General features: G+C 51.8%; 1 protein-coding gene across 1 annotated transcript; it reads left to right on the forward strand.

Annotated features, from left to right (window-relative positions):
• The first annotated feature begins 16,317 nt into the window (after positions 1-16,317).
• MLYCD (malonyl-CoA decarboxylase) lies at positions 16,318-32,544 on the forward strand. Its single transcript, XM_069497884.1, has 5 exons — positions 16,318-17,395; positions 25,100-25,212; positions 26,187-26,343; positions 29,325-29,474; positions 31,290-32,544. The coding sequence occupies exons 1-5, from the start codon at positions 16,853-16,855 to the stop codon at positions 31,821-31,823; spliced, it is 1,497 nt and encodes a 498-aa protein (XP_069353985.1). The 5' UTR covers positions 16,318-16,852; the 3' UTR covers positions 31,824-32,544.
• Positions 32,545-58,049: the final 25,505 nt, after the last annotated feature.

Here is a 58,049-nt window from a genome sequence, read left to right on the forward strand (position 1 = left end):
GCCAGTAACATACTGTTTTGATTACTGTAGCTTTCTCATATATTTTGAAATCAGGAAGTATAATTCCTCCAGATTTGCTCTTCTTTTTAAGATTGCTTAGGCTATTGATGGTCTTTTGTAGTTCTGTATGAATCTCAGGATTCTATTTCTGTAATGAATTACATTGGGACTTTGATAGGGATTGCACTAAATCTGTAGATCATTTTGAGTAGTATGGACATTTTAACAATATTAAGTCTTCCATGCCATGAACACAGGGTGTTTTCACATTTATCTATGTCTTTTTTAATTTCCTTCATCAATGTTTTATAATTTTCAATGTACAGATTTTTCACCTCTTTGGTTAAGCTTATTCCTAAGTATTTTATTCTTTTTGTTGCTATTGTAAATGGGATTGCTTTCTTAATTTCCTTTTTGGATAATTATTTGTGTATAAAAAATCACTGATTTTTGTATGTTGATTTTGTGTGCTGCGAATTTACTGAATTTATTAGTCTTAATAGTTTTTGGTTAAATCATCAGGGTTTTCTACATATATGAACATGTCATCTTTGAACAGAGATAATTTTACTTTTTCCTTTCCAATTTGGATGACTTTTATTTCTTTTCCTTGTGTAATAGCTCTGGCTAGGACTTCCAGTAGGATATTGAATACGGTGGCAAGAGTAGGTATGTTCACCTTGTGCTGGATCTTAGAGGAACAGCTTTCAGTTCCTCCCCATTGATGGTGATGTTAGCTGTGGCCTTTGCATATATGGCCTACATTGCGTTAAGGTGAGTTCCTCCTGTACCTATTTTGTTGAGAGTTTTTATCATGAATTTGTCAAATACTCAATTTTGTCGAAAGTTTTTTCTACATCTGTTGTGATAATCACGTTTTATACCTTTCATTCCATTAATGTGATATATCTCCATTAATGTGATTAATTTGTGTATGTTGAACCATCCTTACATCCCAGAGATAAATTCTACTCAGTCATGGTGTGTAATCCTTTTAATGTGCTGTTGAATCTGATTTGTTAGTATTTTATAGAGGATTTTTTCATCTATGTTCATCAGGGATATTGGCCTGTAATTATCTTTTCTTGTGGTGTCTTTGCCTGGCTTTGGTATCAGGATGATGCTGGCTTTATAAAATGAGTTTGAAAGTGTTCCTCCTCTTCCTCCTCCTCCTCCTCCTCCTCTTCTTTTTTTTGTTTTGTTTTGTTTTGTTTTGTGTTGGGTTTGTTTTTTTTTTTTTTTTTTTTGGACGAGTTTAAAGAAGATTGGTGTTAATTCTCCTTTGACGGTTTGGTAGAGTTGTTCACCCATGAAGCCATCTTGTCCTGGGCTTTTTGTTGTTATTGTTTAGGAGGTTTTTAGTTATTGAGTCAGTCTCCTTATTTGTATTGATCTGTTCAGATTTTCTATTTCTTCTCAGTTCAGTTTTGGAAAATTTTATGTTCCTAGAAATTTATCCATTTTTTCTAGGTTATTCCATTTGTTTGCATGTCATCGTTAATAATAGCTCCTTATGAATCTTTTTATTTGAGGCATGTGTTGAAATGTCTCCTCTTTCATTTCTGATTTTATTAATTTGAATCTTCTCTCTTTTTTTCTTAGTCTAGCTAAGAGTTTGCCAATTTTAATCTTTAAGAAGACAGCTCAGTTTTGGTGATTTTTTTTCTATTGTTTTTCTATTCTCTACTTGATTTATTGCTGCTCTAATATTTATTATTGCCTTCCTTCTGCTAACTTTGGGCTTAATTTGTTCTTTTTCTGTTTCCTTGAGGCATAAAGTTAGGTTGTTTATTTGAGGTCTTTTGTAAATGCAGGCATTTATCTCTATAATCATCTCTCAGTACTGCTTTTGCTGCATCTCACGAGTTTTGGTATGTTATGTTTTTATTTCCATTTATCTCAAAATATTTAAATCCCTTTTGGATCTCTCTTTGACTCAATGATTGTTCAAGAGTGTGTTGTCTAGTTTCCACATACTTAGGAAATTTCCATTTTCTGTTATTGATTTCTAGCTTCATTCCAATGTGGTCGGAAAGGGTATTTGGAACAATTTCAGTCTTCTTCGATCTATTAAGACTTGTTTTGTGATCTAACATGTGATATATCCTGGAGAATGTTCCGTGTGCACTTGAGAAGAGTCAGCATTCTTCTGCTGTTGGGTGGAAGATGCTGTACATATCTCTGTTGGTCCATTTGGTCCATAGTGTTGATCAAGTCAGCTGTTTCTTTATAGATTTTCTGTCTGGATGTTCTGTCTACCCCCACAGAAAGGGACGGATACAAGGATGTCCGGGGTGTGTGTGTGTGTGTGTGTGTGTGTGCGCGCGCGCGCGTGCGTGGTGGCAAGGAGTCAGAAGCAAGCTGGAGGCTATGCAGCTATGAGAAAAAACTATTAATAAAATATGAGGTTGTGCACCATGCAAGGAGTTAAAAGGACCAGTTTAGCTTCACACACAGCAGTACAAATCTATTATAAAAACAGATGCTCAGTGACAAAAAAGTAATGAGGTGTAACACTGCTTACATATATAAAAAATACATCACACCAAACAACAATATGTATTTTTCAAGGCCATAGACAAAAAAACACTCCACATTAAATACATTAGAAGAGTTACCTGGTGGTCTAGAGAAATGAGAATGATCTATGGGGATAAAAGGGAATAATTTTTTTAAATGAGAAGCCTTGGATGGACCAATGAAGATGGTGTGTGATGAGCTGAAGGAGTCTGTGTAACCAAACCATCTCTACCCAAAGTCAGAAAAGGAGGAGGAGGAAGAAGAGGGGAGGAAGGAAAATAAGTTGGTGAAGGGAAAAGTGCACCACGTATCAATGCTACCGCCTGTCGCTGCGACTGTCACCGTACGGAGTTCAGTGCTCATAGGAAGATGGGAAGATGGGAAGAAACAGGCACATTGAGTACCTCCTGGCAAAGACCATGGAAGAGTTGTTGAACTTGAAGTCTTACACTTTTAAAAAAAAGACAAAATGACAAGTGTTTCAAATTTTCTGACACTTTCTATAATGACAAGTAGCTCTGAGGAATATATAACCCAGCAGATACTGTAATTTCAAAAGAATAAACATATCAATCTGTCCCATGAAGATTCCACTTTTAATACAAATGAGAAAGTAATTGCTTTTCTTTTTTTTTTTTTTTTTTTTTTTTTTTTTTTTTTTTTTTGAGACAGAGTCTCACTCTGTTGCCCCGGCTAGAGTGAGTGCCGTGGCGTTAGCCTAGCTCACAGCAACCTCAAACTCCTGAGCTCAAGCGATCCTCCTGTCTCAGCCTCCCGAGTAGCTGGGACTACAGGCATGTGCCACCATGCCCGGCTAATTTTTTCTATATATATTTTTAGCTGTCCATATAATTTCTTTCTATTTTTAGTAGAGATGGGGTCTCGCTCTTGCTCAGGCTGGTCTCGAACTCCTGAGCTCAAACGATCCGCCCACCTCGGCCTCCCAGAGTGCTAGGATTACAGGCGTGAGCCACCGCGCCCGGCCAGTAATTGCTTTTCTAAGGAAACTCCTGCTATGGAGAGAGCATTTTTGGAAAGTTTTTCATTGTTATATTACTTTTTTACACCCCCTCCCAAACCCCCCACATTTAAATGTATCATCTATAAAAATGCTCATAGCTGCATGTTTAAAATCTTGGAAATAAACCATTCTAACTATTTACAAAATCTTCCAAGTAAAAAGTTTTAGTGGGTTTTGAGCCCACTTGTTAAAAATATCAAGAGGAAGGGCCTTCCAATTAGTTTGCAAGAACAATATCAACACCAGGAGACATGGAATTTGACTAGCCAGATGTCAACAAAAATCTTTGCAAAACTGGCAGTTGGGCTTGAAAAATGAACACCATTAGCTTCATGCACACAGAGCCACAACCCTTTGTGTAACATGTTTTTCAGTTATGATAGCCTTTCAAACCATGTAATAAAATCTACTGAACCTTAGAATCAGGTCCTTAAATTGCAGTATCAAAAAGTGTTAAAGAATTTAAAATATAATAAAGCAGATTTTTCTTCATGCATAAGCAGATCCTTAATGAATTCTTCACTCTGATGAAAAATATTAATGCTCTAATGCCACTAATTTTCGTGATAACCAAAAGGGTTTTGTACTGTTAATATATTAAGACATACAAAAATGCATTTTGAAACATTAGTTGTATCCTGTTTATTGTATCCTTTTTATTTGCTGTTTACATTTGCTGTACATCATGTGTCGGTACAATGGAAATTTTTTCACTGATGGGCATGGTACAATCAAAAATGCTTGGAGACTGTATTGGTTTCCTATTGCTCCTTAACAGACGATTGTAACCTTTTTGGCTTAAAACAACACAAAGTTATAGTTTTTACGGAGATCAGAAGTCCAAAATGGCTCTCGCTGGGCTAAAATCAAGGTGTCGGCAAGGCTGGCTCCTTCTGGAGGCTCCAGGAAGAATCTGCTAGACCTTCTCAGAGGGGGCACTTGGGTGCCTGGGCCTCGTTTCTCCAATACCTACCTCTCTTCCTTAGAATTCAGTGGGGTTCTCCTGGGACATCCACAGCATCCGACTCACTGAACAGGCAGGGCTGGCAGTGGGGTGAGGGGTCTTTAAGTGTAGATTTCAGCCCCACTCAAGACTCCTTCTTAATCTTAGGAGATTTAGGAGATGGGTTTGGGGTACAAAAGTCTCCATTAAAAAAAGAAAAACAGCATCCCGGAAGATTCTTACACATAAAGTTTAAGAACCACCAGTTTGGATGCAAAATGTATTGCACATTTAATTTTTACTTGTCCTTACTAAATATTTGTAGCAAAATCCACAAGTTCCAGCAGAGGGGGATGTTACTGCATGAAAGGAAAAAAACCTTTGGCAGGAAAGTGGGATTTGACAAGCCCCGTGTTCCAGAGCAGGAAAATGAAGCTGCTTCCTTGGAGAAGGTGTCCACCCAGGAAAGGGCTTCTCCACCACCCACTTCCTTGTCTTTTCCAGCTTCGTGCTTGACTCCAACTTCTACTTGCATCTTCCCATCTCCTCCTCTGACTCCTGCCTCCCCCTATAAGGACCCTGCGCTGACGCTGTGCCCACCCAGATAATCCAGCATCCTCTCCCGTCTCAAGGTCCTTAATCATGTCTACAAAGTCCCCTTCCCCACCAGGTAGCACATTGGCAGACCCTGAGGATTAGGACACAGATGTCTTTAGGAGCCATTGTACTGCCTGCCACAAAGATCTGGGGCAGAAACTAGAAAATTGACCCAAGGAAGAAAGTCACTGTGATCTCCAGGGTCAGGTTGGGGGCTCAGGTCCCCAGCAGGGCAGTCTTCATGAGTCAGCTCCTGGGCTGTGCCTTGAGGGGCAGCTGGACCTCACCTTCAGCTAATGCCTTGGGGTATTGTCACATTTCCTTCCTTTTGGCTGAAAGTAATAAACCTCTTGTTGAGGTGATTGCTGCTTTTGCTTTCTACCCAGTCAGCGAGACCCAGGTGCTGATCTTGAGTCAGGCTCTTACTGGGCAGATTTCCTAGCTCCTCTGATCCTGAGTTGTCCTCTCTTTAAAACGGAGGCACTAATCCAGGCTTTGCAGGATGGTTGAGGATTAGAGGCTATAACATATGAGCTGCTTGCACAAGGAGACCACTAAAGAAATGTCAGTTTCTTTCCCTCTTGTAGTTAAAATTTCCATCTATTCAGTCCTTCATCCAGGGACCAAGACTCGTCTATAAAGATGCAGGAACATGAAAGCAAATTAAGTCCAAGAGTAAATGCTATTTGCAACAATTTCTCACTTCATATGGGGATTAAGAAACATACAGCCTCACTCAGCTTCCTCAAAAGAGTGCCAAGCATGACAATAAAAGTGAACAGACGTAGAACACAGAGCACACTAGGCACGCAATAGGTGTCGAATTAATTTCCCCCAGACCCCCTTAAAGACAAAAATCTTACTAATAGCGTTGTGCTTTGACGCTTTTCCAAATTCTTGGAACAGGAACACACAAACAAGGCATTTGTTCTACAAAGTGCCTCGCTTCTCACCTGAGCTCTCCAGGAGGGGGGTGGTGGAGAAGCCCTTTCCTGGGTGGACACCTTCTCCAAGGAAGCAGCTTCATGTTCCTGCTCTGGAACACGGGGCTTGTCAAATCCCACTTTCCTGCCAAAGGTTTTTTTTCCTTTCATGCAGTAACATCCCCCTCTGCTGGAACTTGTGGATTTTGCTACAAATATTTAGTAAGGACAAGTAAAAATTAAATATGGAATACATTTTACATCCAAACTGGTGGTTCTTAAACTTTATGTGTAAGAATCTTCCAGGATGCTGTTTATTTTTTAATGGAGACTTTTGTACCTCAAACCCATCTCCTAAATCTCCTAAGATTAAGAAGGAGTCTTGAGTGGGGCTGAAATCTACACTTAAAGACCCCTCACCCCGCTGCCAGCCCTGCCTAGAAAGAAACAGGGAGAGATCTAGAAGGAAACGAGGAGAAATTCGTTTAAGCTCAAGATATTGTATCTTGAAGGCAGACAGAAAAGGAAGGGAAGGAAGAGACACTAAAAATAATAATGGCACTAATAATTGTGTTAGTTTCCCACGGCTGCTGGAGTCACACGTCCAGACTCAGTCGTCTCCGGTGTTCCTTCCGGAGGCTCCAGGACAGAATCCGTTTTCCTTCCTTTTCCAACCTCTAGCCGCCGCTGTGTTTCTTGGCTCGTGGCCCCTTCCCCATCTTCAAAGCCACTCTGCTTCCCTCACTGCACCTCCTTCTCTGACCCCCACCGCCCTCCTGTAAGGACCCTCGTAATTATATTGTCCCCCTCCCTGCGCCAGATAATCCAGAATCATCTCCCCAGGTCTGTATGTGCAAATGAAGTATTAAAATTTGTTCAATCCTGGTTGGTTAAAAAATAACTGAGTCCCAGTTGGGTATTTTCTAAGCCGATAAAGCAGAGGCCTCTGCTGGTGCGGCGGGTGGAAGGAGTTTTCCGGCAGCGAGTGGTTCCCGCTCCGGCCACAGGAGCCGTCTTAGCTCCGAGCACACACGGGTGTTTGCTGGGAGCAAAGGGCAGGTGACCGCCCTTCTCCCACCCACCGCGGCTGCTGGGTTCCTGTCGTCTTAATTTGGGGATCTCTATCAGTCACAGGGAGTCCATCTCATCTGGGGAAACTGAGGTCTTATTTGCAGTTTCATTTTACAACCGCATAATGCGTTTGGAGATTCATCCAAATTGTGTGAGACCGAGGTTGTCCCTTCGCCCTGCTGCGGAGTATTCTGTCCTGCGAGTGCGCCACGCCGCCGTATTCCTGCATTTTGCTGTTGACGGATGTGGTGGGCAGACCGAAGGTGGCCCCCAAGACGCCACCTGCTGGTGGTCATGCCCCTGTGAGATCCCCAGAACACAGCGACTGTGATGGAATTCGCCTCCGTGGGTACGTGACACGGGACTGTGACCGCCATCTTGCAAGGGGACTCTCCCCTGGTGGGCTTTGATGAAATGAGTGGCATTGTGGGCAGGCCCATGTGGCAAGGAACCGAGGGTAGCCTCCAGGTGACATCCGGAAGGAAACCGAGGCCCTTGGTCTTACAGCCACGAGGAACTGAATTCTGCCAACAACTGTGTGCGCTTGGAAGCAGACCCTACCCGGCTGAGCCCGGAAATGAGGCCACCCTGGCAGATACCTTGCTGTGGTCTGAAAGTTTACGTTCCCCCCAAAATCTATAGGGTGAAATCCTAACTCCCAAGATGATGGTATTAGCAGGTGGGGCCTTTGGGAGGTGATCAGGTGATGAGGGCAGAGCCCTCACCAATGGGATCAGTGCCCCTCATAAAAGAGGCTTGGGACAGACCTCTCAGTCCCTCCACCACGTGAGGTCACTGCGAGAAGGTGCCACCTGTGAACCGGGAATTGGTCCCTCACTAGACACCGAATCTCCTGGTGCCTTGATCTTGGACGTCCCAGCCTCTGAACTGTGAGTAGCAGATTTCTGTTGTTTACTTGGCGTTTGGTGTCTTGTGTAGCAGCCTGAATCGAATAAGACACACCTGGATTGCAGCTTTGTGCGGTTCTGAGGCAAAGTCCACGCCCAAACTCCTGACTCTCAGAAATGGTGAAGTCAAAAATGTGTGTTGTTTTCAGCTGCTCCTTTTGTGGCACGTTGTTATGCAGCAATATAAAACTAATGCAGTGGACGTTTGGATGGAATCCAGGTTTGGGTTTTTAAAACCCTGGGCTACTATGAACATCCGAGTCCATGTCTTCTGGTGAACGTGTGTACGCACACTTCCTAGGTACATGCCTAGGCGGGGACTGCTGGGTCCTAAGGGGGGGGCTTATGTTCCGCTCTAGTGGATTCTGCCAACAGTTTTACAAAGCAGGTTACATTTACATGGACGAAGATGAGATCCAAAGCCAGCTCTGCTCAGCTCAGAATCAATATCGTAGACTGTATCAGGATTTGGAGTGGGCCAAGGGGACACAAGGGCGACTTCTCTTTCCTTAGTATCAGCTGCATGTGTCTTTATAGCTCTGTAGACACTGGCCAGGAGCTAATACCTCATGGCAGTCATTTCTGCTTATTTTACATTTGGGGTCTCATAATTATTTTAATCCCAGGCCTCAGAAACACCCTGTGTTTCTCTGATCCACAAATATTTGGAGGGTGTCTTAGAGTGGATTCTCATCACAATTTAATTAGAAAATGTTGAGATTACTACACATTTACTTCCTGGCAGCTCAGCACTGGTCCATGTCAGTAATCTTAGCATGCTAAGCAGAACGCATGCAATCCATAGTACACTGAACACCTACTACGTGCCGAGCTCTCACAGAGTTAGCAAGGTTGCTTAAGTGTTGTGGAAAACAACAGGCCCCAGGCTCAGATACCTCAGTCCACATGGTTCTTATACCAGCTATCCATTGCTGCGTAACAAATCAGCCCAAACTTAGCGACTTAACAATAATTTCAATGGGCCAGGAATTTGGAAAAAGTCAGCTGGGCAGTTCTGGCTCAGGGTCTCTCCTGTGGTTTCAGTCCATTGGTGGCTGGAACTGGAATAGCAGGGAACCAGAGTGTATGAGGGCTGGTCAGGCATATCTCTCTCACTCTCTCTCTGTCTGTCTGTCTCTCTCTCTCTCCGCCCCGCCCCCCCTTATGTGGTCTCAGGGCTTCTCCATGTGGTATCTTTGTGTGGTCCTCTTGGCAAGATTCTAGAAGAACACATGGGACAAGAAGTATTATTCTAGCCATCTTTGGAACATAAAATTTGCTGTAACACATGAACACAGCTGGAGCGTGGAAAAGCAGCATAGTTCAGAGATGAATATCTTAGGCCTTGGAATCAGCCCAGAATGGGTTCAGTCAACTCTTGGTGCTTCCACTGACTAGCTGTGTGACCTTGGGCAAGTTCCATAACCTATCTGAGCCTCAGTTTTCTCATCTGTAGAATGGAGAGGATAATAAAGCCCATCTTTCATGGGGTCATTCTGAGAATTAAATGAGATCAGACATGTAAAAGCTTAGTACCTTGCCTAACATGTTGTAAGTGCTCAGAAGGGATGAAATATCACTATTACTGAAAATCATAACAGTACAAGACCACTTAGTCTAAGGAGTAAGCAACCCCTTGTGTCAACGCGGGAGCCTCCAGGAACTTGGGGAAGTGCATCCTACATACTATATGGATTTAGCCCCAGCAAACAATTTCACATTAACTTGGGTCTTGGTGAGGACACTGAGTTATCAAGAAGAGATTGGATTGGATTGAATCTAGTTATTAAGTCAGAAATTGTGAACTTTTGCAAGCACCAGAACACTGTAAACACATCAGCACTGAGCTCTCTAAAATCGGGCATTGTGCTTTCTTTGCCCTTGTAACACCAAGGCCGGCAGCTCCCAAATGCTCATGGTGTTGAATCGCATCTGGTAAAGGATAAAACTCAGCGTGCTGGAAGATGTACAAATTCATAACATCTTAGGATGCTGGATAAATAGAGGTTCTTTTTTCCATCCAAAATGGAAATGCAAAAAAAAAATATAACTTGTTATTAAAAGTCACGCATGCTCATTGTAATTAAAAAAAAAACCTGGCAACTCAAAAATATATTTAAAAGACAGTTTTTTAAAAAATCACCAAAAAATAACTACTATTAACATTTTGGTGACCTTTTTTCCAGAATGCTTTTTTTAAAAAAATAAAAATAGCATCATGGTATAATGATCACCAGATGAGTGAGGGCTGACACGTGCATTCACGGGGAATCAACGTGGGAGCAGGAGGAGAAAGACCTGGGGTGTTGGCTCTTCTCTCGCCCTTTGCACGACCACCCTGCAGGTACCTGGATCCCTGACCCGGGGCCTACCCCATCCAGCTCCGCTCTTCCCTCTCCGTCCTGTCAGCCGCTGCCTCTCACAGGGTCTCTTCTTGGTCCTCCCCACCCTCCTCGGCTGCAGGGTGCGTTCAACTCCCTGCCTCCTCCCATCTCTGAGAAGCAGAAGGACAAACACCTGTGGGTTCTTGTGCCCCCAGCGCTGTGCCAAGAACTTTACATACAATACCCCAGTTAGTTTCCACACTGCCCTAGGAGGAGAGTACTGTCACCACCACACCCACTTTACAGATGGGGAAGTTGAGGCCAGAGAGGGTAAGTGACTTGCCTACTGTTACAGCATGCAAGTGACGGATCTAGGATTGGACACAGGAAGACCTGGCATCTCTGCCCTGACCCCTTCACCACTGTCCTAAACTCCAGAACCGGACAAGAGGTGGAAATACATTTATTGAGTGCTTTCTCAAACTTCCTCGTGTCACTGAAACACCAGCCCTTTAAGGAAGGGTGTTTTGTTTTGTTTTATGACAAGGAACATAAAGCTCAGAGAGGTTAAATAATTTGCCTGGAGTTTCACAGCTAATTAGCCACCGAGCCAGCATTCAACCCCTACTGCCCCATGTAGAAGCTAATTTGCCCCGTGCTAATACAGGTTTTCCCAGTGGAGAGCCCCTCGGTCACACCCCACCACGTCTAGAAGGGCTGCAGGTCTTACTAGAAAGAAACCAACCTTTGGAGTAACCAAACACAAGTGTGTCAGTGTGTTGCATGCAGTCTGCAGCCAGACTGCCTGGGCAACCTCGGGCAAATCACTTAACCTCTCTGGGCCTCACTTACCAGCTCAGTAAAACATGCAGATGAAAGTAGCACCTGTCTCACAGAGTTGTGAGGGTTGAATGAATGCGCTTATGTGAAGCACTCAGGACAATGTCTGGCTCCTGGTCGGTGCAATCCCAGGCCTTGCTGTTATTACTATAAATAGAGGCCAGAGTCCGATACAACATATTACTTTCCCCACTGCATTGCCAGCCTTGGAAGGTATTAGCTTCCTATGGCTGCTGTAACAAATGACCATAAATTTAGTGGCTTAAAACAGATTTATTCTCTTACAGTTCTGGAGGTCAGAAGTCCCACACAAGTTCCACAGGGCTAAAATCAAGGTGTCAACCAGGCTGCCTTCCTTCTGGAGGCTCTAGGGCGGCCTCTGTCCCTTGCCTTTTCCTGCTTCTAGAGGCTGCCTGCATTCCTTGGCTTGTGGCCCTCCCCTCCCCCTTAGCAGCACAGAATCTTCAGATCTTTTTCCTTCTAACATCCGGATCCTCCAGGATAATCTCCCCATCTCCAGGTCGTCTGATTAGCAACCTTAATTCCATCTGCTGCCTCATTCCCGTAACCTAACACATTCACAGGTTCCAGGGAGGAGGACACGGACATATTCAGGGGGACATCTTTCTGCCAGCCACAGAATGGTACCTGGGAGCCGCTGCCCCCCCCCCCCCCCCCCGCCATCTCCACTCAGCTTCTCTTTGCTCAGGGAACCCCGTTCAGACGACAAGGAGGTCCCTCATGCTGCCTGCCGGCCTCTGTGGCCTAGAGACTTTGGTCTTTCAGAGTTACAAAAATGAAGCCTCTACCAGTTCTCCAACTTGCTGATAGTAACCACCTCCATCAGCCTGACCCTGAGGTGCTGTGTGAAAAGACTTCATCTCCAACACTGTTTACAATCCTGCCTCTCTTTCTATCGTTTCCAACAACACAACGTTATTTAATTGCAGCAAAACAGTAACCTACTTCTGATCGTTCGGCAACAAATATACATGAAGCAGCTACTGTATACCAGCTACTAGGTTGGGCAACAGGAATTTAAAGGTAAGTGGGACATAGGCCCTGCCTTTGGGGAGTTTAGTGTTGGGGCACAGACAGCGGAGGAAGGCAGACGTGTTAAAGGAACAAAAAAGTCCTTGGAAAACAGCTTGTCATTACGTAGTGGAGACCTGCAACCCAGCAGTTCCACTCAGGCATTTGCCCCAGTGGTTTTAAACATAACTAAGGCTTAGCTTTGAAAAATCCACATGCCCTGCTCTGGACCAATTAAATCAGAACCTCTGGGTGTGCAGGCCCGGCATCAGTATCTTGTAAAGCTCTCAGGTGATTCCAGTGAGCAGGCAATGTGAAAACTGGTGTCTAACACTATTCCCAAGGGGTTCTGATTTAATTGGACTAAACTGCAGTCTAGGGATTGAATTTTTAAACCTCCCCATGTGATTTTAAAGTGCAGCAAAGTTTGAGAACCACTGGTCCAGAGCCGTAGTTCTCACCAGTGGGAGGAGCGGTTCTGTCCCCTGGAAGATCTGGCAATGTACAAAGACATTTTTGGCTGTTGCGACCAGGAACTCCTCCTGGCATCCACTGGGTGGAGGCCAGCGATGCTGCTAAACACCCCCAATGAACAGGACAGCCCCCAGATCAAAGAGTGGTCCACCCAAATGCCCATCAGGTCAACGTTGAGAAACTGGTTTGGAGAGACCCTAGTACATGTGCCCCAGGACCAGAAGCTGTGTCTAAGGATGTTCACAGTAGCCTTGTAACAGCACAAACAAATAAACCTAGACTTAACCCAAATGAAGATATAAATCTACAGCAGCACATTCATGACACAGACAATGTCAGTGAGATATTGGTGGGGCAAGGAGCATAAGCACACCAGGGGGGGGAGAACAGGGGCTTGCCTGGGCAGGGAAGGGGTCTCCTGGGATTGTGGCTGCATTCCCAGTTAGCCCCAGTGAGCTTGTGAGTCTCTTTTCTTTCTAGGATGCTCAGTTAATTTGACATTTCACGGGAAATTTTATCCTATTTGGTCTTTTTAAGCAATTTGGGCAATTCAAGTAGAGGGAAAAAAATTAATATGCAAGAAAGTATTTCCTACAGTGCGATTATATGTATATGTATAAAAAATAAAAAATAATTAGAAATTATGTAAATATCCAGAAATGGCAAAGTGATTAAGACGATTATGGTACATCAACTCAATTGAATGTTATGCAGTCATTAAAAAGGATAATTAGGAAGGTGATTTAGAAACATGGGAAATGTTTGTGATATGGCGGGAAGTGAAAAGAACAGAAAATAAACAGCACAAGCACAGTGATTACAACTCTGAAAAGTATGTTGGCCTGTGGACAAATACTGGAAGGATTTGCAGAAATGAAAGCTGTACTGATTAAAATGCTAGGCTTGTGGGCAATTTATTTTTTCTTTTTTGCAAGATTTTCTTTAATGCTGTTTTTCTTAAATACTTAAAGTAGACATCTTTTGGGACGACTGCCCAGTCCACACCCCTCTTTTCTCAACACTGTGTCCCTACCCTAAAGCGTAAAGTCCCAGCAACCCCACTGGCTATGTATGTGGCCCTATATCCCGGCCTGATACTTGGACACCTGATCTAGCACCCACAGATCTCTGGGTGTCCAGTTCATACCCCAAAAAGCAAGAAAGCCCCTGCCCTCAGAGCCCACTTGCAAGATGAAGAATCTTGTCCACCCTCTGTTCTCAGAGGGCTCTTTGATGCTCTGCTGTCATCCTTTGTACCTGGAGGAAGCTTCTCTTTCTCAAAAGAGCACAGTGGGCTCCCAGCTGGGATTTCTTTTGCATTCCTTTAGATTTGCCCTCAAGACCTTCAAACTCCCTCCAATCTCTCATCGGCTGTGCTAGAAATCTCCAGCAGGGAGAGATTGTCTGAAAGGGGTGTGTGTGTGTGTGTGTGTGTGTGTGTGTGGAGGATATAGGCCAACTGTGATTCCAACTACCATCAATGCCCATACCACCATCACCTCTCCCTCCTCCAGTCCTCCCTCAGTTTTTAAAGTCTTTCTCAAAACTGGTCTCATAATCTAAAAATTTGGGAGCCCCCAGTCTACAGAGTAAGGGACAGGAGGCAGAGAGACAATGGGAGGGGCTGGAGAGGGGAGAGGGGAGCAGGAGCCACTGTTTGTTGCCCGGCTCTGTATGTTATGCTAAAGCATTTGTTTGTTAAGCAAATGAATGCCATGGTTAAATGGGGAGTCTGGAAAGTTCCCTCGGCAGGTGATACAGAGCTTGGATTGGACAGAGCAAGCCTGGAGGCTAAGAAACAATGGCAGTGGTCCTGGTGGGACGTGACAGGGCCACAGGGACAGTGGGCCAGCAAGTAAGGTTGGATCCAGGGGTCCTTTTAAAGTAGAAATCGATAAAACTTGCATGTTAAAATGAAAGGGCAGGGCAGAGGTTATAAAAACCCTGCTTTTGAGCTTGGAAAAATGGATGGGTCCGTTTTTCTTTTTTTCATCCCATAACTATTTCTGGTCTCAGCTTAAATGTTATGTCCTCAGAGAAGCCTTTCCTGACCACCTGATCCACGGCAGGAGCCCAGCCCTGCTCTGCCATTTTGTGCTACTCCACCATTTGCTCCCTTTCTAACACTTAGTACAGTTTGTAGTTAGTTTATTGTCTATCTCCTTCATTGGGCTGTAAACACCATGAAGGCAGGGTCCAGTCCATTTTTATCCCCAAGTCTAGGACAGGGCCTGGCACATACCAGGTGGTTAAGAAACATTCTTATGAATGAATGAATGAATGAATGGAGATCAAGGAAGGAGGGACAGGCTGGCGAACAAGATGCTCAGGGAGCCCAGTTTTCGGCATCCATGAGAAGCCCTCCAGCAGGCAGCGGGAAGTGAGGAGGGCTGGGCCTCTGGGAGTCACCTGTGTAAGAGGACTCTGACAATGAAGAGTGCCTAGTGTAAACTAAAAATGAAGTCTGAGGGCCCCCCGGCCGACTGAGCCCCCTCTTGGCCAGCGAAACCTTACAGAGTTCCCAGCCATGAAGGGACAGGAGATCAGACTCTCCTTGTTACACCCCCTCCCTTTCACAGTTTAGACACAACAGCTGACCAGAATGAATGTTTTTGTTTGTTTGTTTGTTTGTTTGTTTGTTTTTTGAGACAGAGTCTCGCTCTGTTGCCCGGGCTAGAGTGAGTGCCGTGGCGTCAGCCTAGCTCACAGCAACCTCAAACTCCTGGGCTCAAGCAATCCTCCTGCCTCAGCCTCCCGAGTAGCTGGGACTACAAGCATGCGCCACCATGCCCGGCTAATTTTTTCTATATATATTTTTAGTTGTCCATATAATTTCTTTCTATTTTTAGTAGAGACGGGGTCTCGCTCTTGCTCAGGCTGGTCTCGAACTCCTGAGCTCCAGCGATCCGACCGCCTCGGCCTCCCAGAGTGCTAGGATTACAGGCGTGAGCCACAGACGGACAGAATGGACTCTGTGGCAATAAGATACGAAATTATAGACAGCACCTAAGGCCACGCCAGGCAAGGGTTAAGTCATGTACCCCCTACACCGAAAGAATAAACTATGTTCTAACTGCCACGAGGTCGTGTCTTTTTCTCTAGCAGGTAAACAAGCGTTGGCTCTGAGAGAAGCAACGTTGAAACAATTGCAGCTTCACCAGATGCTGACCCGACTCCCCTGTTTCACAAGACACAACTCCGGCTTTGATTGGACCAAGACTGATTTCGGTAACTTTCCCCTGATGGGATGACCACCAACCATGGGACTGGTTCTGTGTGCACTTGAGTCCTGAAAAGACCTTTTGAAGTGTAGAGCCTAATTGTGATACGTTTAAATGTTAAGTCTCCACCCCAAGGTGAACATGTGTTGTATGGAACATGCATGTTTATTCAACATGCATACATTAGGACCACCTTCATGAATACTCATACTCCTCCTGTAATCAGTTCAGCACGTATACTTGGCCAACCCTTTTAGCTTAAATCTGTGTCTTACCCTTCCCTGCCTAGAAGTGCCTGTTTCCCCGCTTCTGCGCTTCCCAGCCTGTCAGAATGGCCACCTTCCAGGCTGTAACCCTTTATAAGAAATAAAGCTCTTCAAATTTATAAATTCTGTGATATTTATTTACTTATTATGAACCTGACAATATGAACATAATTCTGTGGTTTTTAAGTTAAGACTAGGCAGAGGTCAAACAAAAGCTTGCCAGAAGGTTACTACAAATCCTATACAGCCGCAGAGCCCGAGGCTCCCCCCAGACACACCGGGGGAGAATCCCTGGGATTGTGATGCTCAGAGTGTAGAAACCTGTATGCGGGAAGGTTCCCAGGTGACTTTGATGCACCTGGAGGTTAGAGGCGCACGTGCGGTGGGGGAAGAGGATAGGGGCTGAGACAGTAGGGGCCTTTAGTTGGCCAGGTGTCAGGACAGGAGGCGGCTGCGGCTGCCGGGTGGGAAGGAGATTCCCGCGGCCGCCCCCCCTGGTGCCGTGCCTGGACCTTTGGCCACAGTTGGCCCCGGGCCTCACTGCGGCGCCGCGCCCGCCGCTCCGCCCCGCCCCGCCGCTCCGCCCTCCGATTGGCCGCCACCGCGTCCATCCCCCGGGCTCGGCCAATGGGGCCGGCGCGCGCTGGAAGCCGGAAGCCGGAAGCGCGGCAGTACCGGCTGCGCGCCCCCTCAGCAGCTGTCGCTCGGCGCCATGCGGGGCTTCGGGCCAGGCCAGACGGTGAGGTGTCTGCTCTCGCTGCGTGTCTCCCCGCGGCCGCCGCGGCCGCCCGGACCCCGGCTGTCGAGCGGGCCGGCGGCGGCGTCTGGTGCCCTGGAGCGGGCCATGGACGAGCTGCTGCGCCGCGCCGTGCCGCCAATGCCGGTCTACGAGCTGCGCGAGAAGACGCCGGCGCCCGCCGAGGGTCAGTGCGCGGACTTCGTGAGCTTCTACGGCGGCCTAGCCGAGGTGGCCGAGCGGGCCGAGCTGCTGGGCCGCCTGGCGCGGGGCTTTGGCGTGGACCATGGCCAGGTGGCCGAGCAGAGCGCCAGCGTGCTCCAGCTGCGCCAGCAACAGCGGGAGGCGGCCGTGCTGCTGCAGGCTGAGGACCGGCTGCGCTATGCGCTCGTGCCGCGCTACCGCGGCCTCTTCCACCACATCAGCAAGCTGGACGGCGGCGTGCGCTTCCTGGTGCGGCTTCGGGCCGACCTGCTCGAGGCGCAGGCACTCAGGCTGGTGGAGGGGCCGGACGTCCGGGTAAGGCCCCGCCCGGGCCGCCCTTGACCCCCAGGTAGCGGGCACTTGGCAGCGTTCTCCGAGTAGTTCTCACGTACCCCCAAGTCCACCTTCCCTGCCTGAAGAGATTTAGCTCCCAAACTCCCTTCCTTCCCATGCTTTCTGAGGCTTGGTCTCCGTAGAGCGCACCCCTGTCTCCCTCCAGTCGCGCCTTGCAGTCCGCAGCCCTCACTTACACAATGCTTACTAGATGCTCAGCACTTGTCTGCCTTTAAGGTGACTGTCATGCCTTGTATCTGATTAGTGTGTTCTCTGAAGTCTTTTTTATTATTTTAGCTGAGAGGTGTTTCGTCTATATGGTATACCTGAACTAGAGTATCGGCAGCCTTCTGAAAACCTAGATGGTGTCAGCAGAAGTTAATTGGGCACTCACTGTTTGTGAGACATTGTCCTAAGGAGTACTGTGAAATGCACGAAGATGACTAGGACTCAAGGTCACCACTGCCTAAGTCTCGGTGCTTTCTGTCCTCTCTGCTGCATAACTTTGGACAGGGCATTTACCTCCCTGAGTTCTGCCATAATGTGATGATTCTAAGTTGACATCTTGAGATAATCAGGTGTCAGCACAGTGCGTTCATGTTAGATGCAAATAAATACTCTTTGAGGTTTAAATAATGAGCTGAAAAATAGCCTAGAGTTGCATATAGCCCTGTTATACTATTAGTATTAAATATGGCAGGAACACTAACCTGCCCTTTTAGTGAACGAAAAACGATGTAAATATTTCAGAAAGTTTCTGACATTCAGAACTTTGTCATGTGCAGTTGACTTTAAAGAAATTGAACAGTTGAATGATTATGTCCTAACTCACTTAAGAACTCTAACACTGGCATAATCGTTTGCACCTTCATTCCATCAGCCTTAGGTGGGTGATAATTCACATCTCTTTTTACAGTAAAGTAGATAGACACTGAGGTTGTGTGACTTTTCCAAGAACTCAGAGCAAATAGGTATGTCTGTAATCACCCACCCAAATCCTGGGTTCTTTACACTACACTTTATATCACCATCATCTATGTGAGTTAATCAGAAACTTTATCAGGAACTTTCTTACCTTTTTTTGGCAACTTATCCTTAGATGCATAAAAATCAGGTGTAGTTAAGGAGTCCTCATGAAAGCAGTTTACAATGCTAAGTGTTACCAAGGGCCAGGAACCTCTGATCATAAGATTCCTAAACTCAGAACCCACAGTTTATTGCATGACACAAAATCAGTCATGGATTCTTACTGTGTGTATTATCATGTTCTGGGCTTAACCCCAGTCTGAATGGCTGAGCTTTAGTGTTCCACACACTACAGACATAGAGTTTGAAATGCATTATCCTCCCAATTAGACGATCAACCCCTTGGAAGCTGGGAACCTTGTCTTAAATTTCTTGCATAGCACAATGATGAATGAATCATTGAGAGAGACTCCTGGGAGCACTGGTGTGCGATACACTTGGCACACTAATCACTCAGGCTCTGTCTTGAGGTCAGACTCCTTCACACTCTGTCATGGTTCTAAGGCTGGAAGGAAGTCAAGAAGGGCCTGGAAGGTTTCTGCACAGCTGAGAGGGTCCTCATATGAGACGTTTGGACAGCTTTGGCCCTCATTGATTTCTAACATCCCGTCCGGTTCTGAATCCTCTGATCCTGTGAGTTGTGTGTAATAATACATCCTTTGTCCTCTTCCCTGTGTGGATAAACTTGGTTATCTTGTAGTAGGGAAGGAACAGCGAGGCAACTGAACACCATCACATCGACACTTGACTTGCTGAGAGGGAGCAGCTGGCCCCTGGGAAAGCCTGTCGACAGTGCTGTGTCCTCAGACATTCACAGGCTTCCTTGTTTTTGAACCAAGGCTGTCCATACTCATAAGGGAAAAAAAACATCACATACTGTCAGGCCTAAAGTCACGTGGAATAGAGATATTTATTGAACTGAGAATGAATAACAGCAGCCAGACCTTTGTCCCTGCACATGGTTTGGGCATATCAGCCCCAGAAGCCTTTTCTAGTTGCTCTGTCACGCCTCTTCCATTTCTCTACCCAGAAATCCTAGCTTTATATCCAGTGCATGTAACTGTTGGTATCTAAATCTGTTAATTCCCTTCTCCTTTGCTCTACATAGTTACATAAAATTTTTAAAAATTCCTATCAGTTATATCATTCTGAGAATAGAGAGCTTTTTTCCTATACATAGAAATTACTAATTGGGATCTGTTATTGTACTCTTATCACCAGAATCCCTTAACGTGTACAGTCCATTTTTTAAAAATAGACTTTATTTTTTAGAGCAGTTTTAGGTTCACAGCAAAACTGAGCAGAGAGTACCGAGATTTCCCGCATGCCCCCTGCCCACACACGTGCAGCCGCCCCACCACATCCCCCACCAGAGCAGGACATTTGTTACCTTCCATGAACCTATATGAACTCATCGTCACCCAGGGTCCCTGGTTTACAGTAGAGTTCATTCTTGGTGTTGGACGTTCTGAGGGTTTGGTGTACAGTCCGTTTTGATTCTGTTCCTTTTACCTCATTCTGGATTTTGCATCCATGTTAGATAGCTTGGCTAGAGTAGGAACTCAGCGTTAGAAACCACCAGAAACTCGACACACGAAGCTTTAGTGCAGGGTTCTCAGATCCCCAAGGGCTTGCTTAAATGCTGAGTGCTCTCAAGGGAGTGGGGCGCTCGCTCCTGGACTGCTCCCAGGCTCAGCTCTCCTGGCTGTGTGCACACTGCCCTGTCACACAGGGATGCACCTTGCCTGGCCCCTTTTGACTTCTGGACTTGCTAGGTAATAAAGTCAAGCGAACGTGCGCGCTGGTTTATGGGAGCGCTTCCCCTGGATGCATTCAGTCCACTGCGTGGCCCATTCCAGGTTCTTCTAACTGAATTCTGTAGGTGCAAAGGCACTTTTAGAATAAGATGCAAATGTGAGGCCACAAAATGATGCTGATTCCATGTATTTTAGAGGACAGTGATATAGGGGAAGGAGCACTGGCCAGAGAGGGGATCCAGTTTCTAGTCCCATCTTTGCCATCTCAGTTAGAGAAGTGATTTTAGGTGGCTTTAGTCGTATCACTTAACCCCCTTGGGGCCCATTGCCTGGGCATTGAGATGAGACACTCAGTTGATTGTCAGTAAGCCCAGCCAGCCTGCCGCTATGCTAGTCCAAGGGATGCCCTGGGGATATATCGGAGCTTTGCTAAAAATGTGGTGTGCAAATGGGGGCACAGTTTGTAAAGACCTTGGTGTCCTACCAAGGGTGTGATTATTGGAAGTACAAGAATCCAAAAGACTGGCATTTCCATTGTGAGTGTGGCCCAGCACGAGGACCGAGGAAGGCATGTGGCCAGGCTGGGGTGTATTTCTTTGGATATTTTAAATCAGATAAGGTTTCTTTCCTTTCCCTTGGGGATTCTTAATCCTTTTTGATATAAAATGCAGAGGCAGTGTCAAGTGTTTTTGCTAGGAAGATACAAGTGCTATGTTGAAAGTTTTTACAACGTGGCAAAGATCAAATACCTATGTTGTGTTTTTCACGCTAGCAGATCCAGTGCACGCAGAAGATGGGTATTGCCCACCGTTAGTTACAAGGCGTGATTAGAAGGAGTCAGTGTGTAAGACACCTTGATTCATATCAAATCTCCATCCCTACGTGCTATATTCTTCTGATGTAGATTTCTAGACCTCCTTAGATTACAAGCGAATTGATCTTAATGGATTTATTCCAAGAAAGGAATTGTTGTTTTAATAGTTAAGGAATTTTTTAAAAAGATACTTGTCAATATCCTTGACTACTGTGATCACAAAACCTCCAATTTTAACCTGTAGAAAATGGAACCATAAATGAATTATTTAGTATGGGGAGTGACATAAAAATCCATAAAGCAGCTTAATCACACCAGGAAAAGAAATACTCCTTTTGGTTACAAAATTAAAAGTGCTCTTTTTTTAAAAAAATGCTCTTTTCCTCTGTCAGAGTGCCCAAGTGAGTTTAGAGGCTTGTTACCGTGCCTGGATCGGTGTCCTTCCGGTGGAAAGAAGTCCAATTTTGTCACCTGCTGACACCTGAATGTAGTGCCCTCTGAGTGGGCAGGTGTGAGTGTGTCCAGTTCTGCTTGACCAGTGCCTGCCCCTGGCTCTGTGTCCGAGTGGGACGGGGTGCGGTGGGTGTGTCAGTGTGTGGGTGTGGGTTATAGGCTCTTGGTTTTCTCCAGAGACATTTCCAGGTGCCCATTTGGTTGATAAGTTTCTTAGAGGTAAAAATCCCATCAAAACCCAGTTGAATCCCCATTAGAGGGGAAGGTGTGAGCACTGCTCAGCGCGGCGTGGGCACTCGAGGGAGGCTGGCCTTTACGTCACAGGAAAGTTTTCTGATGGGTGGTTTGAACATACAAGTTATGGCAAAATGAGAGGCGCTCGGGCCTTCCCAGAGTTTGGGAACTAGAGACGGGACATGGTGAATGTCCCTACTGCCACAGGTACCCGGCCACAGTAGGCACTGTTGTGCAGCCTTTTTGGGTGAGCTTCTTTGCCTCTTAGTCAATACAGTACTGCTTGTCGTTTCTAGTAGATTCTGTGCTTAACTCCGCTAAACAAGAATTTATTTTTAGATAGGGAAGTAAACTCCGGTATGTGCAGGTATATACCTGGGGAATGGCTGCTTACGTAACTTGGAGTTGTTCTCGAAGTTTCTTAGCCTCTGCAGTGTCATCCTCACCAGTGGCCATCAGCTCTCTTCCCCAGCTTGGGGCTTCTGCGCAAGGAAAAGTAACTTTTCTTCACCTTCTAAAAATAGGTAGATCTGATAAGGTTGCCTGGCCTAAACAGGGTCGTGCAGGGCAGCTGGAGTGAGCAATACAGAATACACTGAGACCCAACTCTGACTTCAGCATCACCGGAATATTCCCAGCAGTTGTGTTTTTCAGTCTTGTATTTTCGATAAATGATAGCTGAATTAATGAGTATAAAGCAAGAGAGATTTCTTCCCCTGGTGTTATTTGCACCCCAGTAACCCTGCCACGCTCTGGTTAGTTCCAGCCCGAACAGCTGCCCTCGGTGTTAGAACTAAGCAACGGAGACTTCTAACCTTTAGCCCAGATTCCCAGTCCTCGTGTACCAGTGTCACATTTTATAGCTGTCAGTAGCCCAAAATAGCGAGAAGAGACTTGCAGAGGGGGAGCTCTCGTCAGCCAAACCCTTTCTTTCATAACGGATGCTGAATTAATACTGAAACCAGGTATTTCCTGCTTTTCCCTGTCACGAATGTAACAGAGATGCCGGTACCTTACACAGCGCTCGGTCCACCTCTGACCATTCAGTCCAGAAGTTCCTAACCTGGGGTCCCTGGCCCCCTGGGGATGGCCTCTAGATAAGTGTCAAAGGTGCCCGTGATGACCAAAAAATTGTATGCACAGTTTTACTAATGTGTGTGCATTTTTCCGGGGACAGGGTCTGTGGTTTTTAGCACACACTCAGGAGTGTGAGAAGAACCCAGGAAGATTAAGAACCATTGTAGTCAAATACAGAAAATATAGTTTAATAAAGAGCCGTTCATATTGCCTAGCAAATGATCTCTCATCCTCCCTTCCTGTTACTTCCTAATCACCATTCTGTTAATTTTTTTCTTTTTCATTTGATATCAATCTATGTATGAATGTTTGGGAAATTGTAGAAATGAATCAGAAATGGACTCTGGCCGTCCAGTTTACAGCTGAGTAAAGGAGATTAGATTATAGAATCTAGAGTTAAAAGGAATTGCAAAGATCATCCGGTCCGACCTCCTATGGGGTGCTTAAGTCCTTTTCAAAACAGCTCATCCAAGTTCTTGTCGGCCCTGTAGTTGGTCACTTCTGGCGGTAAAATTCACAGTCTCAGGATGACATCTGTGGACAGCCCTAGCTATTCAAAAATTCTTTACATTAAATTCAGCCCAAGCCCGATTGTCCATAACTTCCACCAGTTGGGCCTAGATTTACCCTCCCCTGCCCCATGGGGTCACACAGGACAAATCTGTGGCCTCTTCTGTGCCTAGTGCTTAAATATATAAAGATAGATCTCACATCCTTCTGAAAACTTCTCTGAACGGCCAACCCCGTACCTGTAACTCTTCCTCAGGTGACTAAGTTCTGAGTCCTTTCACCTTTTAATAGGAATTCAAATGTGAAATGGTCCTATAAAAATTTTACAGCTGTTGTAAAACTGCTTTTTATAGGTGTTGTCCATCATGTTCTTTATGATCCTTATACAATGATTCAGAAGGTCAATTCCGTACTGGATGTACTGAGATGTTTACTATTATTTGATAACATTCAGTGTATCTATTAGTGTGTAGTTCATCTGTGAGATGAAACAGAGATCCAAAGTAACAGTGGTTTGAATGATAGAGAACTTTGTCTGGCATGTACAAGTCTGGAGGTGGCACCCAGGCCTGATTCAGCTCTGTGGTGCTCTCAGTGGACCCAGATTCCCATCTTGTTGCTCTGCCCTGGAAAACCTTCATCTGCAAAAATCACCTCATGGCCCAAGGTGGCTGCTATGATGCTAGCCATCACGCCACCTTCCAGCCTGAAGGGGAATGGACAAAGAAAAAGATGGGCAAAGGGCATGTTCCTGCCAGCTTTAAGGTTCCCCAGAGCTGAGGCAGGATACCTCTGCCTACATCTCATCAGCCAGAACTCAGCGACATGACTGTCCTCAGCTGCAGTGCAGTCTTTATTCTGCACAGCCACGTCTCTAGCTGAAAAATGAGGCTTCTGTTAATTTGGAAAAAAAGGAAAACAGCTATTGGGGAGCAAGCTGTGTGTGCCACCCCTGGCATCCTCTCCACCCAGGCTCTCGGCAGCTTTCTGCTGTTCCACGTTCAGCTGTGCTGGTGCAGGGCGACACTCAGGTGGCTCCGCTCCTGCGCACGTGCCTCTGGTCCTTCTGTTCTTGCTTGAAACATTTCAGTGCAAATGTGTCTTCCGTGGTAAAGTTGACTCAAATCATTTTTGGAAGTAGATACGTATGAATAAGTGAAGCGAAATTAGGATAACTTCATCAAATCTGAATGCACTGATTGCCAGGCACACTATTATTTTATGTCCCACTAAGGTGGATAAAAATACTGCCACTTCAGCCGTGATCCACCGTCATTTGAAAGATGCATCCTCACTTCAGAGATGTTAAAATATGAAAATGTGCATCTTCAAGTCGATGAAATAGGGTTCCTGGACCAAGTGCTTGTTTATCTCAGGAAACACAGTAATAATGTTTTAACATATTGAAGAGTAGTCCCGAGACGGTTAGGGCTTGAGCCCTGTGCCATGTTCATGTTTCCCTTGTGATACATCTTTCATCGTCATATGAATTTTATGTATTTAGTATATTTACTATGGTGGAGGAATCAGAGCATATTATTCGATTTGGGCACGTTAGTTCAAATCGACTATTCCCATTCGGGTAACTTACAGACTGAAGGAGTTACATCTACATGGAGAGTTGAATTAAAGGCTGACTTGGTTTGAGATAAAGGTTTGTTAGAGGTATCTCAGCAACAGCTGCTCAGCAGACCGTCTTGTGCTGTCCTCTTTTGTGTCACATTTAAGCGTTTTAATTCCCGTGCTGGCCACCATGCAGAGACGGGCTTGATCTGTCGTAGCTTGAAGGCCTATGTTTTATCTTCTCCTTTTCAGGAAATGAACGGGGTGCTGAAAGGTATGCTCTCAGAGTGGTTTTCTTCAGGGTTCCTGAACCTAGAACGCGTCACCTGGCATTCCTCATGTGAAGTGCTGCAGAAAGTCAGTGAGTAAGTAGTAAGGTTTTTCTTTTCTTTATATATATTTACATATTTTTATATTGGCTGAAAGCCAATCTCCATTCACATGAACATTTTATTTCAAGCCCAGTAAAATCCAAACACGGTATCCACAAATGCTGTGGCTGTGATCACACAGGATACCCAGAGGAGGAAGAGGAGAGAGCACAAATAGAACCTGCACCATCTGTGGGGTCTTATTTGTTTCTCATATTTAAAGCAAACAGCCTCACTTTATGGCTTCTCAAGGCCCCATTATCAGAGTTGTGTGACTCACTGGACCAAGTATTTGCATCAGTAAGCAAATCAGCATTTAGCTCATCTAGTTGTTAAAATTTCTCCCTTGGATAAAGTCTCTGAATGAGCGACATCGTTCATAATTACAATACATCCAGGACACAGTCTGCACGACCTGGAGACTTCTTTCCACCTAAGGATCTGACATTCCTTGCTGTCCTGTAGAATCTAAGGTTTGAAAAATGTCCTATTTGAAGTGTAACAAATTCAAAGAGCTGATAGTGCCTGCTGCCACTTCACGTGCTGAAAACAAAATAGCATTTGGATGAGGTGACTAGATGAATACAGTATTTGCAGCGTTGACAGCTGCTTCCAAACCACAAAGATCCAAAGGAAAGAAGACATAGAACGTTGAGCGAAGAAGCCTTTGATTAGATCTTTGTGAATATCTGCCGTGCGAATGCTTCCCGGGAGCCTCACAAACTGCTCTTAGAATTGGTGTTAAGAATTAGAGCACAATTTTGTATTGAAATGGTCACTAATTATAGTTCTCTCTCAGCCAGTGCTGTTTCTCATGAAAATGATTTTCTTTGAATTTACCAAAAGAGTCAATTAAAGCTGCATTTAAATAATTTATTTCACTTAAGTGAATAATATGGATAGGAATCAGCGCTCATTATTTAACTTGTAAATTACGCACGTCTTCTCCCTGTGTAATTTCATGCCAGGTCTGAGGCCGTGCATCCCGTGAAAAGCTGGATGGACATGAAGCGCCGCGTCGGGCCTTACCGAAGATGTTACTTCTTTTCTCACTGTTCAACCCCTGGGGAACCCCTGATCGTTTTGCACGTGGCGCTGACCAGCGACATCACCAGCAACATCCAGGTACCTGCAGACGGTCAATTCTGGACAAAATAGGCATCCCACAACGTCCCTTAAGTTGTTTTTTTAAAACTTGGTTTTGTCCCCTTTTTAAAAAAATAAATTGCATTAGAATTTTTTTGACTTTTCAATTGAGTAGGTAAAGTCTCCAGATTTGTAGTTACAGAATGTAGAAGTGTAGCATATAGACAGTGGCGGAACACGGAAAGTCTTCATCTGGCTACATTGACCGTGAGTTGTGACACGGTTGAAGTCTGTAGGGGCAGAAAATAGCTGTGAGGGAAGAAGAGATAGAAGGATGCACAGTTCAGCTTTTCCACACTTGTTACATGCCTGTGAGGAGTTTTGAAACCTACGTGACTGAAAAATTGAAAGACACATTCCGTGCCCTACACCTGATATTCCGCCCCCTATTCCCAGGTGCTGCTGGGGAGTGGCGGTCGTGGGAGTTGTGTTGGATAGTCCCTCCTGTGGCAAGCGGACCACCCCTTGTGGGGTCTGGCAAGGACGTCTGCAGCCCTCATGCAGGGCCCCCGGGGACAGGAGAGCCAGGACCACATCACGGGGTCTGGCCTTGGGAGAGCAGGGCTCGGCGGAGGGAGAGACAGGTCGTGGGGAGCTTGAGGCCCCTGGGTCAGAGTGGGTGTGCTCAGACCACTGAGGGCTTTGGGGTCAGAGTAGCCTGTTGGGAATCCAAATGGGCAAAAACACATCCCAAGATGAGTGCCCCGGGAAAAGTCTCCTAGTCACAGAAGTTAGAGAAATTCAGGAGGGCCAATGGGCAGACGTTCTTGATCAGGGAGAAATTAATTCCCTTATAATTTTTGTGTTTGAAGGAGTTGCACTCCCACATGCTGTCGGTAGAACTAGAAGTCCCTACGCCCCTCTGAGGGCCGTTTGGCAACATGCATTAAAGTACGGAATATGCATTCCTTTCGACCTGAAAATTCCACTCTTCGGGATTTGTCCCGGGCAGATTCTCAGGCCTGAGTGCAGGCGGTTGCTCATACAGTGTCGTCTGCGGTTTTTAAAGACTGGAGACGATAACCCCACTGTCCGTCGGCAGAGGCTGGGTTCAGGGAACGCTGGTGTGAACACACAGCACGTCTTCACGTACATTGGATTTCTTTGCATGCATTTAAATATCGACGTAGGTTTATATTTTTTACATGGAAAGGCAACCTGGCCTTATTGCTGAGTAAAAATTCAAGTTATGGAATAGCATGTATAGTGTGTTCTTATTTATAATAGTAATGTTAATGTTAATGATATCGAGTATATGCTCTGTGCCCATCTTGTCTGTGAAGCACATCTCGTGTGCTGCTACTGCTCGGAGCAGGCTGGGAGTTAGGTGTTACTATAATTGGCCACAGTTTAGACACAGGAAACCACGGCTTAGGGGGTGTCAGTAGCTTGCCCACCATCACAGAGCAAGTGAGGGTGGAACCAGGACTCAGACGCAGCCCACATGCCGATCCCAGGGGAATGTGCCTTCTGGGTGTGTAGGATTGCGCACGTGCATTTGGGCACGTGAGAACACGTATGCACCACTATATGTGTAGGTGTATTTAAGTGTGTACATACCCACAGCCAGAGACGGCCTGGAAGGATGACCGTGAGAAGGTTGACAGCAGGCGTGAGTGTTAGATTCTGGAGTAACTTGTGATTTTTTTCTTGAAACAGTTATTTTTTGCCTCTTGGACATTCTGCATACCTCATTTGTGTAACTGAAGACAGACTCGTTTTTATTTTGAAAACTTTAAAAAAAGATTGCTGGGAATTTTTGCATAAGGGACCACAAGATAACTTTCTGGAAAAACAAAGGGGATAATCAGACGAGATGAAGATGAGGAGCAATGCAGAGTGGGCTCTGTTCTTTGAACCACAGAGTTCTGCCATCAGGTGCGGGACAGCAGGCCCGGCACGGGCCTCAGAGGGTGTCCCCTCTGTCTCGTGAGCCACCCCGCTTTCCTTGCAGTAGCAGCTATCGCAGACCCTGTTGAGAACCTGAAGGAGCTGAAAGCTGAGGGCATTTTCCCCCGGGGAGATACGCACACGCTCCATACAAGTTTAGAAAGTTTATGGACCTCCATATCCCATCCAGGGCTCTGGGCTAAACTCTCCTACTTCAAGAATCAAATGTAGCTGGTAGAAGTCAACACTGTAACTTTGTTAAGGCGTTTTAATGTGTTCTTCAAAAGCAAGCTGGTGTACCTGCTTTGAAGCAAACCGAAAGGTAACCAGCCACCTGCTATTCCACCATTCTCAAGTGACCTTCAGAGTATTAGGGATCAAAAAACCACACAATCAAAAATGACAGGAAAATCAGACTTCAGCTAAGAGACTTTCCAGTATAAGTCATTTCTTAGACTGCGTGTGTGTCTGTGCAGATGTATGTTGTCACATAGGAAAAACAAAGATGTTGGCACAAAATCAAAAAGGTATGTGATAAAGTCAATAAAAGGTAAATTTCCTAAAAGGAAAATTATACAGGACTGCATTATGGCCTGTTGAGAAATTTGAAAAACTAGGGTTCAGAGAAAAAGAGCAAAAGTAACTAAAGGGGAAAAAAGCAGGCCTTTAAAGAAAAGCTGAAGAAATTGGAGCTATTTGGCCTTAACACAGGGTCGCTGTATGATCTCTGGGTATCGCAGGGGAGTTCACGGAGCAAGTTTCTGTTTGCACCAAGGCCTAAAAAACACAAAAAGGGACATAAATTGCTCTTCAATAAAGTTTGCACTAGGATTTCAAAATGGTAGAGATGACACAACGCTGAGCAGACAACCTGGGGAGGGTGTGAGATCGCCTCCTCCGGAGAGTTTCCAAAACGGCAGTTTGGTCTTTATCACCTAAACCCGGACTGGAAAGCCAAGGGCCCGGCTCTTTGAATCCCCTGAGAATTATCTTACGGCCCACAGGAAAGGGCTGTAATGTGAGCGGGAGAGCTTGGGCCCCCTCTTAGAACCCTCACTGGTGTCTTGCAGGCAATAGTGAAGGAGTGCCCTCCGTCGGAGACAGAGGAGAAGAACAGAATCGCTGCCGCCATCTTTTACTCCATCAGTTTGGCCCAGCAAGGACTGCAAGGGGTGGAGCTGGGAACGTTCCTCGTAAAGCGAGTCATCAAGGAGCTGCAGGTAAGCGGCGGAGCAGGACGTGGCAGCCCAGGCCCTGCCTCGCCCAGTGTGGCCAGGCCGGTCAGTGAACCCTGTGGGGTGTCAGGTGTGATGACTGGTGGCAAATCCCGCCACGGCTCTCTAGGGATGTGGAGGAAGATAGGAACTAAAGGGACGGGGAGGAAGTAGAAAGTGCCGGATGCATGAGACTCCAAGAGAGGTGAGAAGCAGCATCTAGAATCTAGCTTCGCAGTTGCCTGCGAAATGCAGGTGTGTTCTGAGGATGTGCACTCTCTCTAGGGTGACCTCATTCTGGCTTGCCAGGATGTGCCCAGTCTCATGTGTTGTCCCGGCGTAAGTGTCAGGAGTGCCTCGTTTCACTCTCAAGTGTCCCAGCTCGGGTGATACAGTTGGTGGCCATCCTAGCCACGCCTGACCTTCTCCCCTGCCCGCCCACACTGTCCAGGGCCTCTGACCCCTTCATCCCATCAGTGTGGGCCTGTCTTCTCAGTGGTCAGCATGGGCCTCTCTTCTCAGTGGTCTGCCAGGAAGTGCTGAGGTTAGACCAGGCAGCTTGAAGGCAAATGCATTGGCTTATCTTGATCTACCTCCCTCCTCTTTGCCAGGTCTGTGAGAAACCTCAACCACATCTAATTAATGGGAGTTTCTTGTTTCCTCTTTGCTGAAGGTGTTAATGAGCAGGGCAGGGTGGGGAGGGGACAGATCAGGTAAGAAAGGCAACAGGAGAAAGCAGAATCCCGGGGTAACGCACCCACAGACTGTCTTAGAACCAGGTCGGCACCCTAACCCACTAGCCGTCCTGATGGTGTCACTTACCTGACACTCAGCTGCGAGCTGGGACATCATCAAAGAGAATCTGGAAGGAAGAATCTGTGTCACCTTCTCTGCTTCAAAGTGTTCCTGGGGGTTTATAAAAGCAAAAACTTGAGAGCCACCTTAAATGTCCAGTGAGAAGACTCCGGTTAGGCAAATCATAGTATGGTCTTAATATTACCCTCTTGGTAAAATTATATTTTTGCATTTTAGATGAGAAAATGCTCATGATATAAACTCATAATGCATGATGTAAAATAAGTGTCTGACCCACATAAAAATTGCATAGAGAAGCCAGAGGAATTATACTTTCTCAAACTATTGAGAGTGGTTTACTCAGAGTAGTGGAGTATGATGGTTTTCTTTTCTTTTGCCATAATATTTTTAAAAATTTTTCCATAATGAGCATGTATTACATTAGTAATCAGAAAATACTGAATTTTTTTTTTAAATGATCATTGAGATCTCTACATAATTTGAACAGTAACGGTTGAAGCGTGTCCTGTGATGTGGGAAAATGCCTGCAGCCTCCCCTGCGCCCCCCTCACCCATTCACTCAGCAGCCACTGGGCATTTGTGTGCCAAGCACCACGCAGGCTCTGTGGCTGCAGAGGTGTCCGTGGCAGGGGCCTGGTGTGACTCAAAGACAAGCTCTGGCATCAGAAACTGCCAGGTCCCACCTCACAGTGGCCAGTTCTCTGGTTTTAAGCAAGTCCCCCGACTTAGGTCTCTGTTCTGCCAACATGACGATGGTAGGGAGAGAGTCACCTTGTCTTGGGGACTCAAGGTACCTCCAGGGCCTGGCACACATCAGGTTCCTAATAAATGTTCCCTGAAAGAAGAAAAACAATGCGTATCCAGTGTCCCTTTGCCAGCTCTGCAGCAGCACACAAAGGTCAGTGGCACGTAGTCGCTAAGTGGAGAGCTGGCCCACGTGGGTAACACGCCTGCTGAATGTGTGTTTTCTCCGTCTCCCTCCCTCCCCCCAACCGTGCTTTACAGAAAGATTTTCCTCACCTGGGGACGTTTTCGAGTCTGTCGCCTATACCTGGATTCACCAAATGGCTTCTGGGGCTTCTGAACTCACAAATGAAAGATCTTGGGAGGAACGAGCTCTTCACGGATTCGGAATGTAAAGAACTCTCTGAGCTCACCGGTGGCCCCGCGAACGAGACGCTCAAGGCCTTTCTCGGCAGCCACGAGTGGGTGAAGTCTGAGAAGCTGGTGCGGGCGCTGCAGGCCCCGCTGATGCGGCTCTGCGCCTGGTACCTGTACGGGGAGAAGCACCGGGGCTACGCCCTGAACCCCGTGGCCAACTTCCACCTGCAGAACGGGGCGGTGATGTGGCGCATCAACTGGATGGCGGACACCAGCCTGAGAGGCCTGAGCGGCTCCTGCGGCCTGATGGTCAACTACCGCTACTACCTGGACGAGACGGGCCCCAACAGCACCGCCTACCTCGGCTCCAAGAGCATCAAAGCTTCCGAGCAGGTCCTCAACCTGGTGGCCCAGTTCCAGAAGAACAGCAAGCTGTAGAAGGAAACCTCTGCTAAAGCCTCCATCCCCGGCCCAGGGCTCGGAAGATGACAGTTTTCTGGATGGGTCGGGGTCGTGCATCAGAAGGGGCTTTCTGAGTAAAGCCCGAATTGACCCATGTCCTCTGGCTGGTAGGGTCACGCTGTGAGGCCGGGCCCTGACTTGCACTGCCTGGCACAGGTGGCGGTGGGGGCAGGTGCACACGGGCTGGGCGGGGGCGCTGTGCTCTCTGCAGAGACCCTGCTGTGGCCCCCTGCCCGGCCCCCTGCCCAGGGCTGGTGCTGGGGCCCCTGCGCGCTCAGGAAGCTCCACAGTGGTGCTCCCAGGGCAGAGCTGTCAGCCTCCCAAGGACCAGGGCGAGTGGTCCACATGAGAACAGATTTTCCTTCGAGCTCCTAGAATGTCATTTGGCTATGATTGCTTTAGCAATTTTTCTCCATGCAACAAAAATGGATATAGGGCTGTGCTACATTTTCCCAGTTAGATCTTACACCTTGAAGTTCATAAACATATGAAAGGGTCTGTGACTTGGCACAAATGTAGTAAGTTAAATCACTGAACACAAAAGCTGTTGCTGCTTGAGACATAAGTTGGATTATGGAGTCTAAAATTGTAGGGATTCCAGTTCATAATGAACCAAATAGTAAAGAACAAGTTTGTTCTGTAAAGCATTAAACATATGATTATTTAATCGTGGTCGCCTTTAAGATTAGAGACTGATAAGGCTGGAACCAGCTCTGAGAGGTCAGCTGTTCCGTGGGTCCCCAGCCAGCCCTTGGGATGTTCTAGGAAGGGGCCAGACCTGTGGGGTGAGAACAGAGATGGAGGACGACTGGGGCTGTGGGAGGAAGGGGAGCGTGTGTCAGTGCATGTCTGCGTGTGCGTCCGCGTGTGCACGTGTCCGTGTGCACTTGCGCATCTGAGCTTGCAGTGCCTTCGCTGTCTTCAGGCAGGCAGGTCCCCTTCCCTTCATTTTCCATCTTTAAGATCCGTTCAAGGTCCTTCTCTGTCCTCGTCTGTGTGTGACACGTTGCCTCATAACAGACGGTGTGACGGTGGTCACTGGGATTTTTGCTTCTCTGAGCCCCGGTGGCAGCAGTCTCGTGCCTCCTCGCGGTGCTCGAGCTGATTGGGAAGGCCCCGGGGCGCTGGAACTGCTCACAGGCCAGTCGCCCAGGGTCCTGACGGCCTGCTGGGCCCCACTTCTGCAGGCAGGTGTCCCCGGACCCCTGGTCATCCCGAAACCTGCCTCGGCCTTACTGTCATCTTAGCTGTTGGCCTAGATCTTAAAGACGACCGACAATTTCGTGTGTTTTATCCCTTTGCCTCCAAGATGTCCTGGAGAGATCACACGTTCTGGAACGTGTTCCAGAATGGCCGTGCCCCGGGAGAGTACACACACCGTGCACAGTCTTTTCGTTTTGGGGGGTTTTGTTGCGTTTTGTTTTTCCGTCCCAGGGAGCTCCTTGCCCTCCCACAGCTGTTCACGGAGCCGGTTCTGTTTGGGGTAGAAACAAACCTCACCTGGCTCAGGTGAGGCTAGAACTTTTTGAGGTGTGTGAGCAGCAGCTCATCTCACCTGGCTGGGGCTGCCGCCTGGGAACTGTGTGGAAGAGCAAAAGCAGCCAGAACTTTGCCCCTCAGCGCGAGCCTCGTCCAGCAGGCAGAGCCGTGAGACACCCAGGCACGCCCCAGCCCGTGCCTGTCCTCGTCCTCGCGCCCACCCAGCCCGCCGTGTCTGGTGTCTGGTCACTGCCGCGCCAGGGCCTCCCGGGCTTCGAGACCACCGTCTTCAGGGAGCTCGGGAAGAGCTGACACATCGGCTGCCCTGTGTGGCAGGCGTGCCCTGAGACTGTGGCTCCCAGCTCCCATGTTTCACACCTCATTTCTTCATTTAACCTCTTATTCTGGAAAATTTCAAACATACATAGTTTGAAATCGTAGTTACTATAATGACCCTTTGTACCCATTGCTCAGCTGCCACCATCAGCAGCGGCTGGCTGTCCTTGGAAACCGCTTACAATGCCTTACGTTTACAGTTGCTCAGGGAAGACGGGACGGAGGAGTGGGTGGAAGGAAGGAGGGTGGGTGGGTGGAGGTGCTGACGTCCCCTCTCTGTGCCTCAGTCCGAACCGCTGAAGGAGGAAGAGCCTGCGATGCCTCCGTTACGCTGCCCTGAGCCACACTCCCCTCGCTCCGTGTGCCTGTGCTTCTCACGCTTACCCCAGGGCCCCTGGAAGGGCAGAAGGTGGCTTCTGACTCCCGAGTCTCCCTGAGGGATGACGAGACGGCCCCCACGTGTGCCGTCCTCTGCGCGGTGACCACAGCAGAGCAGGAGTCGAAAGCGGACAGTGGCCAGGTCTGAAGGAGACAGAAGGTGACTCACTGGGTTCTAGAGTTCTGAATTGACAGCCTACAGGAGAAGCTACCCAACGCCCGCTTGAATCATCACAATGAGGACACAGTGGCCAGGAGGGTAGATGCTCAGTCTTTCAGACCTGGTTTCCATCCCACTTGCTCTCGGGGGGGGCCCCAGGCAACCACTCTGACCATAGTGTCTTCCTCTGTGAAGTGCCCAGCAGTGTGGCCGCAGTAAGTTGTCATTAGTATTTTTTTTTTTTTTTTTTTTTGAGACAGAGTCTTGCTCTGTTGCCCGGGCTAGAGTGCCGTGGCATCAGCCTCGCTCACAGCAACCTCAAACTCCTGGGCTCAAGCAATCCTCCTGCCTCAGCCTCCCGAGTAGCTGGGACTACAGGCATGCGCCACCATGCCTGGCTAATTTTTTTTCTATATATATATTTTTTAGCTGCCCAAATCATTTCTTTCTATTTTTAGTAGAGACGAGGTCTCGCTTTTGCTCAGGCTGGTCTCGAACTCCTGACCTCAAGCCATCCTCCCGCCTTGGCCTCCCAGAGTGCTAGGATTACAGGCGTGAACCACCGCGCCCGCCCGGCCTGTTACTAGTATTAATACCTGGTTTCCACTGGGTCCCAAGTTCAAGGCTGAAGCCACACCCTGCCCTGCCATGGAGTTTGCTCCCCGTCAGTGTCCCCTTCCCAGTCCAAGGCCTGACCTCTGCACTCTGGAACCTACCTCCACTCCCCTCGTCCTGCACCCAAGTCCCAGCTCTCCTCATCTCTCAGAGCCAGACGGTCCGTGGGTCAGACCGGCCCCAGCCCCCTCCATCGCATCCACAGGAGTTTCACCAAAGGCTCAGCCCTGGGCCCTGCTGGGATTCAGGCTCCAGGGTGAACTCAGGGCACACCTGCTCTGACTTATCCATGGTCCCCTTTTCTTCTAAAAGGCAGCGCAGGGCATAACAGTGGGAGCCAGAGGCTTTGGTTCCAGCCAGTTCGAATCCGGACCACCACTCCCAGCTGGGTACCCTGGAGCAAATAACCTGTCTTTGAAAGAGGGTAACCATAGTAACCATAGTCCCTGCCCCCAGGGTGCTGAGAGGCTCAAAGGAGCCCCGTGGCAGGCACACCCATTCCTGATATTGGTACAAATGCTCCTGTAACTGGACTCTGGCACCACCGTCACATGTGCCTGAATGAAGTTTCTAGGATCTGTCGTCCCCTTATTTGGATATTAAAATGCTTGTTGGTTTCCTGGCTTCTGTTCCCAATTTCTACGAGATGACTAAGTAATTTGTTAGCTCGGGAGGGAGGAGAAGGGCTGGGAGGGGCTCCCCTGCGCTGCGCTGCGCAGGTGCTGGGGGAACCTCACGACCCCCAGACTAGGCGGCACCCACCCTCTAGAGAGGGGGCCCCAGGCTGCCCAGCGAGCCCTGAACCCACTCCGCAGGGCCCCAGAGTCCGGGGTCACTCTGAGACTTCTCTGTCCTCTGTCTGTCTCTCCCCCTCCTTCCCCGTCTCCGTCTCCCTCTGAGGATTGGACCCTCACCACCTCTCTCAGGGGGCTTGGCACTCCTCTGCAGGGGGTTCACTCTCGTTCTGTATGTGGCTTCAAAAGAGGGGGAAAATCTCCACGTTCTTGCAAGCATTAGCTTATTCTGGGCTTTGTTTGAAATTAAATATCAGGTGTATTTAAGATTTAAATCGAGTGAACGTGTCTGTGATTTTTAATCGGATTTTGGGGCATTCATGGGAATATGAAGTTCATTTTGATCTGTTCTTAGGGACAAAAGCTGCCCAGTGATCTCTACACAGAAAGTTGCTGCATTATTTGCAGTTTAGCAAAATTGACAGGTGACCCCAGATCTCTTTCTCTTCTTGGTTTTGTTTCCAACTCGCATTTGCATTTCTCACCTAGCTAACTCTCAATGTCTGAGGCAGGGAGGAAGAAACACCATTTAAGGGTGTGTGGGGGTGGGGGGCGGTCTCTGCTTCGGGCCAGGTGTTCCCTTCCTTGCCTAGAGGATCTCGTGTCTGCCCGGATCCAACACGAAGCCAGAGCGAGTGTTTCTCATTTACAGATGAGGGCTCAGAGAGGGCGGAGCTGGGACCAAACCCAGGCCTGACCTGCCCCCAGCTCTCCTTTTGCCACCCCGCTGCTCTGCCACCCGCCGGAGGGGGAACAGCCGAAGCAGCGAAGGCCCAGAGGAGAGAAGCCCAGCGGAGGTGGAACCCGCCAGTGGCAAGCGTCAAGGGGAGTGAGGTCAGAGGGGCAGCCTTGCGGGATGAGAGGAAGAGAAGATGCTGACATCTGGCAGGGGTCGGGGGTCCTTGGAAAGACCATCCCAGGCTCTTGTGTCTTCTCTGAAACCCAAGCACTCACAGTGCCGGCCGTATTGGTCGGAACCCTCGGCTTCCAGGGACAGGAGCCCAGCTCCGGTAAAAGCAGAGAGGCCAAGCCCGAGGGGGACAGCTGGGCCCGGGAAGAGCAGGAGCCGGGCCTGCTGCACGCAGGGCTCCCGTGCCCCGGCCTGGGCCTGGGTCTGGGCCTCGCTGAGGGACGTAGGCTGCCCACAGCTTTGCCACCACAGAAACGGGCTCCCTGCGGTGCCCGGACTCTCACTACCCCAGACTCAGCCTTGGCCACGGTGAGAACGACGGTTGGTCCAGTTTGCAAATGGGGAAACTGGCCGGGTGATGGGTCCAGCCGAAAGCAGACGTCTCTGGGGCAGTTCGTGTCTGCTCTCCGAGCGGAGGAGGGGAGATGAGTGGCCGAGACAGTTCCCAGGAGGGAGGGAGGTGGGGCCGGCAGTCTCCCACCCGGGAGGAGGGCTTGGTTCTGACACCTTCTGCGCTTCTGCGACAAAGGCTGGGACCCCCCAGCTTGTTCGTTTGAGTCTGTTGCTGTAAATCTTGCTGCAACACCTGGCACGTGGTATGGGCTCAGGAAGTGTTTTTCATCCGTTGAAGAAATGCAGCCGTCCTCACTGCTCTCAGACAGCATGTCCTGGAGAGAATTCAGTGCCTTCTTGATGGCTTTGGCAGGAGGGAGCGAGACCAGAGCTGCCTTCAAAGATGCCGAACGTGGGAGAGGGATTAGGCGCGTCCACGCTGCTCCAGAGACCACTGGCCAGTCACACTCCCGTGTCCTCCCCTCCCACGGGAGGCCACCCAGCGGGGCTCACGGTGCCACCTCTTCTTGCCAGCTCTCCCTGAGGTCCACAGTGACCTCCAAGAAGCTACATCCAGCCAGGCCCGGGGGCCACTCACGTCTTCCCTGAAACTCCTGGCTGTCCTCTCCCCCCCCTTGGCAGAACGTCCTTCCCTAAGGGTCTCTTCTCCAGCCACGTCTTCGCCTGCCACCTAAATACTGATAACAAGAGCAACCGTTGTCCCCTATTTGCCCGGGACAGGTCCTGTCTGGAGTGTTGTGGCATCACTGTCAACAGAGCTGCCCTTCACTTGGTCACTTGCACAGTCCCCCTGCCAACGATGCAGGTGCTCGGCCTGTGTGTCCACCCTGGATAGCCGGGCGATCACCAGGGCTGAACGCAGATGCTCTCCCTCCAGAACCTGGCTCTTCCATCTGTCCCTTCCCAGGAAGGCCACCTCCAGCTACCCAGCAGGGTAACCCAGAAGCCCAGCTGCTGCCCCCTCCCCCCTCATCCCACCCAGCCTGGCCCTGGACGGACCACTGGCAAGTGCCACCTCCATGCCCGTGGCTTAGGCCTGTCCTGCTGGGTCTCATGCAGTAACTGGCCTCCAACTGGTCTGCCAGTGCCTATGCTGGACCCTTCCAGATTTTTCTCCACCCCAGGAAGTGGAGTTGTTATTTTGAAATGCAAGCCAGGGCCCCTCTCTCCTCTCCTTTCCTCCCACTCTCCCCATCTCTCTCTCTGGCTCACACACACACCCCCTCTTCCCGTGACCTCCCACGCCTGCTGTGGCCCGGTCCTCCCCTCATTGCTTTTTCCAGGACCTCCTGGGCACTCTCCCCCTCCCTCTGTCCGGCCATGCCGCCTTCTCCCAGCCCCTGGAACTCTCTGTCCTCCCTGCCCAGCACACGGGCTTCCCTCCCCTCTGCCTGGGCAGTGCTCTCTCGTTCTCCAAATCTCACCCCTCACCCTCCCCAGGAAGCGTTCCTGGACTGCCTGGCGAAGTCCCATCCCCGCTATTCACTCTCCCAGCTTGGGGGCTGTCACCAGCTCAAGGGGCTCCCAGTGCTCACAGCATAGTGCACCGCGCAGCCACCAGATGGCGCTCCCCAGCCACCGCCACCCTCCTGCACTTGGGCGAGGTGCCAAGTTCTTCACAGGGAACAGCCCACCCGGGCTCAGCCTGCACGAGCAGCTCTTCCTTGCAGGGTCATTTGCAGTGGAGCAGGAGCGTGGCCATCTGCAAATCCCAGAGGACCCCCCTTCTGTCCCTCAGGTGGGTCTCAGCTCAGGCTGACTGAGGGCGTGACTCTCACAATCCCAAATCTCACTGAACCCCGGGGGCCCTGGGGCCCAGACCACGGCCATTTCCTGACCACTGGCACGGTTTTCTTATATCGCTGCTGTAAACAAAAACCCAGCATTTCTTGTCATTAAATGCAAGCTAAGAGTAAAAAACATAAAAACAGAACAGCACTATTAAATTTCAGTATATACAGTTGCTTTCTCTCTGCAAGATTAATAGTGTTAAAGGTACACCAACTACCAAACAGACATTCTTTCTGAAGATTCAAAAAGTCCTCAAACGACTTTTGAAGAGCAAGAGTTGGAAAAGGACCAAGCGAGATCGTTGCTTCAGCGAAGACCCACCAGATTATTACATGTGCCTCACACCTTGGGCAATGCTCTCAAGGGTTTTGTCTCTGGATACACAAAATGAACTTTGCATTTATCTAAAGCAGTTGCTTCCTTAGCTGTGTTCTCGAAAGCCCAGGAGAACTCAGAACTCGGAGACACGTCCCTCAGTGACCAGGAGGAGGGTGGCCCCCAGCACAGCCGGGCCACCGCTTGGCACAATGACGTGGGGGGACCAGCCAGGTTCCGCAGGCATCCCAGGGCTCCACAAATACTTTATTAAGCTTTAGCTTAAAATCATATTTGTAACTATTTTAACCACATTGAAAATGGCCTGTTCACAAATGTGATGCATCAGATACCAGCGCATTGGAGCCACCAGCCTGGCAGCTCGCGGTACGAGGTGATCTCAACCCTCAGAACACCCAGGCGTCTCCCAGAACCCGGGGGCAGAAGCGCACACTGCGAACTGTCTGAAACGCTCACGATTTGCAGCTGTTTATCTGCGAGGCTCAGAGCTCTCGCTCCACTCGTGCGGCTTGGGAACCAGCAGCAGATGTCTCAAACCTCTGTTTCCAATGTTTACAATCCTCCAACTGCCTTGTGGCTGAGAGTTAAGATTTTTACCCACGACCTCGGGACTGTGTCGCCACCACCCTCCAGTGCTGTGACAACAACGGTACTAATGGTCCCTGGCCGTAGACCCAGGCGGGAGGGGCCTGCCAGGGGCCCACGCTGTGCGTGTCGCAGACAGACGGGCCCAGACTGAGCGCCACTCTTGCCCTGCCACCGTGCGAGCCCTGGAGAAGCACTCTCCACGCCTCCCGCTTTACACCCTAGAAACAGAGGCCACGGTGCCTAAGCGCTGCGTGGGGTGGTCGGCAGGGCTGTCACCAGCAGAGGCAGACACGGCTCTGGAGGGAGGGAGGCTCTGAGCGGCACGAGAGATGGGGTGGGGGGAGAAACACTCGGTTAGAGCGACCCGTTCTTCCCTTCCGAGTGTGGGAATCCAAGAGACTCTCGCATGACAAAGTGCAGCTGCCACGGTGCCCGTGTGATTTACGAACTCCGTCCGCCGGCTCCATTACTCAGCCAAACATCGCGCGCCCAGCCGCAGAGCACAGTCATCTGTGACACCGCGCTGCCCTTCAGGCGTGTGCAAACCACAGCCTTAGCAAGTTTTCTTGCAACTTCGTCACTGCAAAGAAGGCCAGAGGCCAGAACACACTTTACTGGAATCCAGGTTTGAATTTACAGTAAGTAAATGCATCAGTTTTAATGTATAAGACAAATGCAGGCCTGCAAAATAAGATCTCCTCATTTAAGATTTTTCACATTGGAATTCCAAATGGGATGTTTCCTTGTTCAAAAGCCTTCTGCGGCTGCTTGGTAAACAAAGTTTGAAAATATTGAGCAAGACAAGTCGTCGGCCCTTCCGAACGGCAGGGCCCGGGCCCGGGCAGCCTTCTCCCTCCGCGCTTGTGCCTTCCCGCGCCTGCTCTCGGTGCCGCCTGCAGTGGCCACGGTGCCGCTGGGCACTGCGGGCTCCAGGAGCCTCTTGTGATGAGCTGCGACTTTTCTTCCTCGGCTCTGCCCCAACAGCTCCAGTCGGTAGGGAAGGCCGCTTGCCCCATCCGGGTCTGCACAGGGCGCCTCTCTGAGAGGCCCGGGTGCCCGCGGGCCAGGCTGCCTGGGGCGGTCCCTCGCACAGACAACCCTCTGAACGTGCTTCTGACCTCTGCCACCTCGTCTCCCCAGGATCTGGGGTCTCTTTGTCACCCTGGGACCTGGGGCAAATTGCTGGCGCCCACATGGGGACAGGGGTGGGGATTGCTGCCAAGAGCACGCAGCAGAGAAAAGGGGGCACCCACTCCCCGCGGTGCTCACCCTGCAAGGGCAGCTCCCAGGAGAATGACAGCCACGGCGGTCGGTGAGTCCCTGGTCTGCACCAGGCAGGGGACACGGAAACCTAGTGAGTGGTCTTGTCCCTCGAGGAGGGTCCTGCTCAGAGCTCCCCACGGGCCCACGGCCTCTCGGTCCTCATTCTCTGAGAGGACGGTTCCGAGCCCACTCGGCTCTTGCTGTTTCTAAGGCTTGTCCAGCAAGCTGGGAGTCTGGGTCCAACAGGGGTGTCCCTACTGAGAAGGCAAGTATCCCGTCCTCAAGGAAAGAGGGACGGAGGAAGGGCAGGTAGGAACGTCCAGCCAAGCCGCCCAAGAGGACCTGGGTGACGAGGCCAGTCTGGGCTTGAGCCCTGCTCCGCCACCTGCGAGTATGGGACCACAGGTGAAGGACTTCAGTCAGTGAGTGTTTAATGAGCACCTACTATGTGCAGGGCCCTGTGCTCAGGCGTGCACCTGTCATCAAAGCAGCCCAACCCGCCCCTCGGGCTCACCTTGGTGAGATGTGCCCATTTTCAAGGAGCTACCCCTGAGGCTGCAGATGCCCTGAGGAAGCCACAGCAGCGGACGGGAGCAGGGCCCAGCCAGGCCCCTGGGGCACAGCCTCTCTGAGGCCTCCGCCACTGACCAGGCGCCCTGGCCGGCCCAGGGCAGGACTTTGTGATGCCACAAACAGCCCAGCCTGGCCTCTGGTCCCCCAGCCCGCTGTTGCCACATCGGGGGGCATTCCCCCGGCAGAGGGGCAGCTCCACTGCACCTCTCCTCCCCGGCCAGCAGGTCACCACTGTCACCTCTGCTGCACCCAGCCGGTTCGTCATCAGGTAAGAGGGACCCACAGCAGGGAGGGGCGGGGCTTGCGCCAGAGTGCAGTGGGGTCTGGCATGGGGGCCTGGCCGGGCCTGAGAGGAGGGGACTCCAGAGAGGTGGCAGCCAGGCCATCTGGCCCTGGAGCGAGGAGGGTTAAGCTTCGGACGCTGGGGAGTCAGGTGACCTGGGTGGGAAGCGCCCGGTAGTAAACTGGGCCCACTGCGGTCCCTCCCTCAGGGATGCTGGGAGGGGATGTGGGCGTCTCTGTGGGAGGCCCTGGCACACGCTGTGTGTAGAATGTGCTCAGGGCAGGGGGTCCATTGTCATCAGGCCGTGGAACTGGCCGCCACCCACTCCCAGGTCAGCCAGGCCCGGGGCTCTCTGGGCTGCAGCCCCTTGTGACTCAACCGCACGGCCTCCTCAGGGGGCAGCCCTCACCGGCCCCCCACCTACCTGCTGGGGCCCAGGCCCTTCTTCCTGGTGGACGGGAGGGGGTGGCCAGGGACAGGTGCCCCTTGTGCCTCGCTGCCTTCTAGATCTGTGGCTCTCACCTGGACAGCCTGGGCCCCATACAAAGGTCAGAGGCACAGCCTCCGGTTTTGTGACTCAGAGTCTCTGGAGTCAGGCAGGGCCTGACATCCTGAAGGAGGTCGCCCGGGGGACTTGTGATTCGCGCCCTGTGAATAAACTACCGGCCTGTCAAGGATTCCCCAGGCCCTCACAAGGCCTCTGCCCCCACCAGCACTGTGGCCCCACTGGGCTTCTGTCAGTTCTCAAGCCATCGGGGCTGTCCCCTTCTCTGCCCAGCTGACTTCATTCAGGGCCCTGCCCTGAGCCCTTGGCCCCGCCCCTGAGCCCTGGCCCCGCCCACTGAGCCCTGGCCCCGCCCCCTGAGCCCTTGGCCATGTCCCCCAGTGTTGGGAATCACGCTTGGTTTTGCAGTCTTTGCCCAGGAGTGACCCCCAAAACTTTCCTGGCCCTTCCTACCAGTGGCAGCCGCAGGAGAACCCTCAGGTTGATCACAGGTCCTCATTCGGGGACCCCGTCTGCCAGATGTGTCCTGCCAGGTCTGGAGTTGGAGAGGTCCACCCCTAGAAGGACATCTGGCCCCTTGGGCACACGGAAGCCACAGAGCCTGTTAGTTCGAGGCTCCGGGTGCCAAGAGCACAGTCAGGAACCCCTTTTGTACCCTCAGGCAAGACTGGGCTCCCCGGCTCTGACCACAGCCCTGCCACTTCCTGGTAGGTGACCTTGGGAAGGCCGTTTTGCCTCAGTTTTCTCGTCTGTAAAATGCCTAGAATAGCAGCTCCTTGGCGGAGGTGCTGAGACACCCCGACCAGACACAGGTGGGGGGTGCGCTCGTGGTGGTCCCCGATGGATTCGCTCTCGGCCCTGGGCCTGTGCACTGGGCTCCCTCCCAGCGCCTTCTCCGAGAGTGTGCTCGCCCCGTGATTGGCGGAGCATCACCCCACTCCCCGCCTCTCCCTCTTTCCCATTTGAAACGTCTCCGAGGTTGACAGCCAAGGGTCCTGGTGCCTCAAGGTCACAGCCACAGGCAGGTGGGGCCACACAGCACCGTGTTTCCTTCTCCTGGCAAGATGCTGCCTTAGGCGAACGCCAAGCCCAGGATGTTCTGCTAGGGGACAGGCAGGTGCCCTGGCCAGGCGGGAGGTGGAGGCTGATGCCCCCAGCCGCCTTCCCCCGACTCGCACCTGTGTCTCCCGATGCGCCTCACCAGGCCCTGGGGTGAGAGCCGGAACCCGGTTCGGCCCGACACCTGAAAGAAAGCTATAATCCTAGACACAATCCTCGCTCCGCCGGCTGCTAATCCCCCTGCTCTTCCTCCTGAATGACTCTCCCATACCTGACGCAAAAAGTGAACCCCAACTGGGAGGCTTAAGACAACACAATGCGATCTCTCACAGTTCTGGAAGCCACAAGTCAAAACTCAGCCTGTCAGCATGGCCCGCTCCCTCCGAGGGCTCCCTGGAGCGTCCTTGGTGGCTCCTCCAGCTCCTGGTGGCGCCGGGCGGTCCTCGGTGCTAACCTCCGCCTCTGTGCACGCGGCCCCCTCAAATCTCCCTCTTTCTAATTAGGACACTTGGACAAGGGCCTGCCCTAAATCCAGGACGGCCTCACACCAAGGTCCTTAACCTAATCACATCAGCAGAGACCCTTTTCCGCTGTGGCACGTCACTGTGCCCACCCCAGGGTGTCCCACCCTCGGTCCCGCTGCCGGCCTGAGACGCCCCCCGCCCTGCCAGCCCCCCGCCTCTGCCTGTGCCGTCCTCGCTGCCTGGAGTCCTCTTCCCATGGCAGCTCCACACCCACGTTTCAGGTCTCAGGGGAAATGTCACCTCTTCAGAGGGACCTTCCCTGATAACCCATCTTCCCCCCAGTCTAGAGCCCTTCTTGCTTTTCCAGTAACTCGTCCGTTCAGTGAAGCTGTGAATACGGCAGCGAACAGGGGGACCAGGCCCCGTCCTCGCAGACCTGACCCCGGCGAGGGTCCACATTCCCGGGCTGCTACCAGCATGGCCCACATTGTCACCCTGACCCTTCCCCTTTCTCTCCTGCTTCGTAAGCATTCATGAGCTCCTTGAATGTGCCTTGGACCAGCGGGTACCTGCGTGCCCTGGAGAATCATTTATCAGCCTTAACTGAATGAATCCCGCCGAGCTGCCCGCTGGGTCTCACTCATCTCGGCTTCTTTCCACCCACCTCTGCAACTTCCACCCTCAGTAAGTCCCCTTGCTCCTTCTAAGAAAGGTAGAAACACCAGAGTGGCTTGAAAGATGAGCCCTCAGTTGAAAGAGCTGAGGGCAGGTGTGACAAACAGCAAGCCCTGAACCCCAGTTCCCACTGCTGTGAGGAATGCCTGCTATCTGTCTGTGGAGTTCTCCAGAGATGCCTAGTTTAAGCCCCTCAAGATTATGTTTTGAGTCTCCTTGCTGTATAGGTTCCTCTTTTCTGAGCATTTTCCAACTTCTAGGTGTTTCTGTTAAGCTGTGGGGCTCAGAACCTAGTATGGCTGATCAGTGCCAAATCAAGCAGGACCATCACCTCCCATACTCTGAAGACTATGCCCTTATTAATATGACCCAAGATTGGTATACAGAAAGATCTTCTTCCCTTCCCACTGATCCTGGCTCTAGAGCAGTGGTTCTCATCCCTACCTACACATTAGAAACACCTGGGGAATTTTTTTTAAATCCCAGTCCCTGGTCACACCCCACGCCAACTAAACACCTCTACAGATGGCTCCAGGTGATTACAGTGGGTGACCAGGGCCAAAAGACAGAGGTGCTAGTGTCCCATGACCTCCCTGTCCTCTGAGCCTCAACCACTATCCTCAACTCACTAAGACCCTGGTCTCCAGGCCTTCAAGGGTGACTGTTGGTATTTATACAAACTGCTATCCAATGGTTACCAAAGTGTGTTCCAGGGAACACTAGCTCTGCAAGATGCCCCATGAAGAAACAGGTGTGGTCAGTAAATTTGAGAAACACTGCTCTAAAGCCATCCTCCCAGGCTGGTTCACCAGAGGAGTCTGGGTGGAAGGCATCAACACTGTGAACTCGAGCTTCCTGGAGAACTAACCGGAAGGACTGTTCCCATAGAGAGAGGGTCTGGGTCCAGTGGTCAGTGACTTGCACAGACATTGTGAGCATGTCCTCGGCCAGGCACTGGCATGGCCCAGATGCCATGGGGTGTCTAAGGCACATCTCTCATGCCTACATCAGGAACGGCTGCAGAATATTCCATTGTAAGAACATGCCAGAACCTATTTAATGAGTCTCTTCACGACTGACACTTGGGCTGCGTCCCACTTTCAGTTCTAAACAATGCTGTAATGAATAACTTCGGACAGACATCATTTCGCACAGGTGTAAGTCCGTCAGGCAGATACCTAACAAGGCATGGCTGGGTCCAAGGCCACGTGCACTATCATCATGACAGGTGTGGCCCCCTCGCCTTCCAAGAGGCTGGTTTCCATCGTCACGCCCACCGCTGAGGGATGCAGTCAGTTTTGCTGAGCACCTGCCTGCCCTGGGGACATTTGCCCCGCTCCCACGGGCTCCTGTTTCTCTGGTCTCAGAACCATTTCTTCCCACGAGGTCTTACGCACAAGGCTGATGAGTGTGAAATCGAAGGCGGGCTGGAGTGAAAGCGGGGCGCGCATCTGCTCTGCTGCGTCCCACCCCCGGGCCCGTGGTGTGCTCCAGCCAGCTTGCACCCTCTCGTGAGGGCCAACCGCTAAATTTTCAGGAATTTTGTGAGCCAGTTAAATGCATGTTATTAAAAATTAAATCATATGAATTTAAAAAATGTAATAAAGTACATTCAAAGCAAAGGTAAACACAGACTGGAAACTCAGCACTTCCTATATATTTTGCTACATTTTACTCCCAGCTCTGGCCCTGAGGCTGTTGGGCCTGTGTATCTGCGCAGTGGAAACGCAGAACTCTAACAGGGCGCAGAACTGCACATCTCTTTGCAACTCAGCTGTTCAGAGACAGCCGGTAACTTGAAACTGACCATGAGGGGAGTATTTACACCACGGAAACTGGCAAACCACAAAGTAGAGCTTTCCACGGTGCCTCAGTAGAGCTGGTTGGTAAACATCTGCCAGCGTACCACCACGCTGACCGTCTCTCCTCCTGTCCCCTGACCTCCCGACACTGTCCCCCACGGATCAAACCCACCCAGAGGACAGCTGGCCAGGGTGCCCAGGGGGTGCAGTGCCCAGGGCTCAGAGCAGGACAGAGAAGGCAGCGAATGAATCAGGAGGAGCCAATGGAAACAATCAGCCTGCCAGTCCCTGCTCTCAGGGAGACACGACACCGGTGGTCACCAGGGAACTAGCTGGACCATCGAGGAGGCTCCGGTGCTCTGCTTACGTGACAGACCACACCAGCCCCAGGTATCAGAACCTCTTTTTAGCTCTTAGAATGATGACACGCTTCTGCTCAAAGAAAGCAGCGTCCCGTCTTGATCAATTCATCACCAACACGTGAGCACCAGGAGTCTGGTTCTCGCACTCGAGCGGCAGCAGAACCTGGGGCGGGGAACGGGATTGCCGATTCTGTGAGTGGGGAGGGGGTGCCCAAGGACGTGCATTTCTGAGTCCCCAGTGCTGCCGATGCTGCTGGCCTAGGGACCCCACGTTGAGAACTCACTGCTAGGAGGGGGCGGAGTGTCTGGCTGTGTCATCACAGCAGCAGGCCTGGAGGGGGCAGTGCTGGGGGGTCGTCTCCCTGCGGAGCGAGGTGACATGCGTGGACCAGGGTTCGAGATGACCGAAAGCCCAGGTGATTGGGAAGAGGCTCCAGAGACCGGAGGCCTGGGCAGACTGCCCAGGAACTCCCTGTGACTAAGGCCAGGGCAGCACATGGCTTGTGTATTCCAAGGATATTTGAGTTCAAATATCCTAAATTTCAACAGAACTTGCCAGAGATAGAAAGAAGAGGCCTTGTGTGCTCAGAGACCCAGAACCTACGGACAGAGCCCCCCTCGGCTGAGGAGGGAAACGGGCAGTGGGAAGCGCAGGGAGGGGACAGTCACATCTGTCAGGCTGAGGGAGACACCGAGTGTCCAGGCAGGGGGGGTGAGGCCTGGGGTCTGCCTCTCGTGTGGGACGTGGACACGTCTCAGAGGCACGACATCCAACAAGAAGCCAGACCCAGAACATTCCGTGTGATCCCATTTATGTCAAGTTCAAGAACAGGCAAAACTAAACTCTAGGGACAAAAAGTAGAATGGGGGGTAAGAAAGCTGAGAGAGGCCTGAGGGAGCCTTCCAGAGGGCAGGATGCCCCACGTCTGGGCCTGGGTGGTGGCCACACGGGCGTGTCCATCACGCTGAACACGAGAGATGTGTGTGCTTTGCCGCGTGGAACACCTAGCTCGGCCCGGGCCTGCCGTCCGGGGTTCACTGCTCCACTGCGTGTTTACTGAGGCCTCCATGTGCCAGGCTTCCTGCTTGGCCCTGGGGACATAGCTGGGGAGGGAAAAGTCGCCGTCTCTGCCCTGCCCCTCCACCAACCACGCCAGCCCCGTGTGCTCCGAAAGCCCCGGCCTAGGTGGCTCCGAGGAGGCAGGTGGAGGTTTCAGGGCCTTGGAGAAGATGCTCTGGGGAGAGCTTAGATGGCGGCGGGGGGACATGTGCTCCAGGGAGAAGGGACAGGTGGTGCAGCAGGTCAGAAGCGACGTGTGCTAGGAGAACTGTGGGCGTGTCACTGCAAGTTATACGTCATACCTCATTTTATAGATAATAACGACAAAGCAGGGGAAGGAGGACTGGAGTCCGGGGCGAGGGACAGAGAGAGGCATGTGAGGGACGAGGGACAGTCGGGCGTCGTGCTCTGGGACGGGGGCGTCTTAGGAGCAATGCGTTTGGCCATGGGGTCCTCGGCACTCCTGGGGAGGGCACAGCTGGCAGCGGGTCCCCAGACTGGGGACCCAGTGGAGAGCTCTGGGCTGGCGGCGGGTGGGAGGCCTGGCAATGGGGGGGTCATGGAAACCTTGGGTGTGGGGTGCTCGTCATAGCTGAGACCAACAGCGTCTGCAGCCTCAGGGCCCAGGGGACGTGGTGCACACACAGGGCTTCCTCCCTGGAACACGGACGCTCTCAGGCAAAGCTTCTTCCTGGGGCTGGGAAGTGGCCATGACCTTGATGGACCGTGGGACCACTGCCACGGCCCCCCGCCACGTTTGCCCTCCTCCTCCCCCCAGTCTTTTTAAAAGGCAGGTCCCGTCTTGTCCCCCTCCTTCCGGGTCTTCCCTTTGCTCTGAGGAGAAAAACCAGACTCCTTCCAGGGCCACCAAATCCTTTGTAATCTGGCTCCCGCCACCCTCTGCAGCCTCAGCCACGGCCGCTTCCGGCTTCTCGGGAGGCTCCTTCCCTCGGGGCCTTTGCACCTGCTGCCGGCTCTGGCCGGACGGTTCGTGCCCATCCTGTTCCCGGCCCAGGTGCGTCTCTCTCGGGGAGGCTTTTCCCGACACCGCCAGACTGGCAGCCCGTGACCGCTCATTTATTCCCGTGCTTGTTTGCTCATCTCCCCCGGGGCCACCAGCTCCACGAGGACAAAGTCGGGGTTTTGTCTCCACCACGAGCTCCTCCTAGAGCGGCAACTGGCGCACAGGTCCCTGCTGAGCGAGTAGGTGAAGGGCGGGGGACTGTACGCCCCCTCCCGAGGTCGCAGCCATTTCAGAGGGGAAATGGCAGGGGCTGAATCCCAGGGCCCGTTCCCGGTGTGTGACCCTGGACGAACCACTTCCCCTGGCTGGACCTCAGCTTCTCTACCGAGGAAAAGAGGCGTGGCCTTGCGGGACAGCTCAGAGACGGCTGCCTCTGAGCACGGACGTCTTGGGCACAGGGTTCTGTGCCCCACCATTTGGGTGAAGGAAAAGTCTAGACCCTCATTGGACCACAGAGAGCCCAGGTTGAGGGGGCACCGAGCCAGAGAGGATCTCATGGTGGCCCCCGGCTGGGCGATGGAGACTGCCCACCCTGACCCAGTGGAGGCTGGGACACCAGGAGGAGGAAGGAGGCCACAGTGGCCTGGAGTCACACCCAGAGCCTTTGACAGCCGGGGCCAGACAAGCCCCTCCTCGCAGAGACGTGCGGAGAGCAGAGCCGGCTCTGAGTCAGTAGAGACAGGCCCAGCCAGATGGGCTTTTGGCCTCGACGCCTCGGATTCCACCTTCTGTGCGAGAATTATCTCCCAGCGAGGATGGGCCCCCTGCCCGTGCAGCAAACGTCCCTGCAGCTCCTCTCCCAGCCCCAGACGGGGAGGCTGCTTCTCCTCCTCCAGCCTTGCGGCAAACGTGCTGGTCTCCGGGGCCCTGCCCGGGCCTGACTGCGCCTGCTGGCGGGCGCCCCGGCCCTGCGGAACGGCACAGCGGCTGGGGCCAGATGGCAGCCTTCCCGGCCCCTGGAAGGACGTCAGGCCCAGGAGCCCAGGGCCTGTCGGGTCCTGCTAGACCAGGCCCTAGCAGCGAGGCAGGGACCTCGTCCATCCAGACAGGCATCCCCTTGTCCTAGCGGTCTCCTCGGCCCCACGCTTGTCACAGTGCCCCCAGCTCCACCGCTGGAGTGGCCCCCCACGGAAAACGCACACGTTGTACTTGGTCATTGCCGGAAAATTGCAGATACAGCTAAGCAACAACCCCCCGTCAACCACCGGTGAGGTGGCTGATGAAGACGATGGTAATCATGGTGGCGAAGATGATGATGATGGCAAAGATGATGGAGATGGTGGCAGTGATGAAGATGATGGTGATGACGATGATGAAGACGATGACGACGACTAACCAGAGGCAACCTGTGGTTCAGTTTGGTCTCAACTCAAAGAAGACACAGTGAGTGTCATTTCCTCCGAGACAAGAACACAGAAGGCTCTGCCTGGTGCCTGGGGGAGGGGCTGGGGGGCGCAGGGGGACAGGCCCGGCTGCAGGGCAGCGCTGCCCCCAAGCCACGTGTCTCATGCCCTTGTCGTCCTGCTTGCTGGCCTGCAAATGTTGCCAATGATAGCACCTGCTTCCGAGCGCGGCGTGAAGATGAATTTTACAGAGGTTTGGAGCGGGGTCCTGGCATTTGGTTAGGACGTAAGAAATCACAGCCTGTGTCACTAGCGTGTTCACCCAATCTTTCCGCACCCTCTGGCTCTTCCCCTCTGCCCGCAGGTCCCCCTGTACCCTCCTCCCCTGGGCTGCCCTGTCACCTTGTCCCCAGCTGCTAGGCCCCTTCTGAGCTACTTTGGGAGATCCTGGAGGGCTCCAGAGTCACAACCCAGAGGTGGAGTCACAGTCCTGTGCGACACATTCGCTGAGCATTCTGGGCTCCGGCGAGGAACAAGGCCCCTTCCTCGGGGGCTAGCGGGAGATGCCAGCACCTCAGCGGGCTGTTGGAAAGGGGCCACTTCTCCCGGCTCCATCCTGGCCCCCTGCTCTCTTCTCACTCGCTGCCTCTCGGTAGCTCTCTTCTCACTTGGTGCCTCTCGGTAACCCCCCTGGTCTCTTCGCCAACAGCATCCATGCTACACTGCAGCCACTGCAGGGGTCTACGGGCATCTCACGCTCAACGTGGACGAGACGCCACTCCTGAAGACCCCTCTCCCAGCCTCCTCCTCCGCCATTCGTCCCCGCCTCGGGGATGGCCTGTCCTCACCCGCTCACTGCTCAGACCAGGACAAAGGCCTTGCTCTCCCCTTCCCTCACCCCCGTGACGGCTGGAGTCGGCTCATCCCAGTGGGAGCCAACGGTGCACATCTCTTCCCAACTCTGCGCAGCGAGCTGGTAGCTTGAAATCAGTCGCAGTGGGAACATTTACCCCACAGGAACTGGCAGATGCCGCAGACAGGGCTTTTCTTCTGGGAGGAGTTGGTTGGTTAACACTCAGCAGGACGCTACTGCTCACTTGCCGGGGCTGATCCGTCGGCTGTTGGCGCCAGTTCTGTCTGAGAAGGATCGAGAGCCCAGCCGCTCGCTCCACCCCGACAGCCAGGGAGCTGGCCCACAGCACCGCCGGCCCTCATCGCACAGCCTGCGGCGGCCCTCCTGCCCCACTCGGGCCCAGCCAGGCCATCCCGGCTCAGAACCCTCCAGGGGCCTCCCACTGCAGCCCAGATCATGCCCAGGTGTCTTTCAGCCCCTGTGACCTGGCCTTGGCCACACCCCTCCCCTCCTTCCCTGGCTCCTAAACAAAACAAGCCAATTCCCAGCCTGGGCCTTTTGCGTGTGAGTGTCCTGCCTTCTCTCAACCTCGAAAGCCCCCTCCCCTCAACTCTTCCCAGTTCACCCAACCCCATCTCAGCAGGAGTGCCACCTCTCCAAAGGACTTTCTGTGACGTCCCCGCCCCCTCATTCTCCCCAAAGCTCCCTCTTATTTTCTTCCGCCAGCTCAGGACACTTGGGCAGGAAGCCCTCGTCGGCTTGTCTGGTCCGGTTCTCGGGGGCAGGAGCCTCACAGCTTGCCAAGAACCAGCTCGTAAAGCCCTTGGTTCAAGGCCAGCCCACGGCGGCGGGAGAAGCAAGTTCTAGCCCTGTTGCTCTGGAGGCCTCTCCGCTTCTCTGCTCAGCAGAAAACCCCAGCGCTGGATCTAGAGGGGCCCGCCCAGGCCGGGGTAAAGCAGGGAGGGGCCTCCAAGCCGAGCAGGCGGAGGACACAGGGGTAGCCCACCGCTCCGGAAGGGATCCCGCCCCGGAAGGGGAGCGCTGGGGACGGCCGGGCCGAGGCCCTCCCAGGGCAGCTCCAGCAGGGACCCGTGGGGCCAGGTGGGTCTGGGAGGCCCGAGGGCAGCAGGGAGCCCTGGAGCATGTTGAGCAGGGCAGGGTCTAATCTGTAGTTTGTCAGAGACTCTGGAGAACGTCGGGCCTCAGTAGAAAAGGACAGGACTTAAGAATCCTGCTGCGAACCTTGATGGGGGCCGAAGCCCAGGAAGCTTCTAGACTGCTGGCTGTCCCAGCATCATTGCTCCTCTGCGTGAAATGTACAGCATGCTCTCGGGCCTGCTCTCGGGGCCTGGCGCGAGGGCCCTGGCTCACATGACACTAGATTAGGCCACTGACCCCACTTGTCCAAGAAGTCAAGGCCTGGAGCGTTTGTGAATCCTGATAAGAGAGTAAACAGGTTTCGGGGCGTTTTTTAGCAGCACGTGGGGAAAAAGAAGAGAAAGCGATGGTCCTGCCTGGTGGGAGGGGCCGGGCCCTTCTCCTGGGGGTGGGGCCACGGGGACAGCCATGCAGGCCCAGAGCGAATCGCTCAGCGGCCCAGGGCTGCCCCAGCCTCTCTGTCGGGGCAAGGAACTTGGACTAGAATGTTCCACACACCTCTTAGGGGCATAGGAAGCTTGCGCAAGGGGCTGGAGTCTGCAGACCTCTTCATGCTGCAAAATGACCTCCCAGCATGCAAGGACCTGGGCACTCGTGGGCAGAGCCACTGTCAGCTGAGGAGCCACAGGAAACTGGCAGGACCCCGAGGGCAGGGACAAGCCAGTGAGGCCGTTTCCGAGTGAGGTGCTAGAATTCCGGTCCCGGGGGCTGAAAGCTGGAGCTTGTAGATTACCAGCTTGCAGGGGAAGAAGGGTGGCCAGAGGGGTTAGCCTGTGTTGCCCGCGAGCAGCCGGGTCAGATGTTGTCATTGTTCTGTCTTGCTGTGTCATCCTCTCCTTGGTAGCTCTCAAACCTGAGCAAGCAGCGGGACCACCCGCAAGGCTGTGACAGCGCAGACTGCTGGGCCCACGCCCAGAACTTCTGACCCCCGGGGTCCAGGGCGAGCCTGGGAGTCTGCATTTCTGATGCATTGGAGGACATCTGTTAGGAAGTAGCTAGGGGAGAAACGCCGGAGCTAGGGCAGAAACTCCGGCCAGAGTGCGAAGGCCCGGACGCCGGTGGACAATGGTGCCACGTGCCAGGCGGCGGCTGTCCTCTTGGACAGGCATTATTGTCCCTATTTTATAGACGAGGAGATTGAGGCTTAGAGAAATGAAGTCACAGGGCCTAAAAGTGACAGTTCCCGCAGCGGCACACTGAGTGTGTTTTACAAAAAGTCGGGCTGCCGAGTGGAAGGGTCTGGTGAGCGCAGCACCTCCAAGAACCAGGCGATTCGCAGGCTGAATCCCAGCCCGTCCCCGGCAGCCAGCCCCAAGGACGGAGGCTCCCGGCCCTGGCTGCCCGTGCCCACGGCCGGGGTGAAGCCCTCCGTATCCAGCCACAGCCCGGCCCAGTGATGCCAGAATCCCTGTTAGTGTGTTTTGAAACTCTCCCAGGTGATTGCGATGTGCAACAGGGATAGCAGCACTGCCCGGCCGTGGGTGCCAATAGCCCCATCTCGCAGACGGTGAAGCTCAGAGAGGTTAAGCCACGTGCCCAGAGTCACACAGCTGAAAGTGCTGGAGCTCTAGTCCAGGCTTGTCTGACTCCAGAGTGCAAGCCTTTTGCACACCTGGGCTGGATCCCCCGGCCACCCGACTCTAGGGCAGGCACACGCACGCTCCTGCGGAGACTTCTCCAGGGCCTTCGTTACGGAAAGAGGGCAGAGGGCAGTGCCAGCGCACCTGTGCCCGAGCTCCTCCCGGGCCTGCCCCGCCCTCCTGCTGCCGCTCCCGGCCTCCTCCCCGCCCCATCCTCGACGTGGGGAGGCGCCCTAGGTCCCCAGCTCTGACACCATCTCCCCTGGGCTCTGCAGTGACCCCTTGAGCTGGGTGCTGTCCCCTCCCCTGGCCCCGGGCCCAGGCAGCTCACACCAGTGTCCTCAGGCAGTTTTGCCTCCAGACAGACCAAGTCTGCGCCCCCTTCCCCCACCTGCCTGTGGCCTTGGGCAAGTCCCCCGGGTTTCTTCATCCATAAACAAAAAGAGAGGATCGATGGGCCGGTGTGGGGGCGGCCAGGCTCTGTAAACTCGGCTCTGGACAAATATTAGTTCTTGTGTCATGTGCTAGGGCCTGGTCTCTCCATATCAGTGTTCCAGGCAGGACAGGGTCACAGTCCCAGCTCTGACACTTACTGTGACCTGGGGCCACACCTTGCGTTCTCGGGGCCTCAGGCCTCACCCGTAGAATGGAGCGATTATATAACTGCACCGCCTCGCCGCTGGGCTGGTGTGCGGGTGGAACGTGGGGGTCTGTGAAACGCACCTCTCGGAGGGGCTGCCGTGCTGATGGGAGGGCCCTGCAGGGTTCCTGGACCCGTGCCTGGCGCCTGCGACAGGAAGGAGGCTGCCTTCGCTCCTTTCCTGTCTGTCTTTTTCCCGGAGATACCCAGCTCAGCCCCTCATGCTGTGTGACCTAAGGCTTGAGATCAGCCTCTCTGAGCCTCAGCTAGGTATAAGGAGAACTCTTCACCATGCCCGGTGCCTGGATGTGCCCAGCAATGGCAGACAAGGGATGGGGAGGGGCCAGAGAGGCCCCTTCGAATGGTCGTGGGATTTCTGAGGGAGAGAAGAATGGTGGCTTTCACGCGGGGGCAGAGGGGTCCCTTCCATGCCGGGACCCTCAGGGAAGCACCCGGGACTACTCCTACCCTGTCCTGGCAGTCCCAGCTCCTGAGCAGCCTGCAGGGGGCTGGAGGGAGGACGGGGTCGGGCGCTGCTGTGTTTGAGCTCCTGCCAGCACCAGGCCCTTCCTTCGCCTGCGCGCACCAGCTGTTGTCACCCGCACACTCCACACTGGCAACGCCAGTGCACAGATGGGGAAACTGAGGCGTAGAAGGACGCAGCTCTCCCAGGCCACACTGCCCAGCCGCTCGCAGTGCCCCAGGCTGACCACCTGTCCTGGTCTGCCCCGGCCCGCGGGGCTTCCTGGGACACCACCGGCTTGAGCGCGACACCCAGGAATGTCCCAGTTGGTGTCAGCAGCGGGTGCCAACGTCCAGCGCAGCACTTTTCCACAGGGACCTAACGAGAGCCACGTGGGACACTTCAAGTGTCCCAGGGGCCACGTTAAACAAATGAAATGGGTGAAATTAATTGTAATAATATATTTTATTTGACTCCCATATGTGAAATATTTCCCTTATCTTCATTTCAACTTATAAGCCATATAAAAATTATTAATGAGCTATTTTACCTTTTTTTGCTGCACTAACTCTTTGAAATCTAGTGTATATTTTACACTTAGCGAGCCAGACTTGCCAGATAAAATGCAGGCTGTCCAGGTCAATTTGAATTTCAGGTAGACAAGAAATACACTTTGTGTGTAAGTATGTCCCGTGCGATATTTGAGATATACTTACGCTAACAGCATCTTTCTTATTGATCGGAAATTCACATTTACCTGGACACCTCTGTTTTTATTTGCCACCTCTGACAACCCTACTCTCAGCACGTCTGAGTTCGGAGGGTCAAGTTTCAAGTGCGCAATGGCCACTTGAACTCCTGGCCTCCAAGGGCACAGGGCAGGTCTGGAGGGACCAGAGCCCCCGGTGGCACCCAGGGCGCCAGCGCCCAGGGCGGCCTGCAAAGCCCCCAAGCCCCGCTTTGCTCCTTCCCTCTGAGCGTCTAACCCCTGCCCTCTTGCCTGCCTGTTACATTATTTGCCTTCGTCTGGCGGAGCTTTCTGGAAGCAACTCAACAATTCCGTTTCCGAAAATTGCCCGGCAGATAAACAGGGAGGCAGGGAAGAAAGTCCCCATCTCACCCCGCAGTTCTCCGCATCAGTGAATTTTCAAACCCAGGGGCCCACGGAGCAGAGCAGGTGGGGGAGGAAGGGCAGGCCAGGCCCAGGAGACGGGGGTCCAGGGAAGCCCACCTCCCTCCGGACTCTCCCTCCAGTCTCCCATCCTCAGCCTCACGCCCAGTGCTCTGGCCACGCCAGATGGGAGTCTCTGACCCTGGGTGCGTGTCTCTCTCTGCCTCAGTTTACACATCCAAAAGCACTGGGGAGTTGCAGACCAGGAGCCGTGGGATGGGGCCGTGGAGACAGTGAGGCCGCCGCCGGGGAAGGATGCCGCGTGGACAGGAGGTACGTCCACCGCAGCCGCGCTCCCCCCAGCTCTCGGGGGGCTGCCCCCTGTTTCGAACCTGCCTGGTGCAAGGGTGCACATGAGTGTCAGGGAGTGTTGGTCACAAGGTCACGGCTGGAACACAGGTCCAGAGAGCGAGGCCTCCTGCCCCAGGTCACCCGGCACACCTGCAGTGGGGCCAGAAGGTAGCTGGGAGCGAAGGCCCCTCCGCTGTGTACCGTGTCACCTTTCCCCCTGTGGGTCACTGTGCCCATTTCCCCACAGGTAAAACTGAGGCTCTGAGGCGGCACTGCTCCCACCCTTCCAGCCTGACGCTGGGGGCAGCCCCAGGCTGGGCCAGTGCCAGGGCCTGGTGCGAAAGGGAAATGCAGGACTCCTCGTTCGAAATTTGTTAAGACTTTTCAAGCACTGACAGCAGAGCACTCAACCAAACTCATCATCGCCCTTCTGAACACAGGGCCCTGGGCACAGGTAGCCCCCGGGGGAGGAGAGGGCAGGCAGGAGGGAGGGGCCCAGCCTAGGACTGGCTTATGTCCCCAACCTCTTCCCCGAGCCCAGGCTGCCCTTCTCACCCCAACTCCTCATTCTGCCCCCCAAACCCTCCAGGCACTCACCCCTAGGCATGATCCCCTCACTCTGCACCAGAACACCCACACGCATGCACACATGCACACACACATACACATGTACACACACATAGACACATGCATGCACACATGTGCACACACACAGACGCATGCACATGTATGTACACACATACACACCGCACACATGTATGCATGCACACATGTATGTACAGATACATGCACACTCATGCACATACACATATACACGTGACACATGCATGCACATACACGCATGCTCACTCTCTCTGTCTCTCTCCCCAGTCCCCACTGGTCTCATCTCCTCAGAAGTGTTTTTCCCCAGGACCCATCCCCAGGTCCCACAGTCAGACCTGGCGCCCCTCCTCTTCACCACCCCTGCCCCCACAGGCAGGCTCCCTGAGGCCCTAGGGCCCTGGCAGACAGGGGTGTGGAAGGTGAGGCATCACCTCAGGCACAAAATTTAAGGGGCACCAAAGCACTTCCATAATCAGGACATATAATGGGCTCATGCAATATTTTTAAAAATCAAAATTCATGGAAAAAAAAATCCAGGGCAGGGTGCAGTGGCTCATGCCTGTAATCCCAGCACTCTGGGAGGCCAAGGTGGGAGTGTCATTTGAGCTCAGGAATTTGAGACCAGCCTGAGCAAAAACGAGACCCTGTCTCCACTAAAAACAGAAAAATTAGCCAGCCGTGGTGGTGTGCACCTGTAGTCCCAGCTACTGGGGAGGCTGAGGCAGGAGGATCGCTTCAGCCCAGGAGTCTGAAGTTGCTGTGAGCTATGATGACACCACTGCACACTAGCCCAGATGATTCTGTCTCAAAAAAAAAAAAACAAAAAAAAATCCAGGATGAACAAAATATCCAACTTTTAAACAAAGGCAGCAGCAGGAGTCCTGAGTTTTCTTTTTGCATCAGGCTCCGAAACAGCTCAACAAGGTGCTGCTCCGAGTCCTGTCTTTGTTTATTTGGGCATTTTTGCATCAATTCTGATTTAAAGAAAATTACATCAAAACATTATTTTCTTGATTACTGGTTTCGACACCTCCATAAAGTTTGTGCTCAAAGCAAGTGCCTGACCTGCCTCCCCCCGGCACAAGTAGTGGAGAGGATGATGAGGGTGGCAGCAACACCAATAACGAAAATAACAGCTAATGAGCACCGAGGTCTATGGGCCAAGCGCTGTCCTAACTTCCTCCCTCCTGGCCTTCCTTCTGCTCAAAAAATCCTGCACCCTAGTGTGTGCTGAGCGCTGTTCTAGACACAGGATAAAACAGACACAAATACACTTCCCTGCCCACATG

Source organism: Eulemur rufifrons, chromosome 23 (genome assembly GCF_041146395.1).
Source record: "Eulemur rufifrons isolate Redbay chromosome 23, OSU_ERuf_1, whole genome shotgun sequence".
Lineage (NCBI taxonomy): Eukaryota > Metazoa > Chordata > Mammalia > Primates > Lemuridae > Eulemur > Eulemur rufifrons.

What these genes read in the sequence shown, in the direction of transcription:
- MLYCD (XM_069497884.1), top strand. Translation starts at nt 16,853, where the DNA reads ATGCGGGGCTTCGGGCCAGGCCAGACGGTGAGGTGTCTGCTCTCGCTG. An exon ending in TGGAGGGGCCGGACGTCCGG is followed by an intron (nt 17,396 to 25,099) that starts GTAAGGCCCCGC and finishes TCTCCTTTTCAG; the next exon opens with GAAATGAACGGGGTGCTGAA. An exon ending in GAGTCATCAAGGAGCTGCAG is followed by an intron (nt 29,475 to 31,289) that starts GTAAGCGGCGGA and finishes CGTGCTTTACAG; the next exon opens with AAAGATTTTCCTCACCTGGG.